Source organism: Sinohyriopsis cumingii, chromosome 2 (genome assembly GCF_028554795.1).
Source record: "Sinohyriopsis cumingii isolate HCF-2022 chromosome 2, ASM2855479v2, whole genome shotgun sequence".
In the NCBI taxonomy this organism is placed as follows: domain Eukaryota; kingdom Metazoa; phylum Mollusca; class Bivalvia; order Unionida; family Unionidae; genus Sinohyriopsis; species Sinohyriopsis cumingii.
In genome coordinates, this window is record NC_142962.1 from 4,681,999 (window position 1) to 4,754,087 (window position 72,089).

The window sequence follows — 72,089 nt, forward strand, 5'->3', positions numbered from 1 at the left end:
CTAGTTGTCACTTTATGTCACACATCTGATGCTTCGATGGCACCACTAACTGTAAGCCTTGACGAGTTGTGGAAACGCTTCGATTGATTTTGGAGCGTGTTAATGTGTTAATTATTTAATCATTTCCTCTTCCGTTCTTTTAGTTGTTGCAAATGTGCAAGGGAACCCGTTTTCTTTCAGACATTTCATTGTTTAAAGAATGAATGTACTTTATTTTCAATTAGGTTGAACAGCTTCGTTTAGACATTCTTTACCTTTGTCTGCTTTCCATGGTTGTGTGTGTTTGTTTCAAAATCAGTTTTAAAGGTATATCTAACTTGTTTTAGAAATAAACATGAATTACGCAAATATATTTTGAAAACAATGTCACAAAGCGTATATAAGTAGTGATTATCTTACACTGCTACATAAGAGCCATCGACTAAATCTGCTTGATGGTCGATGCCAGCTACTTGGGATTGATTGCTGGAAACTGTGCCGTAGGAGGTAAAGTAACGTTTACTTCGATTGTTCTTTTAACCATTATCGATTGTTGAAATGTCTAACCCATTTGACCCACGCTGTCGTTTATTCCCGTTTGAGAGTACGATAAGGATTCAGCATGGAGACTGATACTTTACAAACTATTGGACTAGACGAAGTTTGAACAATTTATGTTGTTTCTTCTTTCTCCATCCATGTGGATATGTTTGGTTTTATACTTTTAGCACTTTTGGCGATATTCCTGAACATCTAGTAGGATTAGTTCTTTCGTTTAAAGCTTTCTGGTGAAACAGTTTAAAGCTTGCAATTTTTGTCTATCGTTGAGATTTTTCTGATTCTGATAATATGGTCTGATCCATTAGCGAATGTAGTTGTTGTAATTGAGACATCTCTCTTAGAATAATATTAGGAGGTAGACTATGTCTTTTTTGGTGAAGGTATATTTATTGTGTGTTTTTGAAATAAACGAGTTGTGCTACGTATATAAGATTAAATGGAACAAGTGTGACGTTTTACCAGAAAAGTGGATGCTTGTTTATTCGTTCTTCTTCATTTTCTTAATACTAATAGAGAGGTTCGTCTGTCGATTTTAACAAACGGATGGCCATTGTAACAAGGGAATTATAATAATGGCCATACCACCTCTTCGTTTAACGAATATTATTTGTTTCATTTTACTTATGGGTATTGTCGTTTTCAACATTAAGCGTGGAGCGTTCTTAAGTTTTCCTCAGCGCTGTTTTTCTACAATGGACTAATATACTATTCCTTTCAAAACGCTAAAGCAGCATTCAAACACAACATCAATGATTTCTTTGTCTGTTATCTGAATGATCTGTTCTCGCTTCAGAGCGTTGAATCCGGTCAAAGTAACGCTGTGTTTAGGTAACTAAGGAGGGTGTTCTTTTAATTCTCTTTGTTGTTGCAGGATCAGTCTCTCGAGCAGAAGATGTCGCTGGCGAAACAAAAGTTAGAACTGGTCTCCAAATCTGAAAACGCTGTTGTTAAATCAGACTTGGTGTACATCATCATGAACGACGAATAAGTGTTGGGAGAAAGTGTCAGCAAGCGGTGTGTTATTTCCTGATTATGTGTACGTTCTAGCGGCCTTACATAATCTCTTTCTGACTTAAGGTATTTTCCTTTGGTAATTTATTTCTGAAATTTAAGTTTTGTTTCAAACGAGTATAAACTTGCTGCTACAGCAATCTTCGTTTGGTCGGCGGTCTGTTTTTAACTAATGTATTGTGATTTAATTTAAAAGTGAATTAATTATGACACCTCCTGAAGACCACACCTCCTGAAGACCACAGAGTTTAAAATGGTTTGATTAAGTTTCTGGTTTGAGCACCAAATATTGGATCCACCATTTATGATAAGACTACTTCGTGTTTGTCCAAAGAAAATATAGTTTGACGGGGTATATGACTGTTGGCGACTGACATGTAGTCAACATATGCCATAGTTATACCTATTTAAGGCTCGCGTCTTAAAAATAAGAGCGTACTTGTGCATATTATTCGTTACTGATGTCTTACAGTGCACGAATCATTTTGGTAGGAAGATGAGATTGAAAGGATATCATCATAAATACTGTTTAAAAAAAACGAAAGCCAATTATGTTTTTATAGATTTTTGTCGACAACGCCAAAGTGGTTTTGTAAATGTGAAACACCTTGGTATGATCTTTTATTGAATGTTGTTTACAATTATTCATCAAGAAGGCAATGTAGGGTTTTGTTTGGTACTTGGCACACTACGATTGGGACCTGTTCAGTAAATGGAATGCTTTAGCATACAGTCCAATTGATTTCTGAATGAACTGGGTTTAGTTTAATTACATATTGTTTCATCATTGTACCTATAATTGCACTCTTAAAGAATTTAAATTTAAAAGTTATCCTTAATAAGATTTGTGTCAAGAGTTAATGGTAAATGTATAAGTAATTCAACAGGTCTGCTTCTTTGTTTATTAAAGAACCATTCATACAATAAAGGGTATATGAAGCACTTGCTTAAATGCACTGGGATATACCGTCGCTGTCAAATTTGTCCGTTTAGAGCAGACTTTAGACCGGCATCCTTATGATTTCGCTTTTTATCCGGCTAGCCGCAATATCAAATTTGCTCCAAATCTGTGGCATGTACTCAACTATTTCGAAGCTTTTGAAACACACAATCCTTCCTTGCACCACTGAAATAAAACGTTTTAGACATATGTGTAAGAAATAAACCAAATGAATATTGTGCATAGTCTGGTTTTGAATGGTAATAAGTTACATTGAATTACACACCACTGCATAATTTAGTACATGTAATTTTAAACAAAAAGAAAAATAAATTGTTCATATCATATCTTTTTTTTTACAAAATGCCATCTGATTGACGAGATCCTTCCAGCATTGGAAGTCAGCTATATTTCTTGAGAGAGAGAGAGAGAGAATACCATATTTGTGCCACAAAATGTTCCTTGAGCTGCGATGAGGAATTTCGGTTCGCATGTTTTCGTTAGCGGATCCGTACATTGCATGAAGCGACAAACATCCCAGATGTGTTTCTGAAAGAAGGGAAAATACGAATAGCTCTAGGTGTGTGGAGCCGTTGAACCAATCAGCCCAAATATATGAACCACTGAGATTTATTCCGGATGGGGACAGTTTTAGTATCTGTTCATATACTCTTACGCTATATTCTCCAATCATGAATCTGTCGTAGAGGTGTTTAATTGGTATTAGCAAATATAATGGCATTTTAGCGCTGTCCTTATCCTTTTATGCTTTTTAATATCTACAATTTCTCTTGTATTATCTACAAGTACACGAAGATCATTTTATATGTCTTCATCGCACACGTGGATAAAATGTGTCCGACAGTCACCAGATTTTATTTCATTATTCGATAAATATTTCCCTAAGGAAATACAATCTGAACAACAAAACGTGTTGTAGTGTTCTAGCATATGAGCCTACTTAGAAGGAAGTGTTCGAGGTCATATAAATACTAGATTGCGCCCAAGGTCATGGAGAGACCCGCTACAAGGTATACATGATGTGCTCTGGAAACTGAAATGTCTGTAGCGATTTAAGCGGGTAGCATGGATGAAATGGAAGACTCGTGTTAGTTGGTAGTATACGTAGCACTGCATAGCATCAGAGGAAAAGGGCTCCAGTGATATCAAACAGTTGTATATGCTATCGTTACTGAGTGTTGGTGGAAATATGTTCTTCTTTGTCTTGGCAATGTAAATGCCCAAGCACATGATTAGCAACACTTATGTCTATACACCGATGCACAATTCTGTGTCCAATGATAATTCGATCATCACAGTAGTTAGAGTCATAGAATGAATGTTGTTTGTGTGTTTAGATTTAATACAGTGCAAGCTGTCTGAATTCAGTCTTGACCATTACCATACACCAAAGTATACACAGCAGCTAATCATGCCATTTTACCACACGATTCACGGCATTTTAGTTCTCCATTTGAAATAGTACCAAACGGAAAGCAGACAGATAAAAGAAACGATGCAGAATAGGGCATTGTGAAACATTCAAGTGAAGGACGTAATATAATAGAATAGACTATTTTCCAGACTGAACTGGCAATGGAAACCTCGAAAACAGGAGTTTTGCTTAAATAAATCCTAAGATCACCAAAATAAGAGTGCTATTTTTTCCTGCCGAAAAATCACTAATCACACCAAAGTCAAATATAGGCCAGTTTCATGTATATTGTACATGTTTGTATTCATTAACACGAACTTATATCAATAGCAACCAACAGCAAAACGTTGAAAGTTCATAATTATATTTTATACCTAATTTGTAATGACATTTAGTGCCATCTTTGGTCTGTGTCTGAGGAACAAGTCTTCTGTTTGGATTTCAAACACCCCATTGCATATAGGCGTACAGAGCTTTCATTGGGTGGTTATAGGGATGATATATGAAACGTTTCCCAAGTTCAGCAAATGAAGTCGTTTGCCTTTCGTATTACTCCGAAAACTTAGTGCAGAAAATACACATCATGAAATGGTGTGGAGGTTCAAAAACGTTCCAAGTGCCTGATATACCTGATATAATGGATTCATGTTGCACATATATAATTGTTACTAAAAAAGATCACATTTATTATTGCTTTGCTATTTATTTAAGCATCAATATAAAGGCAAGCCGTGTCCGCTTTATTTAAAAGTTATTACAGTTAAATTTTAATATATTTTGTCTCTTCTAACGGTATGGTCACTCTTTTTAAACATTCTGGGGATACGATTTATTGCATGGTTATATCTCTTTCTTCCTTAAATTGAAAATTACTCATAACATCTATCAATTAATTCTCTGTTATGAAAGTAGATTGCGATGGATGATTGATCAAACTGATCAACAGACACGAGCAATTACTAGAACCGTACTTCTCTGGTGATGACTTGATAAATATAGTTTGAAGTAAGTCCTAAATTGATAAGCTATACGTATTGTAAATTCCAGTGGATGATGTTATTAAACACATAATTATGATCAGTGAAAACGTTTACTCTTCTCACAGACCGAAATAAAGAAAATGAATTATATCGACGACAGTCTAAGCTACAGAACCCCCTCTTGCTTCTCTTTTGTTTGTCAAACCCATTATCTATTTGCTAATAAATTCATTTAATTTTCTTCGTCTTCACCATTGTGTTAACTTCAGCACATTAGCTGTTAGCCCTGCTGTATGCTTAGTTTTATACCAGACAGCAGACCTGAAGACAGCATACCAGTATAACAACATAGGCACAGTGCACTTTTTAAAAGGCAGCAGACGAAAAGTTAACATATCAACATATAAATATTGTCATGTTGGAATTTCTTAAGGAATGGTACGTTTAATACATAAAATCAATATAAGTCATGTTGCCGTTTTCAAACATATAGCTAAAACACAAAGTATGAACATATGTAATCTTATAGTTAATAAAAAGCAGCTAAGCTGAATACAGCATAGCCTCATCAGTTATAACATGGTTCACTTTGGGGACAACTCGGCATCGTAAGGGTTATATGTTAACAAATGAGTGAGTGCACTTGGGGGACAACTTGGCATCGTAGAGATTATAGGTTAACATGTACGTGGATGTACTTGGGGGAAAATGAGAACTTTACAGGCCATAGGCTTAACATGGAATTGGTATTATACGGACAAAAGGGTTTATTATGACAACATTGTTCTTTTGTACAAACAGCAATATTGTTACAAGTATCTGACCACAATTGGGTTACATGCTAACAGTGTTAGAGTTGACCTAGGTATGAGCCATTAGAGGTGATTATTGGAAATACTGTGTTAAAGTTATCCATATGTTCAACATGGGGATGATATTATCGGGACAAAATAGTTTATTGGGACTATGGAAATATATTTGCAATTGTTTTATCAGTATACGCCTATTCCATGTTAGACGTATGAGGACATACGTATTGAAATGTTTAGATCCTATCCAAAATACATTGCATACATGTACAATCCAACATCCACTTTGTAATTACTATTCAAACAAACCACGTATACAATCGAGCACCCGCATTTTGATTATTATCCAACATGTATAAGGGCCATCACGAACTTGAAATGTAACAAGTCAAAATAATTGAAAGTTGTCGGGGGTCTGCGAAAAGTATTCATTGGAATGGCTGTTTACTATAAAACACTCTACCCATACAAACCTAAAGTCTATTTGTAGTTCTAAACACATAAGCATATTATTAAAAACCGTTATGATGTAAAAGAAGACGTCAAAAGCAGAAACACTTCATCGCTACTTTCCAACACCATACGTACATGATACAAATGGTCCTGGATGGAAACAAAATTCTAGAACTATCAGAAAAAGAATAACGTTAAAGAATGAATGAAATTACACAAATATATTATGGAACATTTTACAAATACTACTTAGCATCCAATATACTTCATTCATAACATCTTGTTGCCGTGTCTACAAATCTACACTTTTCATCCTACGAAAATGTTATGATGAACAGATAGGGATGAAGTCATCCAAACAATCTATCCCAAACAAAATCTATAATATCAAACACCCCATACAAACTATCCAAAGCATCTTGTGTAGTGCTTAAACTTCTGCATTTACAATAAGAAGAAAAGAACATATATAAAATAACGAATGACAACACACAAACATGCTATCCAACACACCAACTTTATTATTGTACACCACATGCACACTAATCTTCTTCCTCATGCATGAATGATGTGCACGTGTGTGTTCGTGTTTAATTAAGACACGTACTGCCTAAGAAATCAGTCCAAGAAGACACTCACGTTTTTCTTTGTTACAGTCTTGTTTTTGGAATCACAATAAAAATAGAACAACGCGTTAGAGAATTACATTTTCTAGCTTATTTACTTCTTTCATTGTCTCTTTCTCTTTACAAGAAAACATTCTTCATTGGAATAGGTCTTTCCTTTCGGCTGATCCATTTAGTGGTCTTTTTCTTCAATTTCCTTCTGCTTCTGAAGACCTCTCCATCTTTTCTTCTCCTTGCGTTTTCTTCTGATATTAGTAATATTTTTCTGAAATAATCTGAAGACCAAGTTCCTGTTCCTTTGCAGTGATAACGTAGATTTTTTCTCCTTTCCTTCCTTTGCTTTGACGTTGTTGACATTCCGGATCCAAATGTCCTTACTCCTGGGAGATAAAGCAGGTATATTGACTTTTGGTAAATTAATCGGTACTCGTCAACATTGTTTGCCATGGAATGATTCTCTGCAAATGTCTTACAAAAAGGGCGATCTGCTTTGACCACATCATTTTCACAGTATGAAAGCTGAATTAATGTTATTTCCTCAGAGTGTAAGAATTTCGCCACATATATGTGTGTGCATGAAACATATCCAAAGAAACGTTTGAAATTTAGCTAAAAAGATAACACTATTCAGGTGAAATAACATAAGAAGGAAAAACCAATAGTCAACGACGATAATTTTCCGTGTAGCCTCAGAAGATTTCCGTGTCAACTCATACGCTGGCTGACGTGTTAGGCAAGCAAATACTAGTGTTTTCGAGATAAGCTTGTGTAAGCCCCAACCAATACCTCAATTTCTACAACAAGACCAAGACAGTCCCGCTATAACAAACAAGAAAGAGATCACGAAGGTTATTATCACATTTGAGTGACAAAAAGCTGAATTCCAGAATCTCAAGAAGCAAGACTTACACCTAGACTCTGAAATTTAAAGAGTTTACGTCCAATGTCTACCAAATATAAGATGCTTTCAATACTGATTTGTTGGATTCCTTGTTGGAGACACCGAAACGACGATGTCAAGTTACAAATTAAGACCCTTTGAAACTCTCCATTCGCAACAGTTTAAATGCTCCTGTCTGGATCGAGTTTATGATATCTGTAGAATTCACATTATCTAAAGTCATCAAACATTACAACACGTCCAACTAACCAAGGAAGAGTTTAACACGGCCGATGGAAAAGCAATAATTCATATTACACATGTTCCACACCAACTTACAAAGATAGCGGACGTAGAAAGTATTATTGGTGGACGACAGAGTTCTGTACCAAACATAATAAAGTCAAAACTGATCAGTTGTGCTTACCGCATGCCATGCTATCGTGTAGAACGTATGCCGAAAAGAAAGAATTCATAGAAAGGAAACCATGAAAGAAGTGTATTCGAAAATCTGATACAGACAAGCAAGGAAAAGAATCATAACTCATGTTACATTTGGCAGGCATATCAGGACGTGCAAAAAATGAATATAAATTAGAATTTTCACTTTAAATAGTGTGCCTTCATTTCTTCTTATCTTCGTTGTCTATCTTTTTCTATGTAGGATTCTTCGAAACTAAACGATAATGTGCTGGATAATATAGTGAATATTTCAAAGAATCGGGGACACAAAAATGCTGTCTTGATTGTCCGCAAGTATGACTAGAGGAATCCATAATTTCAGCAGGTTCTGCTACAGAAAACGCAGTTAGCCTTCTTTCTGGCAATATAATATCATGCATGCATTTGATTTACACTGTTGGACCGCTTCTCAGAGGCGCCATGAGATAAAATGGTTGAAAAAGAATGATGGAAAAACCGCCGGTTTTCAAAAAAGGCATCTTGAATCTTATGGAAGAAAAAACTTCGCATTAATTCGATGCAGTCTTTGTATGTAACTTTATCGTTTGTACTAAAAAAATAATATACCCCGGTGATATAAGAATCATAATAGCACCGATATGTCACAGATGCAATAAGCATAACAATTGTAGACAGATCGAGCTTATGTGTCAAAAACATACATTTTGTAGTGTACTGTCAATTATTGCAAAGTCTTCAAAATCATTTACCACAACCTATGAACGAAATAGATAAATTTACTCAAAAATATTTCAAGATGATCAAGACAAAAGAATCCAAAGTCACCAAAATACATACAGCTTCGGTGAGGACAGAGCAAGGGGAAGAACGATATTGTAACATCTGCATTACGAATTGTTTGGATCAAAAATATACTGTGTACACATCTGACATTAAAATGCAAAAAGACAGAAGTGAAGACAGGTAACAAACAAGGATCGACAATCATTGTTTAGATATCCGAATCTAAACATATTGCCCTTTGAACACGCAGCGGATTACAGTCCACGAAAAGCAAATGATTAAATGGGAATTGTCAGTTGCTTAACTTGTTGATGAACAACTAAAAACATGCACCATACATGCAAGCACATTATATGGTATTTATTACAATCATTCATGTCCCAGAGGAGAGAGGAGGCTATACAAACACATTCGACAAAAGCTTCTCAGAAGGCAGATCAAGAAGGATCTCATCTATCATCAACGACAAACAGATTTAGCTAATGTCTTTAATTTGTCAGCGCACTATAGTGATTACAAATATTTGGTTTATGTCACCGATGTATTTTAAAAATAGCTGAGGTTTCATTAGACTTATAAGAACTGTTTCGAGTTAATAAAAACTATGAACCGTGCTTAAAGCAAAGTGGTCGTCATGCACTGCGATTAAACAATGACACAGGTACCGAATTTCTGAATCTGACTCTTCAGAAAGAATTTAAAAAAAATATGCTCATGTTTTAAGCACCAAGAATTACGATATCCAATGTTGTTAGTCCCTTTTAAAAGAACTTGGAATGAACCTATTTAGAAATATGTGTACATTAACACACTCCCAAGTGTTACCAAGTCCTGTCAATGCTTGCAATCAATCCTTACAGGACACATTATATCACTGGTTGAGCAAAAGGTATCCGAGAAAACGAAATGATGGTATTGGATAGATTGTTTGGATCTTCCGACTACTGCCCCAAAGAAAGATGAACTGTTGATGTATGAAAAATAAATACGTATTGAAAAACCAAACGTACTTTTGACGAAGATTAATTACATGACTAGAATTAAATAATTACATAACTAGAGTACCAAATTGTTTTGTGTCACACGATGAATAAGTGGTCATGATCCTTTCTTGAATAAATTGGAAGACATGAACGGTGAAGTGTTAAAAGGAATATTTTATTAACCCAAATTAAAAGGAGTTAGTAGCTTCCTTGTCTCAACATAAGCTGAATATTCGTTTTGTGTATAGCAAAACGCTATTCCTCGCATTTTCTTCCAATTTGTTTCCATTTTGAGTGGAAACAAAGAAATACCATTAATGCGACCTTATCATCGACAACAATTATTTTAATCCGACCATTATCCAACCAAAGATTGAATCCGATATGTCTGTACTTAGATGGGATGAAATACAATTCGGTAGGAACCACATCCATTCCATTACTCAAAGTCATTCAATTTAAAGTGGACTCCTCTGTATCCAATGTATCCTATGAACAAATGAATCACTCGATACCAAGGACATGGCTTAAGAACTATGCTAAACTCAGCTTTTCGTATGACAGCACACCTCATAAAACTTATGGACACTCGAGGGTTGCATTGTGTAAAAGACGACACTTGGAAGAAAGGAAAATCATTTCTTTCAAATGTCCTAATCAACAAGGGCATGGAGTACATTTCTACACAAAAGACGAAAATGAGTTAGTTCAAACTGAAAAGCATCATTTCATTCGCCCAGATACGTTTTTAAAATCACTACACGCTCCCATCGAGGGCGTTACTTCATCTTCCACGCCAGAGAAGGAGAGAGGCAGTAGCAGACGTCAAAATTCCCTCCATATCTCATAAATATGTTCACGTGAATAATAGGAAAAGAAAGAGAACAATCCGAGAACTGAAAAAAATGATGCACGGAGAATATTGGGAAAGTTCCAAGTCAGAGATTGACCTCTTGACAACGCCACACACCTTGATGATGATGCACCTTCTCCTACATCCTACTAGTCTTATGTGATATTAGGTTTGTGTGCATATAAAGGTGGAATGTGTAAAACGCATCTTTCCTGTCGTTGGTTAATATGAGTGGGGTCCTGATCACTCCAATGTGGTACTGGATAGTATAAAATTAATTGGTGGCAGATAGAGTATATAAAGGCTGGTTTTGGATAAGATAAGAAAGGTTGGATTGGATAGTATAGAAAGTAAGTATTTGTTAGTGAAGTGACATCCCCATTTCTTCTGATAGTAGGTGTAAATCCAAAGATATGGGTTCATTTGTAGATAGCTATACCCTTTACAATGCTCGTTTATCACAATACACGTTTCCTCTTTAAAATTCAGATACACCTATGTAACTTTACATTGTAATTAAAAAGCAGGTTCTAGCTGGATTGTGTGTTTAGATAGTTTTCTAGATGTGGTTTGGATTGTGTATTGGGTGTGCTTGATTGTAATATAAAATCATGTTCTGGAGTTTAAAGCGTGTGTTAAAATTTTAGTCATAGATCGGATGTTGAATAATACTCATACATGTGTAATGAATTGTATCGAAATATCAACATTACATTTTCCTTACATGCCCCTATGACCTATAACAATTTCAAAATTACCATTTCATGTTCACTTGTTCCTTTAAATACTTAAAGGTCCCCATAAAACATTCATCTCTATCATCACATATCCCGATAAAAAGACTGGACCCCATAAACAGTTTTGTTCCCATCAGCACGTTTGTCCCTATCATCACATGCTAAACCTGACAAGTTAAAATTAAGATTTCTAAAAATTACCTGAGGTGGCGCATATTTAGGTCAACCCTAGCAGAGGTGCTATGTAACTCTGAATGAAGTAAAGGGGACGAAGTAGCCGAGCGATCTAGAGCCCTGACTTTTAGCAATATCGGCCATCTTAGCGTTGTCCGCTTGGGTTCGATTCCTGGGGTCTGCCTAATTGGGCATGGGATAAAGTTTGTCAGTGGCCTCCATTGAATTTGACTTTATTAGTGGAATTTACCGGGATTCTTCCTCGACAGGTTATACTGACAGCCACGAATGGTCTATCGAATGTTAAAGAATGGCGTTAAACCCAAAACAACAACAAAAAAAAAAAAAAACAATTGAGGTCGGCCACTGGGAACAGTGTTTCCATTTGTCCCCATAAACACATTCATATAAATGTAAGTAAGGAAAACACTTGTCGTTCTAAGATGGGAATACCTTCACGGACAATCAGACACACAATGTACATACCCCACAGAAGACAGATCCGGGTCCATGCAAGAAACGACATTGGTCATGGACAGTATAAATGTCCCCTGGCAGTTCCGTCATAAACTGTGTCCATTCTGCCAAGTCGTAGAAAACACCCACATTGTTCAAGCACGATCTGAATTAGGTGAATGGACATTTTCCAGTGATAAGTATATGTATATATATATATATATATATATATATATCTGACAGTGTGCAAAAACTTTTTAAAGAATGACTGAGCTTGGAAGCATTGGAAGAAAGTTTCTGTAACTGTTCCCAAATACAACAAGGTAAAGCTATCGAGGAAATTTATAAACAGTCCATTATGTATGAAGTGATTGGATATAAACATGCAAGTCCAGGTTGGATTCATTTTCTGGAACATTTCTAGGTCATAATTAAAACAAAGACTATATTTATAGCTCGTTATCCGAACCACTACAACAATCAAGGACAAAAATGGTAGCAATACTTAAATAGGCGTTATAAGCAAAGTTATAAATACAAATTGAACTAGCAATATAAAAACAATACAACCACTGTAATAAAGAAAAAAAAAAGATTTATACATGCAAGTTTAATTTTAGAATGAATTTATTTACCTGCCACATCAATTTGCAGTCAATGAAATTGAATTTATACCTTTCAGTTCCATAATAGACCATGGGTCATTGGCATTAGACCGTATCACAAAGCCTTCATCAGAAAAATAACGTCTTTACTCGAGTCACGTGATCAACTAAATAATGACCACGTGACAAAACCATTCTGTAAAAGCTTAATTTCCATATTAGTTCGACATAAATTTGATACTACATTAATTAAATTGCATAGGTGGATGTCTTTTGAATGACACTTAATATACATAAAGCAAAGCAATGAAAATATTCTTTTTTAATACACGTGCTTCTGCAATCAGGTTATCTGTTTCTTTGATTTGCACATTGTCGATGTTATGTTCCTGGAACATCAAACCCCAGATACACAGCCTCTTGATGTTTAAAATTGATTTTGTTAATGAATACATCAGAGAAGCAGCTGAAATAATATAAACGTCTGAGAGTAGCAAGGGAAGCATGGAACTAAATATTCCTTCTGGGTTGGGGAAACATTTTTTTTACAACTTGCATTTTTTTAAAGTAGTAAATCGGATGGTCCACACCATTTTAGTCTTCTTGAATGCATACCCCAACAACTCCTAGATCAGTTACATTAACATATATTGTAAATTATTGACGGAAATCTGGAGCTGAAATAACTGTTGCACCGTTAGGTATGGGTTTCAGTACATTAAAGGTCTCTTGACATTAGGCTGACTAATGAAGCTTGAGTTTCTTACACCATATTTTGGTCAGGGATTAAGCAATTAATAAGCCAAGCATTCGTTAAAATTATCATCGATATCTAGTCATGTCCAAAACGCATCATTTGCTTAGTACTGTTAGGCACTATGAATTAAGAGATGGGTTTTAATGTAATATCTACAGGTTTAATTTGACCATGTCACTCAATATACTGAAAAATGTAATATAAATACTGCGAAACTCATTTGTACTTAAGTTAATTGTCAAATATGCATCACTGACTCGATCAAAGAGTTTTCGAATGATTTCTAAGTGAATATCCCAACGTGTCATTGTAGATGATGACATCATGGATAATATCACTAATATCTAGACAAAACGTACTGATCATAATCTGGTGCTAGAATACTTAGAGTGAATTTGTCATAGCAACGGAACAACGTTTGATAAATTTAAACTGGAGATGCAAATGCCAGAATTTCTTTTGCTCATTCCTTGATTGGGATTCGCTAGAATCCCATCAATAGGTCAACCATGACAATACATTCTCTTATTCCAAATTTATGAATGCAGTCATCGAGTCGTGGTACTTTTGTAATTAATCTATATTGCCAACTTGCTGTATCGTCAGCATACATACGGAAAGTATTATTTTGTTTAGACCTAATAATACAGAATTAAAAAAACATTTTCCGGCGAATATTGAATTTTTAATTCAAGCATTCATCTGAAAATCTGAACGCAGACATTATAGTCAACAAGTATTGATTGCATGACTTGGTGTTAGGTAAGGGACCAATATAGCCTATCAGTAGTCTGCTTGCTTGTTTGTCAAACGCAGGAATTGGTTGAATATGAGGCAGCGGTCGTTTGATGAGGCTCTCCTACTATTTGTCTAGTGTAAAAAGATCAACGTGACTTATTAACGTCACTTCTAATTTTTGACCAATACAAATCTATTAAGATCTCTTCTTAATTCCTAACATACCAGTCAACGGTATTTCATGGGCTAGACTAAGTATGTTCTCTCACTCTTCGTGCTGAAAAACAATCTCATAGCTACGGAACAATCGTCACCAGCGGATACCTGTCAAACAAATAGGAGATCCAACGATAATGTTTCTGTTCGACATTGAGTGATTGTCTTTTGTCTCTCTGATTAGAATAGAAAAAATGACTAGTAAAGAGAGGATCACTGTGATCGGTACCAGTTCCTTGATCAATACCAGGAAAAAACGAACACATCGAAAGACTGACCAATAAATGTGTCAGCTGAAAGAACAGTGTCGTGACCAAAATTATTTTCAAGAGCTTGTGTTGCTATAGACGTAGTACCTGTCTGAGCAGGAGAAACATTGATTTTAATATCAACAGGATAAACATTACAATCCAAATAAGAATTATCAGTTATAAATGTGTGAACCTTATCTACAGCTAGCTCATTGAATAATATATGAATACACTCAATATGCAAATAATTCATAGCTGCTATAGTCACTGGCCCTGATGCATTGTCTGATGCAATATCATCAGAATGAAGAGGAAATTAGGAAAGGCTCAGTTTAATCCTGTTTTTAAGAACTCTTTTCTTCTAGAAGTGGACGTCTCATACAAAGGCAAATTACTTTGCTGGTTCATAAGTTCTCGTAATAGAATCAGACTGAGTTTCCTTTTCCAGACAAATGTATTGCTTTCAAAACATGACTATGACCTTGACTTTTTAAAACCAAGTGCATCCGCTTAAGTTTCATTTTATTCTATTCCTTGTTTTATAACCATAAGCAGTCAGAAATGACGTTTTCTTTTATCTGATAATGATGTTACGTACAAAGAGGTTTCTGACCAATAATAAAAAAATTTTGATTCCTAAATATTGTTCCAGCTTGACATGGAGAAATAATTGCATGAGACCGAAAATACTTCGATACCAAAACACTGCTTAGATGGAATACTTATATACACCAATTAACATGATTGACAGTAACATGGAAAATAACAGGACATTTAGGCTCGGACAGTTAGAATTCATAGTCTACGCAGGTTTCAGTTTTGACAAGGTAACCTGTAACCTTAAATCGTACTGTACTGATCGACTTGAAATCACCAATCAATATGGTACCGCTTTCCCAGACAAAAAAGAGTTGATAATAGCAAAGGAATGTACCCACAATTATAAAAAGAGGATTGGAAACATTTGATGAGACATACTTGCTAATTGCAGCTATATGAAAGACTTTGTAGTGTTACGGTTTAATCAGAACAAATGGATGGCTCCCTATACTACAGATGAACTCTAATCAATGCATGTACTCGATAAACAAGTTTGCAATGGCTTCTTTAAACTCATGAAAGAACGTATTCACTTTGACCTTTTACGTGCTTATACAGCAAGATAAACTTTGCAGGCTTAATGCTGGCCATAGGTTTGAATCTGAATCTAACAAAACCAGTCTAGGCGTGTTTTTGTTGGACTTGTCTAACCAGCTTATGTACGACTTGTATTACTGGGTACGTTAATAACATCATTAAGTTGTACATAGATACACACTAATTGTTCATTCATATTACCACCAATGCAGCTGTATGCAGATGAAATAGACGCATCGCTGGTAAGTCGTATGAAAATTCAAAGATGGGTGCTTGGGTAAGTTTATCAACAATACTTTGAACGGCGCCCCAAAATTTATTTGGTCCTGGTTTCATCTAGCACAACCCTTAAGAAGGTAAAATGAGTTACCCATGTGATTAAGGTAAAAGATCTTCATCACGATATATATGTGGAATATCCTCCCGAGTGGCGAGGATTATATATTCTTTATAAGACATTAACTATTCCTGTGGGTACTGATGCCCGAATATTCGTTCTGCAAGTATATAGTTAAATCGTCTCATAGTAGTCCAATCACGTCTCGTAGTAGTCCAATCACTGCATAATTATACGTCCAGAATGAACCAGTATCTTATGATTAATTAGCAACGTTTTAATTCCTACGAGAATTGTTTTGGATGGATCTACATGCAACTTCTGCAGCGTTGTAAGCAGTCTAACTGCGTAAATATATTTAAATTCATTTGGCAAACTAACTAAATCTTTGTCCTTTGTATCCACTGGTAAATCATGATTAGTACTTATCACGGCTTGTCGTTCAAATAGCTGATTATGTCAAATAACAAAGGACTAACATAATGAAATAAGTTAAGCAATTTAAGATCAACCATTCAGGGAAATCTGCTTTGGTGCGGTTAGATACTTTGATACAAGGCTCGCTTGGTTGACTATGCTCGATCAACCCTAATTTTGACCTTTTCATATTAATGTTCTTTAACTCCAATGAGTTGACTTTGTCGGCCGAGGACAGAACCTTATAATACAATCACAGCGTTAATTCGTCCGTTGATAATTCGTTAGGCAATTCTTTTTCATGTTGTAGGAATACTAAGAATAATGTTGTGGATGTAATATCGTAGCAGAACATCACTCTGAGGCATACGCTATAATTTTAAACCACGTACGCACGACCTTGTGTTCAAGATTAGTATCTATACCGTTCCAAGTTCTTCGGGCTTCTGTTGGTCCTAATTACAATCAGGTTGTATATCGTGTTCCAGGTCCGTACTAAATGGATATAGGTTCAGAGGTAGCCACAGATGTTTCTCATCAGGATAGTTACTCTGCAGTGTGCACGATAGTGTTGCTAATGCAACAGCGAAATCATCGCCTTCAGGGCTGTTTTATTTCTAAACCTTGTTTACGGCTGCTCAATAAGGTAAATGTCATTGAACGACATCGATCACAAGTTCACATGAAGCCGATTTGATCATTAGGCGTTTTAGCTCGAATTGGATTCCCAGTATCGAATTGTTATATGCAATACTTGACATTTATCATGGAATTATAAAAATTACAGATCTAATCGTCTTTGACTTCTCTTCACAGAAAAAGCTCAAACCACTCAGGCATGATCATATCCTTCAAAACTCAGTTCACTCTGTAGGCATTGACCCGGCTGTTTCTAAAACAACGTAACTGTTGTTGAATCGAAGCATTTGGCGATAAACACGGAATCACCTGTACATGATTACTTTGTAAGCGGATAACTGACCATGATGTACTCGGGGTTTTACTGAAACGCCTCAGTCTTCATTAGGCAGCAAATTGTCTGCTGTTGATTTGTATACCGCAGTTGCTGAAGCTCTTACCAGTGATGAGCTTGATCCGAGTAAAGATAGTCATGATGTACAAGATGACATAATTATTGAGCACCTAGACAACGCAGAGAGAATATTTATCTAAGACCGACATAAATGCACACACGTGGTTACACCAAATACCACCTCTGCGGAGTCCGTCCTACTTTATCATTGGCCAGTAATGCCACGTTGAACTGCGATGTGGAATAGTTTTTATGTCTTGCGACAATCCCGCTGTCTCAACTGCCTTCGCGTTCGTCCTGTAACGACGGTTGTAGGACACATCATTTCTTAAGTGCAGGAATGGAGTCAGTGTAGTTGGTTGTGTCCCCAGTTGATAAAATCAATCCAGATTTTGTCTGTGTCTTTATGCATGATCCACTCTGGGAACAAGGCTTACGAAGTAAGTAACCTGGAATCAGGAAGAGAACCGATGGATACATTTGGTGACATACGTGGTTACACTCAAATCAAATAAATGTTGAATAGGTAGGGCTTGCAATTCAACGCTGGCGTTACACACTTTTCTGTACAGCCACATTCGTGGATAGGCTGCCATCGAATAATTACATGCATTATAGTTCACAAACCATTCAAACACAAGTTGAATTTACAATCGTTCCTAGAAAGTACGCTTGATACTATGGCGAAAAAACCTATTGACACTGAAAGACGCGATGTTGGAACAACCAGACGCAACGCTGAGTTGATCAAAGAAGAGTTGCGCCTACAGCCTGATGTTAACGTCGAACAGAGTAAGCTTGTGATTTTTCAAGATCGAACTGGAAAACTTTAACCGTTTCGGTATTTACTGCACTGTTTCGAAACTGCGAGTCACCGTCGTCAAAAACCGGGCCAAAATCAATGATACTGGGCAAATCAGAGATTATTATTTGTCTTTACCCAAGAACCATGTAAATGAAAAGGCCACTAAACTGTGTTCACAAATACCGTCTGTATTAATTTCTTTTTCAAAATACCCATGATTGCTGATATGATAAGAAGAAGAAAAATCGGAACATTTAATAATAAATGGTTGAATGGCATTTACTGACGTGGATTTCTTTATTATCCGGTTATAATAGTGTATGGAATTAATTTAAATTATTGATAAACAGTCTTCTTCGTCTACATGTAACAATACATAACTAACCTGCCCTCGGTTTAAAAAAATCTTTTATATAAACGACATCGATATCTGTGATATCTAAGATGAAAGTCAATTTGAAGCATCCCACATGTATCCTGACGATTTACTTAACCGTCTCTGCAGTTTATGTTCAAGATGTGTTATTGCATGTAAGTGACGGAAATTGGCCCTAGTGACGATGCTACGGAATTTTTCGGGGGGGGGGGGTGTTGAACAGGGTGACAGCAGACGCGAACATTAATATTACCTTCAGTCGTCATGTTGACGAATATCTGTGTCTGCGTCTGACTGGTGTTAAGTCATGCTGTTCACTAAAATATAACCTTGCTGAGTGTGAAATAAAGATTGATATTTAGGACCATCATAATGTACCAATTCCAACTTACTTGAAAGTCGCAACATTAGCAGTCGCATTCGCAAATGAAAACGATAGATCAGTGAAAGCACAGTCAGGCATTAAGACGCGCAGGAAATGTTTCTACTACGTCAAAATGTCAGTGACCAAAATATCATTTCAGTAACCTTCAACTGCGTAATCAGTGTGGATTCTTTTTAAAGAAAGACCCAGCCCAATAATGCACACATTTAAACATTTCCCTGAAAACAATGTTCTATTAGTGGGTGAAAATATTATCAGTAAAAGATTAATGGTTTAGAAAAGCATGTGTGTGTGTGTGTGTGTGTGTGTGTGTGTGTGTGTGTGTGTGTGTAGACCCACAAACTTACTGAGGAGAAATGAACCGATGGTTTTACAACAGGTACGATATTAATTTACGAAGAGAATAGCATTACTCATCAAATACAAACGAATGAATGCATTTGTAGATGTTATTTGCAACGTCTCAACGGCAATCACCGTTTGCCTGAGTGGAAAGTTAAATGTCAACCACATTAATTATTACAGGCACATCAATCGAAAGTGGTGCCAAATCAACAGTAACCACTCTGAGTGGGGGCGCTGATACATAATCGTATCACGAACGTTTTCGAGAATATGTGTATTTTCAGAACTTGCCACGTCAGTGCCAAACGGACTCATTGCAATCTGTAAGCTGCCCTCGACGTCAGTTGAGGACAAACGATTAACACTGGTAGGTTCGATACGTTGTTGGTATGCAGAATCACCCTCGTTTATGAGTACAGGTACGAAACCAGGGTGACCGAAATTGTTGCTTTTACAAGTTGTACAAGTCCGGATATTTCTTCTATATATATGCCAAGGGAACAATTAGACCTTTCATTGCGAAATCGTGCGGACAAACAACGCCAAATGCAAACATAGCTCCATTCCTGTCAAAGCAGTCCAAAACTTGTTTGGAATCATCTGAACTATATTATTTCAGTTATGGAATGCTTTGAAATATTGACGAACTGTAAAAAAAAAAGTATTTCGTTAAACAGGAAGATGTACACCAATGATATATGTCATTAAGTCACTGAAAATGAATGAATTCAATAATGTGCTAAACAATATATCAGTTCTGGATTAAACACATATAAATAACCAACGGAAATAGTATGATACGATTAAAAAGCTCCTAACACTTGCAATGCGTTAGACAGTACTTTCATACATTCAGCATATATAATGTTATGAAAAAACGATGGAAGACATATCCAAACGGTCGATAAACGAATGTGTAGGTGACAATAATCATGAAGTCGAGACAAAACGGACAGGATAAAGCTCAAACTGTTTGATGCAACCGTCGTTGTAACAGTTATATTGTAACCGAACGGTTTGAGTAACGTGATTTATTCGACTTTGTTTTGTTACTGATCTTGGTTGTAATTTTGACCCTACATGACATTTTTAAGTGGAGATGCACATGGGCTCGCATGAATGAGAGTGCAATGTCACTACAAAGTCATTAGTGGTATAATGATTTGGTCTAGATCAGTAGCAAAAGCCCATACTCACGATTAAAACACTACTATGACATATCTCTCACTGTATATTGTGTATACACTATTATGACATATGTCTCACTGTATATTGTGTATACACTACTATGACATATCTCTCACTGTATATTGTGTATACACTACTATGACATATGTCTCACTGTATATTGGGTATACGCTACTATGACATATGTCTCACTGCATATTGTGTATACGCTACTATGACATATGTCTCACTGTCTATTGTGTATACGCTACTATGACATATGTCTCACTGTATATTGGGTATACACTACTATGACATATCTCTCACTGTATATTGTGTATACACTACTATGACATATGTCTCACTGTATATTGGGTATACACTACTATGACATATCTCTCACTGTATATTGTGTATGCATACTTGTTTTTTAGTGATTCTGTGAACACGTCCACGGAGCAATTCGAGAAAATCCATAGGTTTCTGGAATATGGCGTGGTTTTGTTGTAAACTGGGTCCCTAGGAGTCATAAGAAATTGATCTTCAGCCCGACAAGATATGGCGTTCCCTTCACCGTCATGGTCAACTCCAAGGCTGTAAATAAGAGACAGCTTATGCATGTGACTATACATCAGGTACAATGTAGATTTGACAATAAAACCTGGATTGATCTCTACTCATGGCGCTTGGAATGACAGCCCACTGTTGCCTAATAAAATGTACAGAACCGAACGGAGCAAAATGTTTTCACACTTATGTAACATATTTTAAATATATACTTCCTTAAAATGATTCCGGATGTTGCCAAAAAACAATAAGCAATAATATAGACTCTAGAATTTTTAATAATTTATTAGTATTCTCGGTCGTCCAAAATATGCAGTTTTCTGGTGCATAAAATGTAATAAATATGAAACAATTATCGGAGGAAGCAACTGGCGATCGATAGGTGGCCACCAAAAGTGTTCCATGTGGGAATGAGAAAAACAGCGCAGAACATTATACGTGCTAATCGAGTGGACACAAATGCGGGGGACAAATAGTGCATCGTTAGTAAACTTACTTGTGTGCAAGTTCGTGTGCTGCTGTGGCCGCTGTCATATAATAATCACGTGTCTGGATTATCGATGTTTTACCAAATTTGTCACATACCTTCCAAAAGTAGGCATAACCTAAAAGGAAAGATGGGAATAAGACCAGATAACATAGCATAGTTAAAGGCCGTTTGATCAAATTATAAATGGAACTATACTGATAAACATAATTAAAATTAAAATTTACCAATTCATTCTAAGGTTTATTATAATGTATAAATTATAAACCCCAATTCAATTGCTTACACTGTGTCTTATATATTAAGCTGTTTATTTTTAACAAATGATTATACAACACATGTTTCCAGATAAAAGCATTTGTGAAAAAAATGAAACGAACTTTAAGTTATAGTCAAGACAAAACATGTCTGGTCTGGATCAATATTATTAAGTGAGATCATGTGTCACATTAATGAACCACCTGACTTAATCTTCCAAATGGAATCCAGACTTGTAGCTGGTTCATTATAACGATTTAAATTAAGTTTACAACGTTCATTGCTGCTAACTACAATATACAGCAGCGGATATAAACCAAACCCACCCAAACACACACACACACACACACACACACACTCACACGCACACACATACACAATCACTCACACACACACAAACACACACCCCAAACACCCAAATACACATTCACTCACACACACATACAGACACACACACCTACACAAACACATGCACACACACATTCACTCTCATACACACACGCACGCACACCCCCCAAATATTCATTCACTCACACACACATACATACACACACACCTACACACACACACACACACACACATTCACTCACACACACACAAACCCAAACACACATTTACTCACACACACATACACACTCATATACACAATCACTTACACACACACACACACACACATACACATACACACGCATGCACAGAACCGCACACACATGGTCAATGCTTCGCTATCAAAAAGAATATAAATGATGCCAATGAAGACAACTGTCTCAGATCGGCGACACTATCTCTGTTCGCACATAAGAAGAAATGGTGAAATTGTTGTAACTACTACAATCGTATATACCCAAGCTACCTTCGTGCAGTCTCGTGACTACATATTCCAGTTTTATATCAATATTATTCAAAATTGCTTTATGACTGAAAATCAATTATACAAACACTTTACTTTTGGACAAATCATGTATTGTTCATATGTTTATATTAATTCACTATATTGATTAGAGTTGTAATATGAACCATTTGATCTCAGATTATAATTATATAAGCGCTTATAGGTTAACATGCGGTAGCCTTTGTTTTCTCAGATAGGAAATCATATTTGAGATGGGTTCATGGGTTTGACCGGGAAATGATATTATATCCCCCAAACAGCAAAGGAACATTGAACAGTAGCTTTGGGACCATAGTACCACGTCCATGGAATCTTTAGATATTAAACTTTTATAGCCACAAACTGGACAAAAATGGGTCTGCAATTTTAATATACGAACTTTATTAAAGCCTTAAAAAGGGAATGAACATTACTTGGTTGGTTTGAGAACATAATGTCGCTCTCTTGTAAACTACGGAGTGTAAGAATTTGTGATCTGGAATTGTTTTATAGTCACACGGTAATTGTCATTTCAAAACTGTAAGATCTACACTGCAAAATATAAATTATACTATTCAAACGTAAACCCTACAATCAAATACCCGGTACTGAAAAGAATCAATCACACCACGTACGCAATACAGCAAGAACTATTTTATTGCAATCCAATCAAGTAGACAATCGAAGACCATTTTTTGTATTACCACAATCCAATATACCATACGTACATTTCAGCACCAGCATCGTGATTAGAATCTAACACAACACGTATAAAATACACTACCCACTATTTAAATTACCATCTTCTGCACCACATGTACATCACCAAGCCAATAGGCCTATACATTTGATTATTATCGAACGCCTCTACATTACATTCCCTAAGTTATAATACCATTTACAAAAACAATCTACATCACCACATATGCAGTCCATTAAGCGCGTTTATAATTACTATCCAACAGGCACAGCGTGTACGAAATTGTAGAACTGGAATATCTATCATGTATCCGACACACCCTGCACATTATAAACTCGCATTGTTTATTAGTGTATAAAGTCCTCATGACTTTTACCAAGCGAAAGAGATGCGGTGTAACAGGAGAGATGAAATCACATAAACCTACTATTTTTCAACACATCACCTATACCATACACTATCCAAAACGCATTGTGTAGTATCCAAAATCTACACAACCACTATATGACGAATTAGAAAAGATGTAAAAAAGGGGATGATATCGCGCCAACATGCTATTCAAGACACCAGCATTTACTATATAAGACAATATCCTAATATGCGTTGTGTAGCCATGGTGTTGATAGTTATGAGAGGAACGAAATAAGACATGCTTTTTGAAAGCCACATTTATAAAATACAAAACTTGATAAGACATATATGAATACGCACATCAGTAGAACACATGTTAGAAATTACCGTCAACTTATGATAAACAAGAGAGAGTACAATGCCATTTAACAGAGGATTTTCCTGTTGATGGTGTGAAACCATTTGAAGTTATACATTCTCAAACTCCATAGCTGACATGCCGGAGTCTACTTCGTTACGATAATTGCCGTTTCGAGACAATGAACCTTGAAGTATTACTGCAATCCCAACAGTAGCCAAAGTGGTCCATTAAAATTGATTACAGTTTGAAAATATGAAACCATACGTACATACATACATACATACATACATGCATACATACATACATACATACATACATACATACATACATACATTTGGCCCCGAGTGGCCGAGTGGTCTAAAGTGCTCACCGTTCCGGATCACGGTTATCTTACCTCTGTCTGCGCTGGTTCGAGTCCAAGGCTCTGACAGCGTGGATACGTGGGAAAGCCTGCCATTAGCTTCTCGTGGGTCGGTGGTTCTTCCCTGGGTTTTTCAGGGTTCTTCCTCCACCAGTTATACTTGCAGTCATGTATAGCCTATCTTGTGCTGAAAAATGGCGTTAAACCCAAGACCAACAACAACAACAACATACATACATGCATCCATCCATGTATCCATCCATGCATCCATCCATGCATCCATCCATCCATCCATACATACATACATACATACACTAAATTAAATTTTTCTGGGCCGGACACATTGAAGCTCTGCAGACCGCCCATATAGTTTAGTCACTAGATAACTCTTTTGATTATGCTTGTACATCTAAACCCTGTCCACCTCTAAATTTGTTAGTATCTTCTAGCAATACAAATATGGCATAACTCTTCTTTTTGCAATCAAAGTAATAAAACAAAAAATGATAATACATGTTATTAAAGCCATAATTTTTTCATTTTTTTATATTTGTTTTTATTTTTTTATATTGTATAATCACAGTTGTGGAAAAATTCGAAAATTCTAAAACATAACCGATACAGCAGTTAGAGAACAATTGGAAGTTCCAAGGTTCCACGCATGATAGGATATAACGTTGTCAACCTTGAATATCTCGAACGATAGTACTTGTGCTGTTTGTAAAGAATTAAGACCAAATAAGCTGGCAGCGATCAGTGTGTACCATTGCTTTAAACCGACACTTTTAAAAAAAAATAGTCATGTCCACGGCAAGTGTTGTAAATTTTGACATTTGTAGGATATATCTGTAATGCCACAGTATTTGTTTTAAGAGAGAGAGAGAGAGAGAAGTGAGAGAGAGAGAGAGAGAGAGAGAGAGAGAGAGAGAGAGAGAGAGAGAGAGGGGGGGGAGGGAGAGAGGGGAGAGAAAGGGAGAGACAGACAGACAGACAGTGAAGCAGAGACAGAGAGAGAAAGAACACATGCCGTTCATATAGTCTCCATTGTCATCATACACGAAATATCTGTAAATAAAAATATTTGAACAAGGGGTTAGAGATCTTTTCAGAATCATCAGGTGACGTAATGAACATATTTATATTAGCAAAAAAAATCATTGTCAGGAATTTCAGAACAAGATATTCTTAAAGCAATAAATAGTAAGTCAGAAACCGAATACGTGGCCCCCATTTGTGGCATAGTTTGCCATACCAATAAGACAAAACAATCACGTGTGACAAATTTTAACATCCTCATGCTTCTGACACAATGTTAATTACGTCATATTAAAATGTATTCCATAATTATGAATTTCAGAACATTATTTGATAGAAAAATGAAAGTAAAGTCCACCGTCAAAGCTACTGGTATATGGTTAAGTAGTTGTGAAAATGACATTTTGTCTATAATCTCATTTATGTGTTATACTTTTGAGAAAACATGTAGCCGTGGGAAGATGACAATAATACTCATTTCAAAATAAAGTTATTACTGTTGTGGGTTTAACAGTTACTAATAAATCAGGTTTTTTTTTGTTTTGTTTTTGCGAAAGGCACGTGCAATGGACAACCACTCCAAGTAATCGAAAACCATAATGACGCAAATGGGTGAAATCAGAAAAAAAATTTGCCTCAACGAAATCACCAATTAGAGCACACGTTTAGAATCAATGTAAACAGGTTTGGTATATACAACATCAATACTGCTCCAAGCTATAATCTTATCGTTTATATATTCCTTTTCTTTAATGGGGGTATTTAGGGTTGGTATATATAACATCAATACTGATCCAAACTATACACTTATCGGTTCGATATTCCTTTGCTTTATTGGGGGTATTTAGGGTTGGTATATATAACATCAATACTGATCCAAACTATACTCTTATCGGTTCGATATTCCTTTGCTTTAATGGGGGTATTTAGGGTTGGTATATATAACATCAGTACTGATCCAAACTATACTTTTATCGGTTCGATATTCCTTTGCTTTAATGGGGGTATTTAGGGTTGGTATATATAACATCAGTACTGATCCAAACTATACTCTTATCGGTTCGATATTCCTTTGCTTTAATGGGGGTATTTAGGGTTGGTATATATAACATCAATACTGATCCAAACTATACTCTTATCGGTTCGATATTCCTTTGCTTTAATGGGGGTATTTAGGGTTGGTATATATAATATCAATACTTTTCCAAACTATACTCTTATCGGTTCGATATTCCTTTGCTTTAATGGGGGTATTTAGGGTTGGTATATACAACATCAATACTGCTCCAAGCTATAATCTTATCGTTTATATATTCCTTTGCTTTAATGGGGGTATTTAGTGCTGGTATATATAATATCAATACTGATCCAAATTATACTCTTATCGGTTCGATATTCCTTTGCTTTAATGGGGGTATTTAGGGTTGGTATATACAACATCAATACTGCTCCAAGCTATAATCTTATCGTTTATATATTCCTTTGCTTTAATGGGGGTATTTAGGGTTGGTATATATAATATCATTACTGCTCCAAACTATACTCTTATCGGTTCGATATTCCTTTGCTTTAATGGGGGTATTTAGGGTTGGTATATATAACATCAATACTGCTCCAAACTATACTCTTATCGGTTCGATATTCCTTTGCTTTAATGGGGGTATTTAGGGTTGGTATATATAATATCATTACTGCTCCAAACCATAAGCTTATCGATTATATATTTATTTCCTTTAATGAGGGTATTTAGTTTTAGCGTATATAACATCAACACTGCTCTAAACTATACTCTTATCGGGGAAAGTAAATTATATTATGTTTATTTTAGGCTTTGAAAAACTTACAGAACCTATCAAATTCTATAATACTTAGAATTCGATATTTTATTGGCATTATTACTTACGTAACTAAACTTATTGCTTAGAATTTGTGAGAACTGTTACAACATTGTTCATACAGAGGAATTTCCCTCAAAGTATATAACATTTTAATTTGCATGAATTATTATACCTTAAAGAAGGTTTAAACAGTATGTTAGGTAAGTCGTTTTCGACGCAAAAATTGATGTAATATGGAAATTTTTAGTCAAACACTTATGTACAACATTTACATTATATCTACTTATTTGTAAACAGCACAACTTAATTAGCCCATGTAAATAAGCCTTTGCAGACAAGAGTAGTTGTAGTATGCAATGGGCTAAAACGTTGCTACCAGCTTTTATGCTTTAAAGAGAATTTGCACAGTTATGTCTAATGATCATTCATCAGCGTGTTTAAAAGTTGTTTATGCGTTATGTTGGGCATGTTACACCCGTAGTCATTATACAATCCATATGTACGGTTATGCCTGCTTTTTATACACGTACCTCGTAAAGAGTATCACATGGTCACTGAATTCGCTGTTGACAGAGGTCCATTGCGCAAGATCTTGTAGGTACTTGAAAACATGAATTGTCTTCATCCCGTTTTCAGTCTTCACCACAGAAAGATCGTGTCTGAAGTCTTCCATCCTCTTTATAAAAATAGAAAATAAAATGGAGACAGGATATGTTAACTGTGAAACGCCAGTTACCATTGATGAACAAAAACGAACCGTATCAACAAAATATATTGTAGTTATTTCGATTAAATTCCTAATTTAGTGTTAAAACAAGTAAATATTGCCACTAGTGAAAAGGAAACGAGATCATTATTTATTTAAATGTATTTTCTTTTTGCAAATAAGTACTTTCTGTGTCGGTGCAAATACACAGAATATATTACAATAGTTTGTCCCTTATCAAACTTCACAAGTTGGGCTGTTTGTAGATTTAGGACTACGTGCATGATTACTTACATGCAAACTTGCAAGAACTGACAATGTGCAAAACTACGGACCTTAAAAATTTAGATCTGACAATGAAAGTGTTCCAAAATTACATACTGAGCACATTTCTTTGACGAAGAATTGAACGTGGGTTAAATTAAAATAAACACGTACAGTGAATGACCAATGCGAGTCATTCAAATAAACCAAGTAAAGGGGCGAAGTGTTGGGAACTGTTTAGTTTCTTTTAACATGTAGACCTGATCCCATGGGTTGGTTGGTAAATAAACATATATCACACGCGAAGTTAACTAACCATGTCAGGATGATATATACATGTATGCCGTTGGCAATAAATACATGTATGCCGTCATATAATACAGTTTAGGCAACATAGACATTAATGAATTCATCTTCGCATGTTTCTACAAGATATACATGCATGCGCCTATTTAATCATATTTAGGCAATATGTACATGCATGCATTATTTAATCATGCTCAAGCAATATATGCATGTATTGTTATGTAAATCTAATATGTATGTTTAATACTTGTTAATTAGAGTTGATTGTATTGTTCATTTGCCCACAATGTATTACAGGCCTAAAGTTTGTTCATGATTGTAGATTATGTTTTGATATAATTATCATTTGTAAGCCATAAATGGTTATACCTGTGTTAATATGATGCTAAACTTGAAATGAGTTCTAGATAGTAAACCGCATTACAGTTTGGTATGGCTACTTCGCCAGATAGGTCAGGTGACGATATAATGAGATATAAGTCGTAACCATCTTTATAAGAAGAAATAAGTGAAATATGATTTAGTCCTATTATTATTTTATTGTACTGCTCTTAATTGTTTAGTATGCAGAAGAATTGAATGTCTTGTTTAGATTTCATTTGATAGGATTCACTTGTTTATGTTATTGTTTTTTAAATTACAAAGTGTTTTTTTTCTCTTTTTTGACTAATGAATACGTTTGGATTATTGAGAATTCATTTAATGGAGTTCTGGACTGTGCAAATGTGAAATATCAAGAACGTTTGGCACTTCAGAACATTTAAGGCTAATACAACATAAGCATTTTCAAATTCTTGATTTTATTCATGAAACTCATTTATTCTGAACTTGTGGGGACAGTTTGGGGATTTTGGGGATTTAATCTACATTACTGGAAGTTCTTACATTTTCATTTTATTCCTTAGATAATTAAATTTTATTAAAATTATATAATTTGCTTGTTATGCGTTCGATTGTTACTTGGTTTCAGGCCGTGGAGTCAAAACATTATCCCACGAGTTTCATCGTATTATTTTTTAGGTAGAAATATGCTACACCGTTTCCAATATCATACGGAATTCTGCGATATTGTTCAATATCTTAAGTGATATATATTCTGAGATCTCGTTCAATATCAAGTCTTATATTGTGAGATCTCGTTCAATATCAAGTCTTATAGTGTGAGATATTGTTCAAATACTCTCAATATGTTTTATTTATTTGCACTTATTTTAAATTTTAAAAAATTTTGTTAATTAAAAATCGTCCAATATAGATTCATCTTTTCTCACTAAATAACACCAAAGATACTGTGTTCCGTTAAAACTAATTCTGTAAATTGTTATAGATTTCTTTTCAATCTAGCCAGACTCTGTCTATTATGTAGAATCCCATAATTATGATAGTTTTTCAGGTTTTTGTTCGTTTATGGCCATTGTGACAGAGTTACTTCATGACATCTTATATCTCCAAATGTTTTCGGGTTGTGTAGGAAATCCTTTCTCTATAGAATAGTGACAGTAATAGTTAATCAGACACAGTTGTGTACTTTTTTCTGTATCTCTTGCAATAGTGGTTATATATCCAGGATTCGTTGGGATGGAATAACTATAATTGATTGATAACTATAACTGATGGAATAACTATAATTGATGGCATAACTATATGGAATAGCTATAATTGATGGAATAACTATAACTGATGGAATAACTATAATTGATGGAATAACTATAACTGATGGAATAATTATAATTGATGGAATAACTATAATTGATGGAATAACTATAATTGATGGAATAACTATAACTGATGGAATAACTATAATTGATGGAATAACTATAATTGATGGAATAACTATAACTGATGAAATAACTATAATTGATGGAATAACTATAACTGATGGAATAACTATAATTGATGGAATAACTGATGGAATAACTATAATTGATAAAATAACTATAACTGATGGAATAACTATAATTGATAGAATAACTATAATTGATGGAATAACTGTAATTGATAGAATAACTATAATTGATAGAATAACTATAACTGATGGAATAACTATAATTGATGGAATAACTATAATTGATGGAATAACTGTAATTGATGGAATAACTGTAATTGATGGAATAACTATGACTGATGGAATAACTATAATTGATGGAATAACTATAATTGATGGAATAACTGTAATTGATAGAATAACTATAATTGATAGAATAACTATAATTGATGGAATAACTTTAATTGATGGAATAACTATAATTGCTGGAATAACTATAATTGATGGAATAACTGTAATTGATGGAATAACTGTAATTGATGGAATAACTATGACTGATGGAATAACTATAATTGATGGAATAACTATAATTGATGGAATAACTGTAATTGATAGAATAACTATAATTGATAGAATAACTATAATTGATGGAATAACTTTAATTGATGGAATAACTATAATTGCTGGAATAACTATAATTGATGGAATAACTGTAATTGATGGAATAACTGTAATTGATGGAATAACTATGACTGATGGAATAACTATAATTGATGGAATAACTATAATTGATGGAATAACTGTAATTGATAGAATAACTATAATTGATAGAATAACTATAATTGATAGAATAACTATAATTGATGGAATAACTTTAATTGATGGAATAACTATAATTGCTGGAATAACTATAATTGATGGAATAACTGTAATTGATGGAATAACTGTAATTGATGGAATAACTATGACTGATGGAATAACTATAATTGATGGAATAACTATAATTGATGGAATAACTGTAATTGATAGAATAACTATAATTGATAGAATAACTATAATTGATGGAATAACTATAATTGATAGAATAACTATAACTGATGGAATAACTATAATTGATAGAATAACTATAATTGATGGAATGACTATAATTGATAGAATAACTATAATTGATGGAATAACTGTAATTGATGGAATAACTATAATTGATGATTTCATTGTGACAAAGAAAACTACTTCAGTTCTAATATTTACCCATAATTGATAAGAATTATCTGTGATTATTGAATTAACGGTTTCATTCCTATTGCAACATCTGTTCGGAATTTAATCTATATTGTTTAAATTAAATTGGGATTTACTGCTTATTGAATCATACAAAGTATATGCATGCAGTGTTGCGGCTATAGTATAGTCTAAATCGTCGGCAGATAATGGGGTTTCATTGTCATAGTAAGGGATATCAAAATCTATCGTTTACTTCTTTACCACTAAATACTATATGAATGGTCACTATTGACAATACCATGGCATGCAGCGCAAATAAATGATGGGATGAAAGACCCCTTTATCCACGATGAACAATAAGTAATGGAAATATGCATCCATTCGTTATAGCACAATACTATATATCACCACTGAGTATAGTGAGCTATATTTTAACTGAAGTACGAAGTTACATACTTTACAAATTAATGTGCCCGTTTCTGATTTGAATGGGAAATATTTCAAAATTAATTGAGAGGAGAGACGTTGGTACATTTGTTTGTGTGAAATATGAAGGGAATTGACATGCTGTTTACCCCTAAAAATCTTTGTGAGATGAAGTCAATTTGATTTTGATAATTACAATTAGTTTTATTAGAAATAAAGCTTTATATTTTATATTGATAGTATCCATTAAACACATCATTGTTCACTAATTAAATAAATATTTTTTTTCTAGTTCACGAAAGGTTGTCAGAGGATCATAGTTTTTATTCATTGAAACTATTATGATAGCGATTTATGTTGATAATGAGAAAACGATTATTTTATATATTCTGGCACTGACGCAGAAACGGTTATTGCAATCGAGGATTAACATGAATCCATAAGTTGTCAAACATAATTGTACAGTCGTCGACGCTAAAGGACGCAGAAATATCCAGAATTCACAATAATTTCTTACCTGTAAAATGTACAATTCACGTAGGGTGACACTAATTTCTATTCTAGGATCTTCTATTGCTTTGTATGGCAGGCTTACCTACAACCAAATATATGTCCAGTCTTAATATAAACTCTTAACACAACGATGCAAAATGTTCTTTACAAGCTTTTCGTACAAGAGAAACAATCATAAAATAATATATGGATAATATCTGAATAATATTTTACATACTTTACAATCCTTATATATAAAGCAGGAAACATGATTATCAAGATTTCTCATCGAAGAGAGTGTTTTTTTTTTTTTAATTGATAACGCGCATCAAACTGGACTCTAATAATGACATCATTTTCCCACGTTTTATTGGTGTTCACATAACAAGAGACTAGGGTACCGATGCAACGTTTGAAGGAAGCTTAAATTAAATCACAAAGACTACAGTTATATCTAGCAGGTCAGTTGCATCCATGTAACTCTAAACTCTTTCCTGTTAGGGGGACGAAACGGAATTTAAACTCATGTGAGATTACAAATAGTTCCTCTCCAAGGTGTTTACTTTTATTCTTTAAATAACTGTGGCGCAGGTAAATTAAGAAGAAGTCAATGTGTTCTATAATTACGTATTCATTACTTACACCGTTAATAACATGTGAGTAAAATTGCCTGATGATTCTTGCGACTTCAACAGGCTCTACGGGATAAAAATTGTTTTGCGTCAACGAACCAAAGCTGAAAACAGATTGAGGCTTTTAAGTTGGATAAAAGATGTTAGCAAACGCTGTATTCAAACATTGTATGGATTACATAGATGCATGGATATAGAGCAAGATGCTACTATAATTAATATATTCCAATGATGCCTACAAAATGTTTAGTAAACAAATCTGGATAAATTATAACGCTAAAGAGAGACAAAAATAAGTTCATAAATAAAAATATGCACAATGTTACAATCGCGGTTTCACCGTCGGTTAAATCAAAAAGTTAGTGTCAGCTTCTCAATGATAAATCTAGTATTTCGATGTTCTTTCGTTTTTTGACCATCTGATGTTGAGAACAATAACAGCAGCTCAGAATATCTTTATTATTGTTTCTACTAGAATCCTCATCTAAATGTTTTAACTGTATTATTGGTCGCACGTCCAAATATTAGCGCCTCTGTCCTTGCGCTTAACTTTATTTCGGTTTTCACAATATGTTCCTTTTAACAATTCATGCAATACACACATATATCATATTTTGCTTATCACTTGAAATATACTTTTCATATATTGTATTCGTTTTAAAAATTTCTTTTTTGATTAGTCTTAGTTACTTAAAAAATAACACTGACATGGAAACTTTATTAATAGTATAATCACCTTAACGGTAGGGGTGTATTTATTTGAAGAAGACACTTACAAGTCCCATATTCCTGAATCGAGCATTACAGCGATCTCAACAGTGTAGACTTGCCTCTGGTTATCTATGAATATTCACACAAAAATCATTCACTTTGCATTGATCCGGCATTCGTTTGGTTTAAGCGGTTAAAGCTTCCACCTCGGAGGGAGTTTGCGGCATTTTGTAACAGTGATTGACGTCACTATAAGCTTCCATATTTCAGAAATCGTAACGATATTACTGGAACATTGTTAAAACTAACTTGAAAATCCAAATCACACATGAATTGTTCGGGAGTTAAAGATGTATACATTTTTAAGAAAAATATTTCTTTGTTGTACTTAAAATTTAGAATGCAGTGAAGTACATATGTCCATAATAATTTGCATGTAAAATGTTATATTCTTGCAAAATAAGGTGTTTTATGACTACGGATGTAATGTTTAAGAATATTAAAGCAGTACAACATAACAGAACCAAATTCAATTATCAAGTAAATTTGACTTTCCTATGCGAGGTTACCTTTTCATTTTTAGATGTAAAAGTATCATTTTATCCACTAAAACTGTTCTCACCTCTATTATGTAAGGTTGCTGCTCTTTTGGAAAATATCTTTGGATTTGAGAGAGGAGAATCGTTCTGCTCATTAGAAAAACGTCTGAGTAGGCTTTTAGCTTCTTGTTCTACGTTTTTCTCAATAGCGGTAATCGCTTCTGAAAGATGAGATGATGTATATTGTGAACCAAGACGATAAAGTGAGATGAGTCTTTTTTTTCCCCTGTATTTTACTATTTAGTTATGTTAAAATCAAACAAAGTCATGTAGGAATATAGACAAAGTCACCTCGTGAGAAGAACATATACATGCTCTCACTGACGTTTCCTTAATTCTTTTTTAATTCAAATCAAGAGGAGAATTCCACAAACAATATGTATAAGCTAAACTTCATAGCTTGTATATGTATAGCTCCGTTCAGAAAATATTGCTACCTTCGTTGCCATGCTATTCGCATGTCAAAAATGAATGAATAGTTTATACTTCAAATATTATAATGTTTACTAACCTTTATGTGCGAATGAAATTTCTCTTTGGACATTTTCTTGATCACGTAAAACATATAGCGTGCTTAGATCTGGACTATTAAACAAGTCTCTCGAGCTAATGTCAGTCTCCGCTGGTTGAAGATCGTAATTTCTTTTTTCTAATCGTATATTTCCGTTCTAGATCAACGAGAAGATATATATATATATATATATATATATATATATATATATATATATATATATATATATTCAATATTGTTATATATTGTTTAGGTTTGCCCTGTCTTTGGTTTCCTATTAGCCCAATATATCGTCATTTTATACAATAGTAGAACGCAAGGAATATGATCAGTTTATCTCGAGTGGTGACTGTAATAATAGATTTACATGCTATACTGTTTGACGAAAAGCTCAACAAGATGTTTGATTCCAATTTTATGCTAGATATACGTCATTTTAGAATATGTTTTAAAGGTCTTAATGGGGGAATTATTACTCCTTATTTGAATTAAACCGAGGAAATAAATGGTGTCAATTTTCTGTTGAGTTAAACTTCACTCCTCTTTTTGTCAAAGCAGTGTCGCAAGATAGCAATCGTTATCACTAGAAGATTGTATTAAATCCTAATAAAAACGCACAAAAGTAGAACCACCAGTTTCACTATACTCTGTATTCAGCTTCCAGTACAGATCAGTTCACACTGCTTATAGTTTTCCAGCAAGCCAATCTCTAGGTAATACCCTGTTATTAAATAAGCCCAAATAGTGCAAGCGAAATAAGGATGCAACTCAAAACTCGACAAAATAAAGTCAGATGTAACTGTCATTTCAACTGTTTAAAATCTCTGAAAAATATAATTTTAAAACGTTTAAAAGTTGAGTTATCTTTCTATAAAAGACATCCAGCTTTTATATATTAAACGTCATATCTAATAGCGGTAAAAGTCCGTGTTACATTATTAGGTTAGATAACTATAAGAAATATGGCGTGTTTTGTTGCGGTTGACCTAAGAATATCGTACTGATTTTGACAATTACATTATCAGTCTCATAAACGTACATCACGTGTACTCTGACTTTGACCACACTTTTATAAAATAATTGCATTCTTAAGGTAATACATTTGTATAGCCGTATTAACTCTCTTTTTATAGACTGAATTAATGTATTGTTCCTATCATTCTTTATTATTGTCCTGTAATTTACTACCAATGTATCCAACAGGGACCTTAATGCTGATAACACACTTATACACATCTATATATGCCACCCAACGAAAACCAATGTAAGATAATAAAAATATTGAACTAAAGTGTAAACAAAATAACGATAATTACAGACAATTGGAATAAGATTAACTGTGTGCAAAAGAAAATAGTCGTCGTTCCATGAGGATTAAGAACATCTTGATTAAGTGTTTTATCATGTTTTTAATTACGTTAACAATTTTCTTTAACTGGGCGTCCATGCTAACAATGTATGTTAATCGCTTCTGTTCAACATAGTACAGCTGGTCAAACTTTTGAAAAAAGACTTCAAACTTTGGAAAAAGACTCCATCGTAATGTCAGAATCGTAGTGTGTAACGCATATATTCTAAACTGCAAGGGATTTGTCTTAATATCTGCACAAAATGTGCAAGACTAAAAGCCTTTATTCCGTTCTTGAGGTCTTCTGTCACATAGCCTTGATCTGATTCGATTTATGGTGTGAGGAAAGTGGCATGCAAGTGATCAGAAAGGAGGAATTAAAATCGTCAAGGCACTTTTTTTTAGGGATCTGGGACGAAACAACGCTATTAGATTAAAATAAGACTGGGTTGAATATTGGTGATCAGCTCGGGCGCTGGTATATGCATTGAAGATCAAACCTGGGATGAAGCCTAGTCGAGGTAGCGCAGTGGTAGCCTATTATGTTCTCAACTGTGACGGAATCAAATGTTGTGTGCCAGCTTTCACCTGGTATCGGGTGACTAGCGTTTATTGCCAATCAGCAACGGGATAACTCTTACACATGTGGACAATAGGAGCAAATCTCTGTTCTCAGGAGAAATTGCACTGCTCAAAATTTTAGGAAAACTACATATTGTCTGGATGTATTTTAACCCATATTTCCAACAGTGTGGCCCCACTAAATCTCATGGAAATACCTCATGCTAAAATCACTCAGCACTCTTTTTTCAATATTAATTTCAGTTTATCACTTTTTTAATTAAAAATGTTAAGAATTCTTTAAGATATGATTTCATTATGTGAGTCACTAAATTCGAACAGAAACTAGAAAAGTATGAATTTAAATGCATTTAACTATCATAAAATTCAATGGAGGAAGAGCGCACCCTGCTCGTTTTGACAAATACACTTCTATTTAAAGTACCTTTCTCAAACGTTCCACATAGTATTTGATAAATATGCAGATTTTCAAGTCCTTATTACTTATATACCTGAATTAAAGAGAAGAAAATGTTAAATGAGTACAGTTCTTGAATTAGAAAATAATGACTTGTATGGATCCTGCAATGATATCAAAACTTATCTATCAAAATATTCATCTTTAAAATTATTAGACTTTAAAGTATAGACAAGTATTGCTAGAAACGTGTAACATACTTATAAAATAACCAACCAGGGAAAAAAGAACTGATTAAACTAAAGCGTTATGTCTGATCTAGGAAATACAAACACTACAGCTACAACACTACAGGTGCAGCTTAGTAGTTAGCGTACCTTACGTAAGACCGGATAGAATGAACAGGAAAAAGAAGGTCTCTAATGCAATTTCATCAACATACTAGTCAGATATATTATAACTTGCCCGCAATTCGTGTATTGTTTACTCAGGTAAATATTCCTTAACTATTATTATTATTATTATTATTATTATTATTATTATTTGATATTACTCATTCGATTACTCCTATACATTCACATAACATTTTCTGTATAGCAGTAATCTAAATAGTTATCAGCGGTCATAAGACAAAATAGGAAACTCAACATGTACGCAGAAAAGACCATTAAAGAGAAAAACTTCCATATCACTGTACGGAACTTGAATCGAATATACGAAATTGACCTATTCATACTGGCACTTATAACACTTTGATAAATAAAAATCACGTACATCTATGCCTGGTAGGTAGGTCAGTTATGTAAAACTGGTGTAAATGCTTAATCAAACGTTGTCCTATAAAGTCACGTGCCTTCCTACAAAAGCAGCTCCGTAAAACCTACGCGGACTAAAATGTCAAGATACTGAAAATCTTTCTAAATGTAAATAATCTAAGTTATGTCGAGTTAAGTCAGGCTACTTGTACATGTATCTTGCTATACCGTCATAAATCAATTTAATATACTACTATAGTATTCTCACACCATCCTATTTATTTTTCTCACACCATCCATCCTATTTATTTTTCTCACACCATCCATCCTATTTATTTTTCTCACACAATCCATCCTATTTATTTTTCTCACACCATCCATCCTATTTATTTTTCTCACACCATCCATCCTATTTATTTGTACCCTTTATCCAGATGTCGCCAAGGATATAACAAAATGCGCAAAACGTAGTCATTGGTCATTTTATTCATTGATTTATAAGTTCTACGTTGATTATCCCCTGGAAGCCCCAAACACTGTCACCTTTTTGGAGTTTCGAATCAAAACTAATCTTCTTTAGCAAGACGGTAGCCATATTGCTTGAGACAATTTATGGTTTCAAACAATAGACGTGATATAGTTTACCATCTTTGAAAATATCAATAGCTTTTAAAGTGTAACATTCGCGTCTCTTTCAGCATACATGACTATACATGATCTCCTCCTATTTAGTTTGAACAATTTGTTTTCAAAATATTGAACAGCATATATTGGACAACGACGCCACAGTTATAACTGAAATAGGCTAATCTAGTAACGAGAAATGGACAGCAAATAGACTAGCTGCTTGTTGAGATCGGGCGTTTCTGTTAGCGTTGCAACAACACTAATTCGACATGGAAAGAACATTTTCCAGTTACGCACCGCTTGGCGACAATCAGGTTAGAAAATATGGTTAGAAAATATAAATCAATGAATTGGATGACTAAGTTAGAGAGTACTGGAAACTTTTAAAAACAAAATTCCTTATTTGGTTTGAGAATTTTTTACTGTTTGGTAGACTTGGATCAAATATGGGGAGCATTGCCAAGTAGCCTATGCTAGAATAGTGATTGTAAATATTCAGGAGCACTATTATGTGATATCCTGTACATTAGTTTGGCTTTTCTCATAGTGATTCATTCTTTTATAAGTAATATGTTTAACTTACCAGCTAAATGTTCCTTGTTTTCCTTCTGGATTGATATTAACCAAAATGCTCTTTTTTTAAAAGTTGTGCCAGCTTTGCTATGTTTTTATCATTTGAATTACCCATGCTGTATGACATCAGTCTAAATAGGGTTGTATGTAAAGGTAATAAACTAGCTTTTTGTTTCCTTCAGGGTCAAAATGTATTATCCTACTGAGAAACTATACACTTCAATTTACTTTGTTTACTGATATATTTGATATGTTTAGTTCATGAAACGTTATTATGTAACAAAACACCTGGTAGTCTATCATAACAGACCATTTGCAACTTATCTTTCCATGTTTTACATAGTTCATCATTATTATGATTTGTCCTTTTCTGCCGTGTTGAGATGAGTAATATTTTTGTTTTACCAGTATTTACAAACATGCCAATGCATGTACACCATGTTGTCCAGTTTGTTTAGGAAATTCTGTAAAGAAATTTTTAATTCATGCTTTGTGTTTTGGATGTCTGGCAATGTTGTGTCATCTGCAGAAAGATCTGTTTATGATATTGTCCTTTAACAAAAGTGGTCGGCCATTAATAAATAAAATAAACAGTAATGGACTAGAATTGAGCCTTGTGGTACTCCATATCTAATTGTTCCAGGTTCAGACATAACATTATTTGTATAAGCAGGTTGTGTTCTGTCACTTCAGTATGAAGCAACCCATCTAACTCTGCTTTAATCACATTGATAAATTGCCAGTTTTCTCAAAAGGATTTTATAATCCACCATACCAAAAGCTTTCCTGAAATCTACAAATTCAGGTCGTATTATTCCACTTTGGTCAAGTGCTTGAATCAATTTATCAGTTAAGGAGATCAAGAGTCTCACATGAATGTTTCTATATCAAGCCTGACTGTTTAGGGTGTAACAGGTTGTGTTTGGCTACATATGTCATGAATGAGTTATAAACGTGTTTTTCAATCAATGTTGAAAAGTTTGGTAGTCTTGAGATTGGTCGGTAATTATCGACATCATCCTTACGACCGGCTTGTGAATAGGAGTTACTTTTGCATTTTTCCGTATTTTGGGGACAGAGGAGGTTCGAATATTTAAATTGTTTATGAATGTTATGCAATCTAAAACGGCAAAGGCAGACGATTTAATGAGTCGTGGACTAATCTGATCACATCCTGTATCTTTCTTGGTATCAAGTTCACTGAGACATTTTTTAACAAAGAGTTTTGATACTGGTGGGATAGATAAACGTAGCTCCTTAGAGCGTTTGCTGCTGCATAAAGGTTTTAGTTCATCAAAGTTGTTTTCTGTCACTGGTTCTTTTACCTTTGTGGTAATGTTGGTGAAAAACTCATTGAAAACTTTAGAAATATCAGTGCCATCAGTGACCATGGAGTCATTTACCAGAAGTGAGTGAATTTTTTTCGTCTAATCTTTGTGTGTTCGTCCAGTGAGTTTATCCAAGACTTTCTAAATGGATTTTGTCTTGCTCTTATTATTTTTAATAAATGATTGAATATATATTTTTTGGAATTATTTTAATCTTTCTTGATATGTTTTTTTCTTCATATGTTATGTTGTGCATGGCCTCCTATGGCCTTAAATTAGTCCTGTTTTTTGGTATGGTTTAGGTTTTCATTAGTAAGCCTAGATCGGTCGGATTGCATTCTTTACTCGATTTACTTTTAGTGGTGCACGCTTAGTGACCATACATACGCCAATCCACACCCTAAGAGCTGCATCTATGTCATTCGAATCTTGGATTGTATTGCATGGAACTTTATATAAGTCATTGAAAATTGTTCTTTATTACAATTGTCGAACGATCTGTAAGTGATAATGTTGAGTGCATTGTTTTTATTCTTCTTTCATTTAACCTTTCTTGTCAAAAGAGTAAGATAGTGATCACTAAGACCAACATTCGCAACATTAACACAAGCCACTTTGTCTGGTAGGTTGTATACATGTGATCAATAAGAATGTTCAAATTTTCTTTTACACTTTGTTAGCTCATCTTTCAGTCGGACTAGGCCTAATGATTTAATAATTTCCGTCCAGTTGTTCCTTTTCTGAGTACTGCGAAGGTCCTTATTTATATCGCTATGGATACAAGTTTATTTCTCCTGTACAAGAACATTTTCCATTTGTTTCAAAAGGTATCATTCCAAATTGCTTTGGAGGAAGGTGGCCTATAACTGAAATCCACTAGGAATGATTTAGCATTATTTTGAAACATTTCCACCCAGACACTCTCAACTTCATCCGTCTCCAAGTCAAGTCGCATTTCTGCATTTAGATCTTCCCTAATGTATTCAATAATACCTCCCCCTGCTCTCTCCCTGTCCCTGCGTAATGGTTTATTGTAACCTTGACAGTGAAATTGATTATTGCGGTTCGCATTTAGTTTGGTTTCCGCGAGTTCTAAAACATGCATATTATTTTCCTTGGTATACAGCATTGACTTAATTGGGTCTATTTTTGCCACTATACTGTGTACATTTAAGTGGCCTATGGTAAAACCTTTTGTATTAAGTTTCATATCAATTATATATATGTCATCATGCAGTGGGATACTCATTGAGCTTGTCTCCATACTACTTTTATCATTCTGACATGATATGTATATATTTAAATGTTCATGCATTTTAGCGTCTTCAAGTTCACATACAGACCCTGAAAATATATTAATGTTTGCATTTACGATCGTGTCCATTGAATGATTAGAGTCAAGAGTCTCTCTAGGTACATTTAAATTTGTTAGCAACGAAGCACCGGCATTGTCCTCATTGCCAGCTTCCTAATATATATTACATTGTTTTACTGTCTTTTTTGTATCACATTTATGGCATTAGAAACTCTCAATCTGTTTGTCGTGATGGTATACCTGTGGTACATGCCCAATTTCTTTTAAGTAGGGAAAGAAATCTTCACAACTGTGCCTGAAAATGGGATCATACATGTTAATATTTCTCTGTAGTTGAGAGGTTCCTTTTCTACTTAGATGAATTGTGTCCCTGTTTTACAGCCTGAGGTTGGTTTACATCCTGGTTATGATAAATTAAAGATGTGTATTGTGGAATGCACTGTAGGTTGAAGTCTTCGCATAGGTCAGTTAACAGATCATTTTATGTCACCCTGGTGTCCATACGAGGAGGTAGACCGGATATCGTTTTTTTACATGTATCTGGGCCGCAATACCTAGCAGTATACAGTAAACATTCAAAAACTGTTCTGATTTGATTTAGTGACGTTCCATTTCTGCGATCTTTTCCACTTACTAAAATGTTAATTTGGTTGTATTTGGTTAGGTCAGTATTCGTTATAAAATGGTGTGTGCTGAATCTAGTTGCGTTGTTGTTGACATAATAGCAGACCAGATCGTTCTAGATTTACAGCTAATCATAGGAAAGTAGTATGCAAATGTTATGCTTGTTGATTTCAGAAAATACTTACGATGACTCTGCCACACTGTCCATTTGATCTTCTGACACATCTGACGGTCAGGAATGCTCCATTTTTTCTATCCTGATAGTAAGCCAAATCCTACTCAAAGAAAGATGAGTAAATGTAGATGAAAAGATAACTTAAAGGTAAGTATCTCAAACTAATGACATTTGTTTACATAGTTGGTAAAAGTGTATGAAATTTGACTGCAGTCCGTTTGTTGCTTAGATAAGAGAAATGGAGTTTACATATTTGTACTGATTATATATGTGTTTTATTAGATCAGCGGTATTGGAATGGGTGTATATACAGACTACTGATAAACTGCTTTTTTATACAGTCAGTGGGCAATAATTTCAATTATAAACATGCGAAGAAAACGTAAGTACCACTCAACATTTCCTAAGTGCCATTTCGGATCTTTTCATAATTATATTTGCAATGAATTTTGTTCATGGTAGATGATTCAGTGCAATATTTAGTTCATAACCAGGCATTGAAATATATCAATGTGAGGAGATTTAATAGATGTGATACCAGTTAAATCGCGATAGCGGCGACATCACTGTCAGAATATGTTTCTTTTCACAAATTAGGAATTGTAGATGGTATTCATGTCTTCATTTCCATAGTTAGGTCAATTATGTTTTAATTTCGTTTTCTTCTAATCATTTTCAGTTATGTATATTTGCATAATGGGTAGTTTTGTTGTACTTTTCGTTGACCAATGTAACTTAATTGACTATACATAGCTAAACTGTATACACAGGCATCTATTTTAAGATATTAAGCGTTTAAGATTGTGTAGGGCATATAACTAGATGCTTATATATGTGTGTACGATTGCTAATAATAATAGTTAGTATAAACCATGATGACAAATTAGGAGTTGTTCCCTTTGGACTGGTAAATCATGTAGGCAGTTAGAAAAATGATGTTTTGTCCAGACTCTAGTATACAATATTGAGTCTGCAAGAAAGTACAACGTGCTGTGGCCAGGAAGTAGTCCGCGCGAAACCGAAAATTGCCGGTGTGGCAGTATCGCAAAATGAAGTTTAAGGTTTCATGCGCATGACAGGCAGTTAAAAGCTACTTAATGTTCCTCACTATAAATAGATACGGGACATGCCGGTGTCATTGGTGCATATGCAAAATCGATGGCTCAGATCTGCTACTTGAAGTCACTATGCATGTATTCAAACTATAGTTATAGATATTGTATGCCTGTGTGGATTCAAATGCATTTTATGGAACAACACGAGCTCAATACTCAGTGTCAGGTCTATGGGGGAGGAATCTGGAATGTTGTAGCACCTTATTCAAGCAATCATACATTCATCGCCAGGCATGGATTTAAATGAAGATCGGACATGTGTTCATTGCTTGAGAAATATGGCCCAATAACCCAGGCGCAGGGAAGTGGAAGGTAGTACTAATCTGCCGAGTCGTCCGCTCGTTTGAATTTAACTCTTCATTGATATCATTTCAAACAAACTGAAATGTTGCCAAAAAAATTCACAATAGCTGTGGAATACGGCATTGCCGAAGTGAAAACTACAATTGCGGCTGCACAGTCCACATCGTCATCGGATTAAAAAAAGAAGTTAAATTCCATGGAGATTTTGGGAATGTAATGAACAACACCGCCAAACTACATATTGATTGAGCAAATAGTGGTGGCAAAGACTCCTGGATATCGAACAGGACGCTGGACTTAATTGAAGTCCAGAGTGTTTATATACATATACAGAAGCTCGTACATGCATACATAGATCGGGAGCTAGATTTCTGATTTTCAACATTCATTTTAGGATGTTTGAGTGGAAATAAAATGTTGGAAGAAAATCATTTCAAGAACTAAAAACGTCGATGTTTTAATATCATCGTTCGAATAGGAAGTTCTTGAAATTTTTCGAAAATATGAGGAGTAATTTCACTTTTGGCGATGATGCAGCAAATAGAATTCATCAAATTTCTTAGAAAACTTACTTCCCCAGTGCGATGTGACATAATAGACCTGACAACCAGACTACTGTAACAGAATAAGACTTAAAGTCTAATTGCTGCAAATGGATGGCGTGACAGAGTATACCTGACTGCCAAATTGCTACAACACAGTGTAAGATACTAAACGTGTTGCAAAATTGCTACAACACAGTGTAAGATACTAAACGTGTAGCGAAATTGCTACAACACAGTGTAAGATACTAAACGTGTAGCTACAACACAGTGTAAGATACTAAACGTGTAGCCAAATTCCTACAACACAGTGTAAGATACTATACGTGTAGCCAAATTGCTACAACACAGTGTAAGATACTAAACGTGTAGCCAAATTGCTACAACAAAGTGTAAGATACTAAACGTGTAGCCAAATTGCTACAACACAGTGTAAGATACTAAACGTGTAGCCAAATTGCTACAACACAGTGTAAGATACAAAACGTGTAGCCAAATTGCTACAACACAGTGTAAGATTCTAAACGTGTAGCCAAATTGCTACAACACAGTGTAAGATACTAAACGTGTAGCCAAATTGCTACAACACAGTGTAAGATACTAAACGTGTAGCCAAATTGCTACAACACAGTGTAAGATACTAAACGTGTAGCCAAATTGCTACAACACAGTGTAAGATACTAAAAGTGTAGCCAAATAGCTCCAACAGCACGTTGTCACAATACAATTGACAACAACATGCTAGCCAATACATATGCAGCTAACTAATATACATCTAGGCGATCCAATTAATATACATTGTATTTCAAAATTGGAAACAGCTGATTTGTTATTGTTGTTGTTGTTGTAGGGTTTAACGCCATTTTTCAGCACACGATAGGCTATACATGGCGGCCAGTATTAATGGTGGAGGAAGAATCCGGGAAAACCCCAGAATGAACCACCTACCCTCGAGAAGCTACTGGCAAGCTTTCTCACATACCCACATTGGCCGAATCCGAGACTCGAACCTACGCAGACAGAGGTGAGATGGCAGTGATCCGTAATGGAGAGCGCTTTAAACCAATCGGAAACTAGGAGCCCCAACAGCTGATTTAGAATGGACAATATGTATGGCAAATTATATTTACAGTTGCTTTCTCATAAATCAATGAATTACAGAAACAAAATAAACTACACAGAAATACGAAGAAATTAAACATGTGGTTCATTGTAATCTGTATATATTCTTGATGTAAACATGGCAGGAAATAATCTCCCCATGTCAAGGTTTGATTAAGTCACAAGGATGACCTGCAAATAGAAGGCATCGATACCAGAAATAAATGTGAAAAGATCAAAAAGTAAAAGGACAACAAAATTTTCAAAGAAACATGAACAAAACATATTGTTAGCTAAAGTGGAAAAGGCTAAAATAAATAATAATGGATTTTGTGGAAACTAAAACACCTAGAGCATGTTAACATACTAAGAAAAAGGAATCTGCAGTTTAAATAATTTAAAGACCTTTTAGTTTATTTTAAAATATTGTGTCTCATAAATTCCAGAAAACCATAAAAATAAATCCGCTGATCTGGGACAATGAGTGCATTATATTGATACAGAAAATTCTACTATGGAATTTGGTTTTCTTACATCAATACATTGGGTGTTTATATATATATATATATATATATATATATATATATATATATATATATATATATATATATATATATATATATATATATATATATATATACAGGACCTAACGTTATTGCTGATATTACTGGTTTGAAAATGTTTATCTCATGTTAAAGAATTTGTGATAAATGTATTTGATAGGATATTTATTTTCCTGATTTTTTATACATACAAATATTGTGTAATACCTCATAACTACAAAAAGGATCACATCAGCCGAGGAGAGATATTATTTGATCTTGTAAAAAGAACCTTGTTGCAGGATATACTTCTATCCAAAAATTATTAATGACCTGTCTGACAAATGAAGTTAAATAAGCATATTGTATCATATGTATATTGCATTTTAGCCGCGATATCTTTAAATAAGATCTTTAATAGGACAGAAGGATTACAACACAGATGAAAACATAATAGAATACATGAAAGAAGTATCTGCTGTAGATAACTTTAAATTCTGCAGGTGTCCTGAGGCAAGGCAGACCACAAATCTAAAGTCACAATTTATTCATTTTAGCAACCTCATATTCGCAGATCTCCCTCCTCTGCACCCATTTACGCCTTAGTCAATGATAATCTGATAAAATGGCATACCATTATGTTTGTTAAAATACCAAGACTTATCAAACGCAACCAAAGAGCACCCAAGTAAAGACATTTCAATAATATCCCGAGAGGATGTAAAGTAATGGTGATGTAGAATTCAAGATACAATTATTTTGGACAAAATGTATATACATTCAAGACAAGTGATAATGGAAGCAACCTTTAATATGTTTTCTTCTCAAGAAGATTACAGTTATCAGTTGAACTGTAACACCTTTCCAAACCCTAAATGAACACCATACGTGTTGATCCTAATTTTGTGTAAAATGTATTTGATGTCGTACACAACCTCTTGTAAAAGACTTGATTCAATATGTGTCTATGTATTATATTTGCTTTGACATTTTCTTGAGAATTACATTTAACTAGATGATGTAGCATTAATTAAATTATGTGTTATAATTCGATGCTGCATTTGTTTGATGGAAAGTGTCAGTAATAAAACATTGTGTATGGTGTACTGAGAAATTAAACTCAATGTAAACAACAAAGAGAGATTCAGGTTGGTGAATATAACATGTTAAACTCTACTAACTGAGCCCTCTCTTTGCAATAATATGTAGAACATTTACCTCCTTTGCCAAATTTTGTGCTTTCTCCAGATGCGGTCGACCATCATTTGATTGTTTCACAAAATAGACGTCAGCGTTTGGATCAATCCCATAATTCCTCTCTAAGTTTAAACTGAAAGCTCGTGACCCGCGTTTAAGTTCGAAAGTCAAACTATCAGGGAGGGTAGAGTCACTGAATTTTCTTTTGTCTGTCTGCAAACTTGTTGTCACATCTTTTAACCAGACCATTTCCGTATCTGCCGGTGCTAGAACAACGGAGAAAAAATAGAAAGTAAGCGAACAAGGGACAGGACAAAGGAATGAATGATATGAACATAAAGTACTCAGCAGCCACTGATTTTGTTTTGATCGATATAAAAATTAAAAAATATAAGTTATTAATTAATCAATTAATTAATTAATAATTAAATCACTTTTTAAAGATGAACCCTTTGGCGAGCAAACTACACCTGTTAGTCATTTTCCCAATAATTTCAAAAAATTGATTAAAGTAACTTAAACCTGCTGTGGAAAGAATCTAAGAAGTGTGTGTGAGAAAGAGAGACATGCAGAAGACAGAGAGCGAGATTACAGAATAGGAGGGGGAGATGGTTTACAATAATAATTTTGAGAAGATCCCCGAATAGAAGAACCTCATTGATATCACCATATGTTGCATACAGTCTAATATTATTCCACTGTTTAACGAGCCTAGGTAGGGATTGTGATATACGCGAATGATTGATGAGATTTTCAAATTTTGTTCTTAAAATATAAAAATTTAAACAAACATTAATTTAAGCCCCCAAATTACGACTTTGTAAATAACACTGCAATGAATACAAACTATGTTGGAAATAGTTTCGGTGATGCCAAGGATTACATAAAAGCCACATTTCCTTTCTTCTGTATGAGACTAGATTTTGTTTTTTGACAAAGTATTTTCGAAAGGAAATATAAGTCGATTCGAGCAATGCAGGAATTACAATTTTCATATCGATATAAAAAAAATATGGGTTAACTGTTTCCTTCAACAAGTAGGTTCAAATAGCTCTGCATCCAGTCAACAGCAATAAGTCACTATAGTTCGCATATGTCTAACCTACTGTTCGAAGTCTCAAAATCTGCATTAAATATTGAAAACAAATATTATTACACAACCACGCACCTCAGGAATAAACATATGTTAGTTGGTACAAAATGGCTCGAGAAACGCATTTGATGTTAGGTTTTTATATTTTTTGCGTTAAACCGGTATCTAGTGTAAGCTGAAAAAGTAAATATTCGGGTCGAATAGGTGCCTCTGCGGCTATCGGCTCCCCAACTTCCATTGAGGCTACAAACACTTACACACAAACGCACAGTCACTTAAAATGTAACAAATGTTTTTATTTTTGCGCACGTTTATTTGGGTAATATGCACACTTTGTGTAACAAAGACCCTTTCAAGGAACGTCAGGGTCATATGAAATTTCGGAACCCGTCCAACACTTGACCTGAACGGGACTTGAATATGGTTAGTGTTTATTGTCACAATGACAGACGTCATTTAATTTAAATTAAGAAAAAATGTGTCGATGGCCCCTATGAGTGCCTAAACGTTGCAGTATACAAATGCCGGTATCAGTCTATTCTCTATCCTTGGCTATTCGTGCAAAAAACGAACTGATTTGTATGAAAAACATCTTCTTCATCTTTTTTGAATATATCATCAAGCACCAGCCGAGAAGTGACATTTTTAATTTGAAGTATGCCGCTATGTTTGTTAGCAATGGCCAGTCAGAAAGGTGTTTCTGTGGTATCGTAGTTTACTTGGTAGTTCTAAGTAATAACTGCTCCCTTCTGTAGCTGCGACATTGGATAGGGACAGCTCCCGGAGGTAGGGGTTGGCGCGATCCATCATGGAAGCTTGTTGATGTGTACTCTGAACGTGTGTGAATAAATATGGCTTGTGTAACAACTTGAGACTCCCTCATTTTCATAACATGGTGTCAGATGTGACTCCAAGGGATGCATAAACATTTGCAGTGAGTGCAACTGGCAACATTCCAGCACGGAGAGCTTTAAATTTGGGAAGCCAGTGGAGTGGCCTGAATGGAAACAGCGTTTTGCGCGTTAGGGTCGCCACCAAAGTAAATAAAAGAAGATGAGACAGTTCAAGTAAGTTCACTAATATATGCAATGGGGAAAGGAATAGAACAAATATTAAATCATTTGAGTTTGCTAACGACGAAGATGCCGACAAGTACGCCCCAGTTGTGCAGAAATTTATTGTTTACGTCGTCCCCATGCGCAATGTAATCTATGAAAGAGCGTGTTTGCACTTATCAAAAACCAGGAGAGTCTGTGGAGGAATTTGTAAGAAAGCTGTATGAAATTGCCAATCATTGTGACGTTGGCGCACAACAGAATGAAGCGAGGAGGGAACGTCTTGTAATTGGAATTCCGAATAAAGAGGTTTCGGAAAAGCTACAAATGGAAGCAGACCTTACCTTAGTGAAGGCCATACAAATAGCGAGATAGTCAGAACTGGTATAAAGTCAGTTACGCGACCAAAGTCAGACGGTTAAAGATTTGAATGAAATCTGTGAACAGAACAAGGCATCAAACACTAAACCAGGATCGAACAACCGAAATGGACAGCGGAAATGGCAAATACTAAATCAGATTGGTCAATTAACATCACAAAAACATGTCACAAATGCAACAGGAGGCATGGTATAGGTGAGATATGTCCCGCTAAAGGAAAACAGTGCAGAAGTTGTAACAAGCTTGACCACGTTGCCATTGTTTGACGCTCAAACAGAGCAAATGATGTCACATTCAATGAAACACAAGCTACAGATTATTCTTCTTTGCCTCAGTAACTATGTGCAATGATGATAATGAGGCATGTAGTGTAATTTTGAACATTTGTGGAGCCTCAGTTCACTTCAAAATAGATACTGGATCAGACGCAACTGTTAAGTCTGCAGCAACATACAACTCTGATCCAAGAAAACCAGATCTGAGAAGATCGGAATCAATGTTGTGTAGTCCTGGAGGAATTGTGGATTCAAGAGGCGAGTTTTTGGCACATACTACCTATAAGAAAGTACCATACCAGTTTCGGGTATTTGTCATCAAGGGACCACGTGCCAATAATCTCCTTGGACGTGCAGTTGCACATGCAATGGGTCTTATGAAAAGAGTTGAAGAGATCTACAAAGCAGCCTTAGGCACTTTGGCCTGTTGAAGTGAGAACCATTAAGAATCATACTCCAGAATAATGCCATGTCTTACAGTAAAGCTGCACCCAAGAGTGTAACATTTCCTTAGTTGTTTAAGGTGAATGAAGAACTGCTCCATATGCAACAGGAAGGCATCATTTAGGTGGTAACTGAGCCATCAGAATGGTGTGCACCTATGGTATCAGTCCCAGGGAAAAATGACAAAGTCAGAATTTGTGTTCACTTGAAGAAGCTCAGTGAGGTTGTCAGACGGGAACGATATCTGCTCCCTACTCTAGGTGATATATCACCGTAGCTGTTGGGTCCACTGTCTTCTCCAAACGTGATGCAGAAAGTGGATTTTATCAAATACCTTTACATCCAGAAAGTGCAAAATCTGACAACCTTTATTACACCGCTGGGTCGCTTCTGATTTAAAACAGTCCCATTTGTTATTACGTCGGCACCAGAGATTTTTCAGAGAAAAATGACAGAGCTGGCTATGAAGGGGCAGAGGCCATTATAGATGATATACTCATTTATGGCAGAACCTTAGAGGAACATGACAGACGCCTAAATCTGGTACTGGGAAAGCTCAACAAGAGTGGTCTCTAACTCAACAAAGAAAACTGAATTTAGGAAAAACAACCTGGAATTCTTCGGTCATGTGATTAGCTCAGATGGCATACTTCCAGTCCAGCAAAGGTTGCCGCAGTGAAAGAGCTACCTGCTCCATTAAATATCAGTGAGCTTCGTTGCACCATGGGCATGGTCAACTACCTTGGTAGATTTTTCCCAGACTTGTCTACAATAATGCGATAAATTATGGACCTGATGAAATCAGACACAGTCAGGTATTGGGTCCCTGACCAGGATTATGCCTTCACGAAAGTCAATGAGATGTTGACATCCACACTAATCTTATTATTGTATGACCCTGGCAAGTTAATAGTTGTCAGCGCTGTTGCCACCAGTTATGGAATTGGTGGGGCAGTATTCCAACAACATGGAGAGAACACTCAACCCTGCAGAGGTTAAATATGCACAGATAGAGAAGGAGTACCGTGCATGTGTGTGGGCCTGTGACAAGTTTGTTTTCACGATATCTTGTTTGACTGGACTCGTTCAGATTGCATACGGACCACAAACCTGTAGTGCATCTGATCAACACACATGATTTAGATAAAGCTCCGTTAAGGTGTCAACGATTGTTAATGCGGTTGAGACGCTTCAACACTAAGCTTGTTGGTTTGTACTCAGAACGTGTGTGAATATATATTGTTTGTGTAACAACTTGAGACTCCCTCATTTTCATGACAGTGTTGTTACTCAGTGTTGTTTTTAGCAATGATTTTTCAAAAGAAGCCTTAACTTCTGGATGCAAATGCTATACGTTTATTGTGAAATTGATTGTGGAAAAAAATATTATTGTGATGAAAAATGGTTCACTAGTGATATTTTTGTGCATGTGTCCTTTTCTTGTTACCTATTGTCGAATCTGGTCTTCACTTACATATAGGAACTTCAAATCCAGAAATATAATAAACTGAAAATGAATGAATGATCATTACTACACTAATTAAAGTGAACACAGTGACAATATTCCCGACTACTTTGGGATACATATAAACGTTTTAAGATAAACAGGAAATAATAGAGATTTAAAACAATGGAACCAAATCATCTAGTATCTATATCTGAGAGAACAATTAATTTAACAAAGTCATACGAAGGTTTTCATTTTCAAGCGGTTCAAAAAAGAAACAACATCTTAATGTCAATTAGTACAATTACATATTGACTTTATAGCGTCTGCATAAATGTGGCTTCGCCATTTCGGGTGATCTACACGACACTGTTGATGTATATCAGGTGTTCAGACTGTGCCTAATACCATACAATTTAACCAACTGGGTGAAAAGAGGTCAGAAAGAGTGTAAGATAGAAAAATAATCCACTTTGAAAACCAAAACCGACGTACGAAATTGGGGGTTTACTTTTGATTCTACGTTCGATACAATCGTGCCTATCACAGATACCCATTTCTGTACAAAACTTGCATAATAGTAGGCATTTCTGCTGAGTTACAAAATATGTTGATATAAGGCATGTATGGATAAATTAAATGCTGCTGCAAGTGGAACAACTCTTGTTCAACATTCGTTTATTATTGTTTTAGTTGTATTAGTCCAAACTGTGTTCATGTCAAAGGCAATGTGATTAAATTGTGTTAGTTTCTCTAATTAGTGTCCTTATCTTTTTTTCCTAATATATATATATATATATATATATATATATATATATATATATATATATATATATATATATATATATATATATCGTAAAATTTGGTAATTTACAACAAGTACGAACGTAATGTTTCAGAAATTCAATAGACGAAAAGTAAAATGAGTAAGAATTACTACAATTACTAAAAACCTCTTCCACGTCCAGTACAGAGTGAAAGACGTTTTACAAGTTTTATCTATTTAAAGCGGTGAAAAATAGGAAGCCACATTAATGACAATTAGTGATATATATCGCTACGATATCTGAGGTGCGGCAGTTTACGGTGACGTCTAGCACAGGGACATCACGCCGTACTCGTGTAGAATGATGTCCCACCCAGTCACATTGTTCTGACACGAGGCCGACCAGTCCTAACACTAACCTCTTAATGCTAAGCGCCAAGTGAGGCAGCTGTTAGTACCATTTTTTAAGACTTTGGTATTACTTGGCTGGGGATAGACCCAACGACCTGCCGCATCCGAGGAGGACGCTCTCTCTCTCTCTCTCTCTCTCTCTCTCTCTCTCTCTCTATATATATATATATATATATATATATATATATATATATATATCACTATATAAAGACAAAAAGTGGCATACCTGACCAAACATACAGCGAGTGACAGACGACAAGTAGTAGGACACCTTTCTCCATTGCTCACTCCAACAAAGACTGCACTTACTGGCGTCTGTGGAAATAATGATAGGATTAGCCGTTAGAATACGGCTAATATATATACTCAGGTGTGGCTAGATTGTGCAGGTAAGAACTAGTTTTTTCTGACCACGTTTCAGTTTTCACATTGAATCTATTGGTCAGAACATACAATTATATTGAGTAACGGTATGATGCAATACATGATGTGAATAAATGTAGTATAGCCTTCTAGGTTATCATCCTGTACATATTAGAACCATGTATGAAATAGTATTACAGCAAACTTTTGAAGTATTCGTACATGGCTGAAGCGGTAGACTGATGACGTATATAGATAAGCATAAACAATGTATTTGGAAGGTAAAATTAACTTAAGATATTTATTATCATATCTACCCAGTTGACCGTAAAGCAATATACGCGCCATATCTCAACTCACTCCATTACCCGTCGGATTCGCTTTGGGTCAATGATTAGCACTGCGGAATAGCGACGAAAAATGTTAGGGATCCAATTCTACCATCGGACCATCCTGTTTAAGCTACCTTGATGTGTTCTTTGGCAAGACTATGTTCTCCCTTATACCCATAGCCTCGGCATTAAAATATTCCTACTGTGTGTCTCTGTGCCGTAAACCATACCAATTTCACTCGCATCTATCTATATATGTCTTCCTATTTATCTATATAGTTCTGTATCTAGTGGCATATATTTGCCTGATGGAAATGAAAGACTAAATTTAATGAAAGAATAATCGTCAAATATCAAGTACGGGTGCACCAAAGACGATATTTACCTCTCATGCAAATAGTAAAATGGGGAAAAGACTTTTTGCAAAGGCCCAACATTCGCTCATATTCAATTTCAGTTTTATAATTAAATTTTAAATGTGGGGAATAAAACCAACATTGTGAACGACTTTCTCGAAGATTATTGTTTGACTTACTAAACTTTGTAGGAAAGAAGTTTAATAGTCAGATGACATTGGGAAATTAGACATATAAGATAAGGAAAATTAAATATGAGGCATTAGGAATGACCGGTATTCAAACAAAAATACGGAATAATTCCGTTTATTGTCTATTTCGAGACCAGCTTCTACATACAAACACGCTAAACAAACTTTTGGTGAGTTTTCAAAAGGATTCTCTGGGCTTACAGAACATGCGCATTGTTTGCATATTTTAAACTATGTAAGAACGAAAGTGACTTTGTACTGCGGCTCAGACTACTGAGTATCGATGACCATATAGTTTCACGTGTATAGTTAAGAGATGGAACGTTGTGATTATCTAGTTAATTCAGGCAATACAGAATCTTGAATGCGGGTAAGATTGTTTTTAAATAGATAACATATTACATTTGTTACACATAATATGATACATGTAATGTCTTGTCTGAGCTGTTTAAATCAGAATTTAAGTGAAACTAAAGAAAATTGAGCCATTATGCTATAACGACGTAGAGCAGTAAGATGAATGTAATAACGATCTGCTTTTGTTCATTTTCATACAGATTAGAAACATCCGGGAACAAACAATCCTTTAGAAGAGGCTAGTCACTCTTATTGTTATTGTATCGTTACATGTCTAGTTGGTAATGGACACAAATCATACTTAACACCAAGGAGAGATTCAGTAAATGAAAGTATGTCAACGTTCCTTGCTCAGTGAATTTCAGTGGTAAATAATTGGGCTTGATTATTATGTACAGCAAAGATTTTAAGTTTGGTGACGATAAAATAATACAATTGCGCGACAGTAAAACTAACAATGAAGAAAAATAAACTAAAAACGTTACATATCTTAGCGGACAACATGACTATACATATCGACATTGCCTAAGGGTACACAGTTGTTAGGTATTAGAGAAAAACTTAATGAAGAGTGTTGGTTCTCCTGTCGCTAAGAAAGTAAGAGAATGGAATTACACATCCACAATTTATTCTTCTTTTATCTAATCACATTACATTTAGAACACACGAACCAAACAAAATTTGAAAAGAAATGTATTAATTCTTAAATCTATAGAGCATTGACATTTCTAGTTTGTAATGGTCGGATATACTACTGACATAAAGTACGATTTGCGTAATTAAATTCATATAAACATTCTTTACTCAACATTTCAGCGATAGCTAATGAGGCCTATCAGTTATTTATTGGTGGCATTTCATGTTGCGGGACAGTTATAAAACATAATAGTTTGACTAAAGAATATGGTTCATTAACAAATTGAAGATGATTTGGAATTCATTAGAAACAGTCATTACCTTTGGAACAGTGATACAACATTTAGGATTATTTAGGATTTAGTTCACAATAATGTTAGTTTACCTGACATGTCCACTTTGCAACAGGGAAATATATTTATTTGCTGAGTTTGAAAATGCGATTGATTTGATTATTTCTATTACATACTGGAAATAAATGACCCAAAAATAACTGAGTTCAACTGAAGCATTCAAGAACAATTACCTGACTTCCAGTAAAATCATTCTTATACAGCCCAACATTTAAAGATTAAAATAGCCTATGGAACATGAAATGATATAATTTGTAAATATGAATATAAAGCCATTGTTTTATACTTTAATCATAGATTCAATACTTCAATCAGAAGATGAATAGTCGTGGCGAAGTTGAATTGTTAGCTTTAAGCATAGAGACATCTACATTCAAGCGAGACTAAAATTATGCAGATTTTGAACTTCTTTTATGTGTTCAGTTGGACCGAAAAAAAAAATTCATTTAAACCAATGCTTTTTTTATTGAGAGATAAATTGTTGTTATCGAAGGATGTGCATAAGTGTACAGGAAATTTGATTTTGATGTTATGCATCCGGTAAAGACGTAGTTCCCTCCCCCTATATGTTCTACCCATTCCATGAGACTACTGATGTGCTGTGATGCCATCTATAAAATAGCATTTGTCTGACGTAAGTGGGAAAAACATGCAGAACACAAAACACGTGTAAAACCTAAAATGTGACTTTATACACACCGGAAAATGAAAACTAAAACCAAATTAAATCTTTGAAAACGAAATAAAAAGCATTTTCTGCGTGTTTTGCGTAAACGAATTGTCTTTTAAAGAACAATTTATTTATTCTTTTATATTTTTTTTTATAAATTTTGTTTTTAATAGTATCTTCGTATTTTGTATAATGTTGATACTAATTTTAATATAGCTGAAACATAAAAGGCTTACCTAGCTACTCTCATTTTGATACAAGATAAAAGCTGATATGCATATCTCATTGTTGGTGTACAATTAGAAGTAGTTGATATTTAATTAATAATATTATAGGATTTTCTTACATTTTCATCCTTTTTCTTAGAGAAATAAATTTATTATTGATATTATTAAACGTTGTTGTTTTAACTACTTTCTTTTCCACTGTTTAAGACCACTGAGCCTTAAAAAGTGTACCCCTTTCCAGAGTCTAAATTTTATCAAGACATTTCAAAGGTATTAAAATATTGTCTAAAGAGTTTAAATTGACTTTGTTTTCAAATTTTCAATGTCCCTCTTAAGATTTTAGTTTAACATATTTGAGAAATCTTTATTGAAAGCAGCAAACATACACAATATCCATTCAAAGGTGCAATTTTGTTTTCAATTTTAATCTTTTAAGAGTCTTAGAAAATGATCGTGAGCTTGTCAGACACTATAAACATTTCTGAAACATAAGCTTCTTAACCAAGCAAGATATGAAAAGGATTTCAGTAGTTCGTGGAGAATAAATTGGTCACGATACTGAATAGGATTTTGTCAGAATGTATGTCTCAAGTTTTGATAAAAAATGAAATAGAACAAATATAAATTTTAATATGACAGAAGGTTAAGCATGCAAAAAATATCGCTAATTTAATATTTGGATCCGCATTTGTTTGTGTTTTGAAAATCGATGACGCTTTATCAATTGATAACCGGTCTTTTATCTGACGTGATGTCTATGTCTACGACGAGATATAGCTGTTTAGATGGAAAACAGAATAGCAACTGCTCCATATATTCGTCTCAATATAAACTTAGTGGAAATCAACGTCACCATATTCAGTTAAATTAAGACAGGAAAGCAAATATCACTAGACAGTCCTGAATGGAATATAATAACAAAATCGCTGAGGATCCTAACACGAGCTAAACCAGTATGAATCTGTGCATTATAAACGAAAAAAAAAATGATTCCAAATGCATTCCAAGATTGAATAATACACACATTATATAAAAAATAGTGTGTCACAACTGTATTTTGGTTTAAACGTGGAACCTTTAGAAAAACTGAATAAAGAAACATTGAGTAAGGCTAGTTTTATTGCAGCTTTCTAGTTTGTAATGGTTGCAATCATGGCACAAACAAATCTAAGAAAAATTGGATTATATGCATAAATATGTTAATATTAGCCACTAAGTGTACTGCAGTGATATGTAATTGAGAGAGTTTAATACACACAAACACACACACACACACACACACATATATATATATATATATATATATATATATATATATATATATATATATATATATATATATATATATATATATATATATATATATATATATATATATATAGTTATGTATACTTAGTTTAATTTTTTATCCATTTAAATGAAATGTTATGTTGTTAGTTTTATCTTTTTTTTATTCAACTGCATGCTATTGCAATGTTTTTTTAAATAATGGATTTGTCATTTTCAGAAATTAGTTTGACCTGTCTGTTTTCTCGTAAATACTAATACTAGAAACATTGTATCTTATTGCTGACCTACTTCGTGACCTTGATTCAGAAATCACTGAGTTGAAGAAAACAACTTGTTGAATTCTTTCTTAGTGCAGATTCATAAAGTGAAATGGAGGCCATACCTGGAGTACGTGATGTAAGGCATGTAAAACTTATATGTGGTCCTTGAAACATGATGATGTGACCCTCATATGTTCTGCGTTTTAAATTAGTGTATAACCTTTTTCTATAGAGAACATAGTCAGTTGGGCCAAAAATTCATGAATACTTAAAGTTGTTTAGTTGTGACCAGTTTTAGTTGAATTTCTATTTTATGGAATAATTAATCCTTATTCCTGGAAATATTTAAGTGCTCATACAGAATTTTTTGAAGACATTTATTATAAGTTAATTCAGACTTCAAAACTGAAATATCATTTACTATGATTCAACAATCTATGTGGTTCTTGAAACATTATCATGTCACACTGATACGGGAATCTGTTTTGCGTCTTAAATTAGTGTATAACCTCTTTTTATAGATAAAATAGTCAGTTGGACTAAAATCCATAAACACTTAAAGGTGTTTTGTTGTGACCAGTTTGAGTTGAAATTTTTTTCATGGAATTATTTTTTTTTTCTTCTGAAAGGGTTCATTTTCTTCTGCGTAACAATCACTGACGTAAATCTGAAATGAAACAAAAATAAAAATTGAATAACACAGTTAATACAAATTAACGGATTTAGTGCTATTTACGTACCGGTATTGCCTAAGGGTACACCAAGTTAATGTGTCATGGACAGTTTTTGAAGTGTACTTGGATATATATATACATATATATATATATATATATATATATATATATATATATATATATATATATATATATATATATATATATATATACAGGTCATTAATGAAAGCTGCAGCATTAATTTAGAATCAAGTTAACCAACACTTTTGTATTTAATAACTAATCATCATTTCACGGTGTGAAATAAGTTGCGATGATAATTTGCCTATATCTGTGTTTTTGTAACCAATACAACAATTACATGACAGTTTCAACGATGTAATTATTAGTATTATGATTTTTATCATTATTATTATTATATATATATATATATATATATATATATATATATATATATATATATATATATATATATATATGTGTGTGTGTGTGTGTGTGTGTGTGTGTGTGTATTGGCATCCATAAGTCTTGAGAGACGATATAACTGCGCCCATGAGAGATGCATGTCGTCAGCTTGATCTGTCTAGAACGAGCTCTTCCCAGGTGTTGACATCGATGTCAAGGGCTTTCATTTCGCGCTTGCAGACTTCCTTGAAGCTTAGATGAGGCCGTCTGATCGACCTTTTGCCAGAGGCGAGTTTCGAATAAAGAATGTATTGTGGATCCGTCCATCATCCATCCAACGTACATGGCACAGCTATCTGATGCGACGTTGGCGGAGGAGTGTGACCATGCTAGGAATCTTGGCACCTCGTTATTTGTTACTCCATCGCTCCAGGTGATCCCGAGTATGCGTCAAAGACATCACACACACACACACACACACATATATATATATATATATATATATATATACACACACACACAGAGGTTGAAGTTTATTCTGCGCAACGATCACTAAATTGAACATTTGACCCTAAATCAGAAATGAAACAAAAATAAAAGTTAAATAACACACTTAACACACCTTAGAGTATATAGTGCCATTTACGTACTGTTACTGCCTAAGGGTACAACAAGTTGATGTAACATTGAACATATTTGAAGCGTACTCGGAAAATATATATACATACCAATATTACCATCTGCATCATTAATGTATAACACAGTAAACAAAAATTTCAGTATTTAATAACTAATCCTTATTTCAAACCATGATATAAGTTTTATTGATAAATTGTAGACATCTTTATTTTTTAGCAAATTTAGCGATTACATTGGAGTTGCAAGGGTGCACTTATTATTATTATTATTATTATTATTATTATTGTTGTTATTATTATTGTTATTATTATTGTTATTATTATATCTATGCCGACATTCCCACTGGTTTAGAAGCTGTCAATAATATTTACCGCTCTCCGACCTCGGCAGGAATTTTTTACTAGCAGATTCCAACAACGCTGTCAATGCCACTGCCCGTCTTATCCTGTACCGAAACAACATTAAAACATTGCTCGTTTTCGTCAAGCTGTTTTCTTTTCTTCTTCTTGCGCTTTTTTCGTTTTCTTTCCTCAAGTTGCATTTCTGCCTTCTCTTTCTGTTTTCTAATATTCTCATTAAACATTTTATATTCCTCCTCCACGCTCGTTCACTCTTTCTCCTCAGGACGCATTTGTAGCTCATCATAAAACTGCTCACGCTGTCTATCTTCTTAATGCCTCACCTCCGCAGCCTGCTCACGTAATCTACTTGTAGACGTCTTCCTGGCAGACTACAACCCTTCTCACCATCTTAGCTACCTCTTTTTCTGGAGCAGGTACGAACTCCTCCATCAATCTATGTTGAGATAACTAGGTTCATTTTAAAAGATGATCACGTGTCTCATGGAATGTGCTTTTCGCTTCATCGATTTTAGTGGTCAGTGGCTTAAACAAAATCCTGGATGACATCTCCCAGAAAGGCCTGCTGACGCTGACCTATCTTATATTTAATAACTCACAGCTGAAACGCCGCCCGCTGCTTAGTAAACATTTTGAACACATCCTCGCGCTGACGACGAATAGTAATCTTGTCAAAGAACATGTTGCTTTACAGACGGAGATCAAAATTAGCCTCTGACTAGCTAACGCGTGAGCAGCATCAACTGTCAGGCATGTCAAATTCATCAAATCAATAACCGTTTCCGCTTCGCTTTGAAACGTCATTAAATCGTGTTAGGTTCCAGACGTCGCGGCGGCATAGCAGTCTTTGAAGTCATTCGCGGTGATGCCCATACAGTGATCGCGTCGATGTTTCTGTTGTCAAACTTAGAAAAAAACACAAAACATCTCGTGTTACACCGTACATATTTAGGAACGTCTTAGTGCGACTGCGTAAGGTAAATGCTATTAGAGTGCTTGTTTAGAAACAATGAAAAATACCCAGAAATATTGCTCTTATTGTCACGGTTAATTTTAATATCGTCAAACACGATTATTTGCTTGATCCAATCCAGTTCCTTCATGGGCTGAATGTGTTCTGGATCCGTTATATATAAGATACCAAAAAGCGGCATCGTCGCTTTGAGAATATTTTAAAATTCGTGTAGAATCCTGTATTTGTTCTAGTGTGGATTTAACGTATAGATCATGACGCGGTCACAGTCAGCATATTGTACAGGAATATGTTCATGAGCAAAATCATTTTTCAAATACCAGTGGGACCGACGATCATATAGTGAAAATCCGGCATCAGATTATTATGCTGACGTTTTTTTTTTTTTTGTCGTTTTGACATAAAAATTAATGATGTTTTCATCTTATAAATTAATCACGTCCGTCACTTTATTTGGAACTCTCATTGGATCACGCAGTTCTTATTCTGGCAACCAGGATGAGCTGGATAAAATATTAATCTAGCTGGAGACTCCATGCAGGATAATCTCAACAAGAAGGGTCCTAGCATCACCAATCCCAGCGATGTAAGGTATCTACCGACGAACGCCAATGCCGCACGGTGGTTACACGTAAATAGACTGGTACAAGGAAGAAAACTTCTGTGTTGTTTACCAGGTACAACAAGACAGGCTCCTCTCAGCAGATCTTAAGGTAGCACTGGCTAACACATATTATAAGACTGGTGGTGTGATATCCGTGACTAGTCACGTTACGGGCGATCTTTCTATGTCATCGCCCCCATCTGGAACAACATCAAGTAATTCTAGACGAGCTGGAGTGTAAGCCGGGTTGAACACGAGAACAACAATTTATCTCTTTTGCACCATATTTAGTTCTATCTGGATCAACAAAGATACAGTGGAAGTTATACACCAATCGTAGTCCACGCTTTTGAAGGTTTCAGAGTTAATAATAGTTGTTTTGGTCAATTTTTAACTATACATAGTACAAAAGTTAGCTTGTATAGAACGACATCGATGGAAAACCAAAACTTATACGGACTACCCACTCCATGTTCCTATCTCGGATAACACCCAGGCGATATCTTATTCACAGTTGAACTTGTTTGGTGGCACAAAATTATCTGCCACTGGAGGAACACTCACTGGAAATCCCAATGTGGCAACTGAAGCTAAAATCTTAATGATGGATGATCTAACAACTGAAAACCACGAAATCGCCCCGAAATTATACGTATATATGCGCCTTGTCAAAAAATGATCGTGACAAAATTCCTACACTTACAGGAAATAATAGAAACTGGTGTTTAATTTTTGTATCGACTTCGTCGGAATTCACAACCTCTTACCAGGCTTATTATGCATTTGTAAATCACCTGGTGGAGTCCGATGCTGGAAACGAGTGGGCCACGGATGAAATTACAACCAATCTGAAATTTTCAAGTACGTGGGCGGAGCTCTGCAACACAGCTCATTCTCAGGTGGAGGTTAGATGGAATAAAACCAGATAGCACTTCTGGTGCTATTCATAACGGTACATCTTATATTGGTTCCAAAAGGCTTGAATTTTATATATCGCCGTAATCACGCACACTAAGTAATCCGCATTTAAGTATACTGCGCTCCTTGGTTAAATCATTTCCAGTGTTGTAAACTCGACGACCAAATATAAGTTGATGTTTTATCATTTCCAACTAATATGGGTCCAAATTGTCAGAGTTACATTCAAGCTTTACAGTTATTGTCCGGCGATACTTACAGGCAAGAACAGTAATATGGTGGAAATGACAATAACGTGTTCAAGCAGAGGACTGAAATTAAGGCAGGTATTAATCAGATGAAAAATTATCTAAGTTGTCAGTAGAAAATGCTCATGAAGAGAGTAAACACAATGCGATAAATCTGTCTCATATTTCAGTTGGACATATGCGGCATTTTGGACATATGCGGCAAGAGCAGCTCAGAGATGCCATTGACAAGTATGCTGCTGTATTGACATTTTATAACTATAGATAATATACACGGCTGGCAACTAGCAGCAAATATCAAAGGAATTGTTAACACGAGAAGCTGCATTAAAATATAGTTGATGCCGTAGTGAAAACAAGAGATGTAAAACGACGAGGATGATTTTAAACGAAAGAAAGATGACTCATACAAGGGAAAAAAATCACAATTGCCTAGATAAAGTGTTATCAAAAAAGACATTACGTGGAAACTGAAAACTGCACGTTGTCATCGATAAATGAAAATTGTTTCAATATGCTGGATTAGAGTACGAGGACTTGGACACCATCATGGAAGTGATAGCACTCGAAAAAAGATCTGGAAACGCTCCTGGCAACCATGCAGTTGTTTCCCATAACACCCAGGTTTTGAAAACAAGAAGGCTTTTGGAAGCAATTTTTAACGTGATCATGTATAACCTGAACGGGAAACTCGATTATTATGCATCATCGGCAAAATTACGTATTTGGGCAATTTTCAGCCAGATTAAATTGAGCAAAAACTGAGCAGTTTTTTTTTATAGAAAGGAAATGTTCTGTCATAAGAAAACATTGTGACTGCTCTAAAGACATCTCATGCACTTCAAAAAAAATTATAATAGAAAAACTATCCAAGACAATGCTGGAGTAAATGGCTTTTGATCGAAGAGAACTTTATTCCGCAGAAGATTTCCGGTTATTGTACGTCGTAGAAGCACATTTTGGACTGAAAACGACTTCTAATACGCTGTCGGGTCTGAAAATTAAATGAGGTGACAAAACTCACAAACGACTTAGATATTTATCAACGTTGGGTTGTTGGAGAGATAGTGCATAAAATTAAGGTAAGCGAGGATAAAACTTATCGTAGATGTTACGTTTTTAAAGGAACGTTTATCACAGCTTGAAATGCTGCTCCAACGTTTAGTCTACCCAGGAGAATATGACGAGGCCCATCATCAACATTAATCTCGTCGACGAAAATTTTATAGACGAAGAATGTCGCGAGTTAGAATCGTATTACCGCTATAACCACCGAAATGTCTACGGGTAAAAGCAAGCATACATTCGGTATAAGCATATTTGGAGAGTCATATCAACATCACCATTCGCTGTGACTGCAGAAGGAGTAGTTACCATGGAAGCACTGGCTCCATTCATGCTCACTTTATCCTTAGCCAGACTGGCCTGGCAGACTATGTACACCATTTTGTCTACATCACCGATTTTAGCCGATTATGTCGATCATAATACAATAAATATCTTAACAAATCTTATTTCAGCTATCGATGCTTACAATTATTTTTATAACAGTAACAAAAATACACGGCCACGTCAGAACGGGATGCTACCAGGAAGCACAAGCCATTCGGGCGAAGGAAAAAGTACATTACAGTTTGAAAACACTTACCCAAAATACGCACAGACGTTTCGTATTGTCATTGACTCTGAATCGAGCCTGACTACAGTGGAATGACCTGCTCCAGATCCAACTCATTCATTCACCAAGATGGAACAAAAACACATACCCTATCGGCTGTACAAACTGTTGTTCGGCCGATGAAAGTTTGTCGTCCGAGTATAAACAACATCACGGGGAAGATTGCTTCGTCTGGTTCTTTAAATAGCTTGGGGCCGAATGGAAACGCATCACCCACATCCTAAAAAAAATCCAACTCCGAAGATTTCACTCACCACACAACTTTGACAACGCAAATCAGCGCAGGGATGCCACATATGCGTAGGTTACTTTAAACCTTACGATGGGAAGAAAGTCAGAGCTAATTGCCACATGACGGGACGTTATCGATGAGTTGCACATGCTGACTGCAATCTAAGCTTCAATGATCCCTATTTCGTTCCGGTGATCGCTCATAATCTACGCGGGTACGATAGCCAATCTATCGTGGCAACACTCAGCCATCCTCGCGTCAAAACACTCCTCGCCGATGTTGGAACGAAAATGAAATATATGCCCAACAATTTTGAAAAGTACATGTCGTTTTAGATTGGAACTTACCGATTCATCGATTGTTTCTAGTTCATGTCAGCGTAGCCGGACCAACTCTCTCAACACTCCCTTAACATTTTTCACGTCGATGAAACCGATCCTGGGAAAGTTATTTTAAGATAACAAAACAAATTTATCCTTATAAGTACATCGATGCATGGTCACGATTCGACAAAACTTAGTTGCCACCCAAAGACGCCTTATTTTCTAGCTTACTACGATTACCAAGTAAAACCTGCGGTAAGGCAAAATTTTGGATGACAAAACTTCTGAGATTATTACTTAGTCTGTCTCAAAAGGCATGTACTCTTTCTCGCGGTTATGTTCGACAATTTCGGAAAAACGTGCATGGACCATTTACCATTTCGATCCACTCTGGTATATCTCAACATCAGGTCTCTCATGGGATGCGCTTCTCAAAACGAGTCAAGCACAACTCGAACTGTTCACAGATCCTCACATGTTTCTACTCACCGAACGCATGTTTCGAGGTGGGAATCTCTTTCGTTAGCACAGCAAAAATATAGCGTCGCCAGCAACAAATAAATAACTAACTATGATCCCACTAAGCACTCCGCATACATCATTTATCTCGACACTTAGTCTCTACATATTGCCCATGTCACAATCCCTTCCCTAATTAGGATTTCACTGGCTCACTGGAGAACAATTCATTCAAGAATTACAATCAACTTTCGCTGACGACGCAGGCTATGTCGATGAAGTCAATCTCGTTTATCCCGAACATCTCCACGATGCTCACAACGATTATCCGTTCTGCACTGAACGACTTCTGATTTATAATCAATTACTTTCTATGGAACATGTCAAACAATACAGTAAGCTTGGACTGGGATACACTAAGTGAATAAAAAATGTGTGCCCTATCTCGTGAACAAAACCAAGTACATTTTGCATCATCGTCTATTCGAACAAACTAACCAACATGGACTCGTGCTCGATACAGTTAATCGCGTTCTTAAGTTTGAGCAATTCCCGTGCATGAAAACCTACATCGATTATGACACGAAACAACCGGCGAAACAACTTCAGAAACAATTCTCCACATTCATGAACTTTCCACCATGTTTACATTTAACACTCTCAGACTCAGAACGTTCCAGAAAGAAAAGATGTTTCGGTTACGATACATATTTAAGTTTAGGCCAAATGGACTTTACCTACCCTTGTACCATCGACTGGATATAGCGGCGGTGCAAATGGACACACCTTGAAAGTATGCTTAAACAAATAACGCTATTGGACTCTAAATGGGGACATATAATTATCAGTCCACATGCACGCATGTGTATACTGACCACATATAATTAATTAGCCAACCGCTGTTATAGTTTAATTAGCACAAGCATTCTAAGCAAGATTAATTAAATCTTTCTTAGATTATTTTGAAATTTTGCATGTGTTTGCGCTAAGTTGAAATAATATCAAAATGTCTGCTGCTTAAGTTTGCATAAACATTTCCATGTTCGTTTTATGGCTTACAACCCTGCAATACAAATTTGGAATCTTCTTGCGTCATGTAGTTGTATTGTGTATACCAATGGAATATCTCTTATAGAAACACGTATTTAATCTAAAATCACTCGCTCCTTTCCAAAATTACTATTTATGTATAAAACCTCTTGCCATTATTCAATAAAGAATCCATAATATATGTTTTGGAAACATCCAAGAAAGCAATCTAAAGTAAACTGTAAAGATTAAGAGAATCTATGTTGGAGTTACATTAATTGTCTCTCAAAGAGTATGTGCGGTGAACTGAAGCAAAATCGTAATCCGCTACAGGGATTTCCTTGTCTTGGTTCAAACACCCTACCATTTCTCCATTTAAATTAAAATAACCCTGAACATTTGCATTATATTTAGGAGATTTAAAACAATATTTATTACGTGCTAGTTTTGCTTCATGTTCAGTTTAAAGTTCATCAAGTCGTTAACTCTTTTATAAAAAAATCTGAATAATTAAATAAGCAGAATCTAGCTAGACATGCTATTAGAAAGAAACAAAAAAGTCAGGAATAAAATCAAGTAATAGTTGTTACGTGTTGCAGGTATTGAATAATGAGAGTCTTCAGCGCTTTGATTATATATTTGTAAACGCGCATTAATACGATTTTACTAAGGAGGGCAATGTAATGCCCAGTCGACTGTCGGTAGACCAGTGTATATCTCTCTGTCTCCCCCTTCTGTGTGTATATATATATATATATATATATATATATATATATATATATATATATATATATATATATATATATATATATATATATATATATATATATATATATATATATATGTGTGTGTGTGTGTGTGTGTGTGTGTGTGTGTGTGTCTGTTTGTGTGTGTCTGTGTATTCAAAGTCTCAAACAACTTATATTTCTTGAAGAGTTCAAAAATTATGTACATAGTGACATAAAGTCTTATTTTGACAAGCATCAGATTGCAACCTTGGAAAATGCTTCTCGTGCTGCTGATGAGTATTGTTTAACTCATAAAGTTCCTTTTCTAAATATGACTTCTACTCAACAATTTTTTGACAGAAAATTATTTTAGCCTAATACAAGCCCTTCTAAAACTAAAGCCAGCACAACTTCTAAAAGTCAAACTTCAAAGAAGCATGATTTAAAATCCTTGACTCTTCCTACGTGTACTTATTGCACGAGAAAAGGACACGTTCTTTCTGATTGCTACAATGTAAAAACTAGGCATCATAATCAAGACGGACATACTCCAAATGCTCTTATTTCTAACATATCATGGTCACGGTCATGTGTTAAAAGCAATAGATGTGTTGTGTCTAACAAAACTCAATCTGATCTTGTTATGGAGAATTCATATCGAAGGATTCTATATCACTCTTGATTGATTTCGCCAATCCTATCCCTATTAATTTTCTAAATGACACAGGAGCTTCTCAGTGTCTTTTATTGTCAGGTACTTTGCCTTTTTCTGAGAAGACTTCTTCTAATGAGAGTGTTCTTATTCAGTAAGTAGATTGTGGCTTTGTTAACGTTCATCTCCACTGTGTAAATTTGCCATCAGACTTAGTCTCAGGACCCGTGACAGTCAGAACAGTCTCTATTTTACCCGTTGAGGGCAACGACCTAGCTGGAGAAATGTAAGTGGTTAATCCACTTTTAACTAACAAGCCTTGCATGGATCATAAAGTAGATCCAATTGAAAAAAATATTCCCCGATGTATTACCAGCTTGTGAAGTTACCAGAGCTATGGCACAGAAAGCTCTACAGAATAATGTAGATAAGGAGAATATTTCTTTAGCTGACACATGTATCGGTCAGGTATTTGATGAGGTCACTCTCACGCCTTCTTTGGATCAATCAGAAGGTATTTATCACAGTGATCCTCTTTTAACGACTCACACTCTTTATTCTAATCCGGGTAATAAACGACAATCACTTGTCGTCGAACAGGAAAAAGATCCTGAGATCTCATGTTTGTTTGAAAAGGCCATTAGTGAATGTCCTGTCTGTTTTTTCATTAAAAATGGAATTCGTATGAGAAAATGAAGATTTCCAGAGGTATCTGCTGATGACGAATGGGCAGTGAACTATCCAGTTGTAATTCCAAAACCTTACAGACAGGAAATACTTAGTCTGGCTTATTAAACTCCATTGACTGGTCATTTAGAAATCAATACAACTTATAAAGAGATCTTGAAGCACTTATATTGGCCGAACTTCAAATGTGATGTTGGTAAATACTGTACATCTTTTCATACCTGTCAATTGGTAGGGAAACCCAATCAGAAAATACATAAGGCTCTTCTACAACCTATTCCTGCCTTTGACTAACCATTTAGTAAAATTATGGTAGATTGTGTTGGTCCTTTATCTAAGACCAAGTCAGGTAACCAGTACCTGTTGACCATTATGTGTGCGTCAAGAAGGTTTCCAGAGGCCATTCCTTTGAGGAATATAGAGACTAAAACAATAGTAAAGGCTTTGACACAGTTTTTTACTCAGTTTGGCCTTCCCAAGCCTGTCCAGTCTGATCAAGCCTCAAATTTCATGTCTGGAATTTTCCAGCAAGGTGTGTACGAATTAGACATCCAACAATTCAAATCTTCTGCCTATCACCCCGAGACCCAAGGAGCATTAGAAAGATCCCATCAGACATCGAAAAATATGATTCGATCAGATTGTTTTGACACGGGTAAAGATTGGGATGAAGCCATTCATTTACTATTGTTTGCTGTTAGGGAATTAGTTCAAGACTCTTTTGGTTTCAGTCCATTTGAACCTTTGTTTTTGGACACACTGTGTGTGGTTCATCGAAGTTATTGAAAGAGAAAATTCTTTCTAATGAATATTCTGGAGTTAATCTTCTTGAATATGTCTCTAATTTTAAGTATACTTTGTCTAAGGCTTGTGAGGTCGCAAGAGCAATTATGCACTCTACTTAATCCAAAATGAAGTCAAGATATGATAGAAACTCGAAGGAAAGGAGCTTTCAACCTGGTGATAGAGTCCTGGCTCTCATGCAGATATCACTAAATCCTCTTCAGGCCAAGTATTATGGTCCCTACGCAGTTGATAGGAAAATAAATGATTTAAATTATATCATAAATACTCCTGTGATGTGAAAACAAAAACAACTCTGTCTCATAAACATGCTAAAAGATTATATTGAAAGAGATAGCTAGGTTAAACATACAATAAATTTAGTTGTACCTTTCCCACTCAGTGAAGATTTATGTGAAGGAATAGCTTCGAATTCTACTGATATTTTAGTAACAAATCTTCAGAATTCAGAAATTATGAAATATCTGGATCACATATTTTCACATATGCAAGAGCAGGAAGGAAATGAACTTAAATAGTTATTATTTGAATATGAAGACTTTTTCCTACAAAACGAACACAATTTATCATAACTTTTAAATTCTACATTTCAAACCTGTGAAACAACACCCGCACAGGATGAATCCTCTCAAACAGGAATACTTGAAAAAAGAAATTCAATATTTTCTGGAGAATGATTTTATAGAGACCAGTACAAGTGACCGGATTTCATCATGAATACTTGTTCCAAAAGCAGATAAAACTTTCCGTATGTGTACTTATTACAAGAGGGTGAATAGTGTGACAAAAACAGATTCATTTCCATTACCGAGAATCGATGACTGTATTGATAAGATTGTGAGTGCAAAGTATGTCACCAAATTTGACCTTCTGAAAGGATTTTGGCCAATTCCACTAACGGAAAGAGCAAAGGAAATTTCGGCATTCGTGACACCAGATGGACTTTACCAATATAAAGTAATGCTGTTTGGGATGAAAGGGCCGCCAATTACATTTCAACGTCTCATGAATATGATTACCTCTCGTTTAGACAATTGTGATGCTTACATCGATGATGCCATCATTTACAACGACACGTGGAATGAACATTTAGCAACAATTCTGAAATTCTTTGACAGACTCACAGACGCATGTTTGACAATTTATCTAAAAGTGAGTTCTGCCGTGCTAGTGTAACTTTTCTATGACATATCGTTGCACATTGACAAGTTAAAACTATGGATATCAAGGTCAATGCTATCTCTGAATTATCTGTGTCTATATATAAACATCAACTGATGCGATGTTTCGGTATGGCCGGATAGTATCGAAACTTTTATTATAACTTTTCTGAACCCCTGACAACTGTACTTAGTAAGAAACATTAGTTCCTTTGGACTGAAAAATGTCAGAAGGCTTTTGACAAGTTGAAAGCCATAATTGAAAGAGCGCCAGGTCTTACAACTCCAAATTTCAGCCAGTCATTTCAATTGTCTGTTGATGCAGGTGATGTTGGGGTTGGAGCAGTTTTGATTCAAAAAGTTGAAAATGGTGATGATAATCCAGTGTGCTATATTTCTAAAACAAATTAAAAAAGCACCAAATAAATTATTCAACAATCGAGAAGGAATGTTCGGCTTTGATATTGGCATTACAAAACTTTGAAGTCTACCTTAATTCAGCTGCTTCTTCGATTATTGTGTTTAGGGACCCCAACCCCATACTTTCATCGGCCAGATGAACATTACAAATTGGTGGAATTTGTTGTTACAGGAATATAATCTTGGCATCAGGCACATCAAGGGAAAATATAATTTAATAGCAGACGCACTTTTCCGTGTATGTTTTATTTCATGTACACTGCGTGAAATTCATAAGAGGTCTTCTTAAGTTTTTCTTTATTCTGTGGTAAAAAGCGAGCTTTATCATATAAATCTTAATTTTTCTTTATGGGAGGAAGGGTTACATATATTTGATTTAATTTATATTTGATTTAATTTGTGTTTGATTTGATTGGATTGTTTGTAGGTTTGGGAATCTTTTATTTTCTTTAATGTAATTTTGTTTACTTGGAATTGATGAGTTCCAGACAATTCAATTTAACCTGAATGTTGTCATAAATACCTCATAATGGAAACACTTATTTCTAT

The 72,089-nt window shown here is 34.9% G+C and overlaps 2 protein-coding genes across 2 annotated transcripts; both read right to left on the reverse strand.

Annotated features, from left to right (window-relative positions):
- Positions 1 to 2,485: 2,485 nt before the first annotated feature.
- LOC149804260 (metalloprotease mig-17-like) lies at positions 2,486 to 21,819 on the reverse strand. Its single transcript, XM_089932434.1, has 5 exons — positions 21,716 to 21,819; positions 21,076 to 21,246; positions 12,114 to 12,249; positions 2,930 to 3,040; positions 2,486 to 2,677 (listed from the first exon to the last, which is right to left on the reverse strand). The coding sequence occupies exons 1-5, from the start codon at positions 21,751 to 21,753 to the stop codon at positions 2,636 to 2,638; spliced, it is 498 nt and encodes a 165-aa protein (XP_089788560.1). The 5' UTR covers positions 21,754 to 21,819; the 3' UTR covers positions 2,486 to 2,635.
- Positions 21,820 to 27,986: 6,167 nt separating this feature from the next.
- Positions 27,987 to 53,827, reverse strand: LOC149804261 (uncharacterized). Its single transcript, XM_089932086.1, has 9 exons — positions 53,740 to 53,827; positions 47,663 to 47,907; positions 42,852 to 42,941; positions 35,118 to 35,274; positions 34,630 to 34,767; positions 34,073 to 34,136; positions 33,307 to 33,400; positions 32,690 to 32,767; positions 27,987 to 28,157 (listed from the first exon to the last, which is right to left on the reverse strand). The coding sequence occupies exons 1-9, from the start codon at positions 53,792 to 53,794 to the stop codon at positions 27,987 to 27,989; spliced, it is 1,092 nt and encodes a 363-aa protein (XP_089788212.1). The 5' UTR covers positions 53,795 to 53,827.
- Between the last annotated feature and the right edge of the window lie 18,262 nt (positions 53,828 to 72,089).

What these genes read in the sequence shown, in the direction of transcription:
- LOC149804260 (XM_089932434.1), bottom strand. Translation starts at nt 21,753, where the DNA reads ATGACAGCGGCCACAGCAGCACACGAACTTGCACACAA. An exon ending in CCGGATCTGTCTTCTGTGGG is followed by an intron (nt 3,041 to 12,113) that starts GTATGTACATTG and finishes CCCTTCTTTCAG; the next exon opens with AAACACATCTGGGATGTTTG. An exon ending in CATTTTGTGGCACAAATATG is followed by an intron (nt 2,678 to 2,929) that starts GTATTCTCTCTC and finishes GTTTTATTTCAG; the next exon opens with TGGTGCAAGGAAGGATTGTG.
- LOC149804261 (XM_089932086.1), bottom strand. Translation starts at nt 53,794, where the DNA reads ATGGAGAAAGGTGTCCTACTACTTGTCGTCTGTCACTCGCTGTATGTT. An exon ending in AATTTCATTCGCACATAAAG is followed by an intron (nt 34,768 to 35,117) that starts GTTAGTAAACAT and finishes CTCATCTTTCAG; the next exon opens with AAGCGATTACCGCTATTGAG. An exon ending in AGCAACCTTACATAATAGAG is followed by an intron (nt 34,137 to 34,629) that starts GTGAGAACAGTT and finishes GAATATTCATAG; the next exon opens with ATAACCAGAGGCAAGTCTAC.